At 51.8% G+C, this 72,089-nt stretch overlaps 1 protein-coding gene across 1 annotated transcript; it reads left to right on the top strand.

Moving 5' to 3' along the window:
- The first annotated feature begins 14,203 nt into the window (after positions 1-14,203).
- Positions 14,204-70,403, top strand: P2RY8 (purinergic receptor P2Y8). The gene is made up of 2 exons (XM_013976840.2): positions 14,204-14,474; positions 66,781-70,403. Exon 2 carries the CDS (start codon positions 66,841-66,843, stop codon positions 67,903-67,905), a length of 1,065 nt encoding a protein of 354 aa, XP_013832294.2. The 5' UTR covers positions 14,204-14,474; positions 66,781-66,840; the 3' UTR covers positions 67,906-70,403.
- Positions 70,404-72,089: the final 1,686 nt, after the last annotated feature.

Here is a 72,089-nt window from a genome sequence, read left to right as displayed (position 1 = left end):
TTTGAGTCAGGTCAAGTCTTGACTGCATACATGCCAGGAGCTTCCCTGGTAGCTCAACGATAGAGAATCCAGCTGCCAGTGCAAGACACTCGGGTTCGATCCCTGGGTGGGGAAGATCCCCTGGAGACGGGAATGGCAACGCACTCCTGTATTCTTGCCTGGAGAATCCCACGGACAGAGGAGCCTGGCGGGCTCCCATCCACAGGGTCGCCGAGATTGGGACACGACCGAGCCGCTGAGCAACAACAGCATCTTCACTTCACACGAGCAAAGCGCAGAAGAGCTACGGTTTACAGCAGGGCTTTGAAGGAAGATGACAAAGGCTGATAGCCTGCGGAGGTGAAGGCGGAGTACCCGTAGGAGAACAGGATGAGAGCTTCAAAGGCGGGAGGGACCACAGGGCTGGTTGAAGGAAGCTGAGATGAACCTGGCCTCCTGGTGCAGACAGGGTTCCTCTGCACGGAGCCCAGGGGGCAGTAGCCCAAGGTCCTTATGAGGACTTTCCCTGGGGGCGAGGAGCTCAGAGCCCTCTGGCGGAGTTCCCCCGGAGAACAATATCCTGGCTGATCAACACGAAGCCAAACCGTACCCCGGCCGGCAGCTTCCACGTGGAGGCTGTGGTTAGAGCTCGCTGTGATAAGTTCACCTTCATCTCACATTTCCCTTCGCCTACGTGGCCCATCACCAGATTGTAGACAGACACACAAGGTGTTTCCTGGAGCAGGAGGTCGCTTTAGCAAGGGCCCTCCCCGCTCCAGGCATGCAAAGCTGAGCTGTATTTTCAGGGTGGTTGTTCCCACTTTGCAAACATGAGTCATGTCCTCAGGCTTTGCAGTCTTCTCCATCATTTCTCAAAAGCGTTCCTCACAGCTCCACAGTCTTTCTCCCCCAGATCTACACAGGGACCACCGGAATCACCATGCTTTCCTTATCTATCTCTTTGTATTGAAGTGTTGTGCTCAGTTCAGTTCAGTCGCTCAGTCATGTCCGACTCTTTGCAACCCCATGGACTGCAGCACGCCAGGCCTCCCTGTTCATCACCAACTCCTAGAGCTTACTCAAACTCATGTCCATCGAGTCAGTGATGCCATCCAACCATCTCATCCTCTGTCGCCCCCTTCTCCTCCCGCCCTCCATCTTTCCCAGCATCAGGGTCTTTTCCAAAGGGTCAGCTCTTCCCATCAGGTGGCGAAAGTATGGGAACTTCAACGTCAGCATCAGTCCTTCCAATGAATCTTCAAGACTGATTTCCTTTCGTATAGACTGATTGGATCTCCTGGCAGTCCAAGGGACTGTCAAGAGTCTTCTCCAACACCACAGTTCAAAATTATCAGTTCTTCAGGGCTCAGCTTTCTTTATAGTCCAACTCTCACATCCATACATGACCACTGGTTCAACCATAGCTTTGACAAGATGGACCTTTGTTGGCAAAGTAATGTCTCTGCTTTTTAACATGCTGTCAAAGTTGGTCATAACTTTTCTTCCAAGGAGCTAGTGTCTGTTAATTTCATGGGTGCAATCACCATCTGCAGTGATTTTGGAGTCCAAGAAAAAGTCTCTCACTGTTTCCATTGTTTCCCCATCTATTTCCCATGAAGTGATGGGACTGGATGCCATGATCTTCATTTTTTTAATGTTGAGTTTCAAGCCAGCTTTTTCGCTCTCCTCTTTCACTTTCATCAAGAGGCTTTTTAGCTCCTCTTCACTTTCTGTCATAAGGGTGGAGTCATCTGCATATCTGAGGTTATTGATATTTCTCCTGGCAATCTTGATTCCAGCTTGTGCTTCCTCCAGCCCGGCGTTTCTCATGATGTACTCTGCATGGAAGTTAAATAAGCAGGGTGACAATATACAGCCTTGACGTACACCTTTTCCTATTTGGAACCAGTCTGTTGTTCCATGTCCAGTTCTAACTGTTGCTTCCTGACTTGCATACAGATTTATCAGGAGGCAGGTCAGGTGGTCTGGTATTCCCAGCTCTTCAAGAATTTTATTTACAATATTGTTAATTCCTGTTGTACAGCAAAGCAATTTGGCTATATGTATACGTGCATTCTTTTCTTAATATTCTTTTCCATTATGGTTTATCAAATAAGAAAAGGAGTATGTCAAGGCTGTATATTGTCACCCTGCTTATTTAACTTCTATGCAGAGTACATCATGAGAAACGCTGGGCTGGAAGAAGCACAAGCTGGAATCAAGATTGCCGGGAGAAATATCAATCACCTCCGATATGCAGATGACACCACCACCCTTATGGCAGAAAGTGAAGAGGAACTAAAAAGCCTCCTGATTAAAATGAAAGTGGAGAGTGAAAAAGTTGGCTTAAAGCTCAACATTCAGAAAACGAAGATCATGGCATCTGGTCCCATCACTTCATGGGAAATAGATGGGGAAACAGTGGAAACAGTGTCAGACTTTATTTTGGGGGGCTCCAAAATCACTGCAGATGGTGACTGCAGCCATGAAATTTAAAGACGCTTACTCCTTGGAAGAAAAGTTATGACCAATCTAGATAGCATATTCAAAAGCAGAGACATTACTTTGCCAACAAAGTTCCATCTAGTCAAGGCTATGGTTTTTCCAGTGGTCATGTGTGGATGTGAGAGTGGGACTGTGAAGAAGGCTGAGCGCCGAAGAACTGATGCTTTTGAACTGTGGTGTTAGAGAAGACACTTGAGAGTCCCTTGGACTGCAAGGAGATCCAACCAGTCCATTCTAAAGGAGATCAACCCTGGGATTTCTTTGGAGGGAATGATGCTGAAGCTGAAACTCCAGTACTCTGGCCACCTCATGCGAAGAGTTGACTCATTGGAAAAGACTCTGATGCTGGAAGGGATTGGGGGCAGGAGGAGAAGGGGACAACCGAGGATGAGATGGCTGGATGGCATCACGGACTCGATGGACGTGAGTCTGAGTGAACTCCGGGAGATGGTGATGGACTGGGAGGCCTGGCGTGCTGCGATTCATGGCGTCGCAGAGAGTCGGACACGACTGAGCGACTGCACTGAACTGAAGTTATCATAAGATCCTTTTTAATTGAAGGAGAATCACTTTATGCTGTTGTGTTAGTTTCTGCTGAACAGCGATGTGAATCGCCTATTCTTATGCACGTACCTCCTCCCTCTTGAGCCTCCCCCACCCACCCCTCTAGGTCATCAAGAGCACCGAGCTGAGCTCCCGGTGCTATAGAGCAGCTTCTCACCAAATGTCTGGTTTTACACACAGTCATGTATATGTTTCAGGTCTTCTCAGGTGGCTCAGCGGGTAAAGGACCCGCCTGCCCACGCAGGAGACGTAAGGGACGCCCATTCGATCCCTGGGTGGGGAAAATCCCCTGGAGGAGGGCGTGGCCACACACTGCAGTGTTCTTGTGGGGAATCCCCTTCGATACAGGAGCCTGGCGGGGCTCCACAGGGCCGCGAAGCGTTGGACACGACTCAGCACGCACACACACGCGTATGTATCATTGCCACTCTCTCCGTTTTTCCTGCCTTCTCCTCCACCCGCTGTCCACAAGGACTTCACAGTGGTCTGGAAGCTCAGTCGTGTCCGACTCTTTTTCTTGCCTTGAGAAAATCCCCACGGAAGTCTTCCTATTTAATAAAGGACACCAGCCCGAGCTCTCCCTTTCTCCTTCCTGCAAAGGAAAGCTGAGATGTGTATGGCTCTCTTGGAGTCTTTCTGCCCCCGTCCCTTTCTCTCCCGCCGATGGTACGACACGTGCATCATCTCTGATTTGGGGGTTTGCAGACACAGACCCTTGAGGGCTGGTGCGAGGCAGACAGAAGTTGCCCCAAGTCCCTGGAAATTGTCCAGGGGCTGATTGGACAAGGAGGGGTGATCCGTGTCCAGCCCTTGTTGACGGTGAGCGCGCAAGAATCAAAAAGGTTCCGTGAGAAAGGACCCAGGGTACCACTCTGGGTTGTTTAAGGTTGCTAAGCAACTGGAGATCGGGGAGGACATTTCACTGACAACACAGCCTGTGCTACAGATTCTGGGAATTCATCAGATGCTGATGTGCGAGCGGTGTTATAGATGTGGTCTGAAAGATGCAGAGGGTTTGGCTTACTTCCTTGTGAGAAGTAGACAATGAGAGGTGAAGATCAGACAGAGGCTTTGGAACAGGAGAGAAAGATACAAATCCAAGAAATGATGTCTTCGGGCCTCTCACCTGAGTCCATGCATATGGCGTGCATGCTGTTGCGTCCAACTCTTTTGCGACCCCATGGACTGTAGCCCACCAGGCTCCTCTGCCCATGGGATTCTCCAGGCAAGAATACCGGAGTGGGTTGCCATTTCCTCCTGCAGGGGATCTTCCTGGCCCAGGGATAGAACCTGCGTCTCTCTGTCTCCTGCGTTGGCAGGCGGGTTCCTTACCACAGCCCCACCCTGGAAGCTCCGTGCAGGAGTCTGAGCTCACTGAAGTCATTCGTTCGGTGTGCACCCCAGTTATCTGGGGCCAGTATCCTGTTTTTCCCCCAAGTCCTCTCAGGGTGCTCTGTTGGGAGCGGCTATGGGGGCTGAGGACTGGGTTGGGGCAGGGGGTGGTGTGCTTTCCGTCCGTTTCAGTCCTGAGTTCCCTGAGGACTCACGGTCAGGTGACATTACTGGCTGCATGGCTGCAGTAGCGTTTGTTCTGTGATACGGAACTCAGTGTTTTTCATTCACAGTTGCAAGGACTGAGAATCCCAGAGACCAGTGAAATGCACTAGGGTCTGAGAAGTCACAGCACTGGCCGCCTTTGTCCTCTTTATCCATCCATCCAGCTACCCAACCATCCATCATCCATCCATCCAGCTACCCATCCATCCACTCATCCATCCATCCATCAACCTACCCACCCACCCATCCATCCACTCACCCATCCATCCACCCATCCATCCATTCATCCACCCACTATCTACCCACCCATAAACCTTCTATCCGCCATCCATCCATCCTCCCACCCACTCATCTGGCCACCCACACACTCATTTATCCGCCCATCCATCCACCCAGCCACTCATCCAGCCAGCCAGCCAGCCATCATCCACTCATCCAACCGTCCCTCTGTTCACCCACACATCCATCCATCCATCAATCCCCCCCACCCACCCATCCATCCATTCACCCATCCATCCATCATCCATCCATCCATGCATCCATCCATCCATCAACCTACCCAGCCACCCATCCATTTATTCACCCATCCATCCACTCATCCATCCATTCATCCACCCATCAACCTACCCAGCCACCCATCCATCCACTCACCCATCCATGCACATCCATCCTCCACCAACCCCCCACCAACTCATCCATCCATTCACCCATCCATCCATCCACCCATCCATCCATCAGCCTTCCCGCCCACCCATCCATCCACCCACACATCCATCCATCAACCTACCCACCCACCCATCCATCCACTCACCCATCCATGCACATCCATCCATCATCCATCCATCCACCCACCCATCCATCCGTCCACCCATCCATCCATCAACCTACCAAGCCACCCATTCATTCATCCATCTACCCACTCATCTATCTATCCATCCATCCATCGACCCACCCATCCATCCATTCACCCACCCATCCACCCATCCATCCACCCACTCATCCAGCCAGCAAGCCAGCCAGCTAGCTATCCATCATCCACTCATCCATGCATCCATCCATCAATCCCCCCACCCACCCATCCATCCACTCACCCATCCATCCATCATCCATCCATCCACCCATCCATCCATCATCCATCCATCCACTCATCCATCCATCATCCATCCATCCACTCATCCATACACCATCAACCTACCCACCCATCCATCCACTCACCCATCCATCCATCATCCATCCATCCACCCATCCATCCATCATCCATCCATCCACTCATCCATCCATCCATCAACCTACCCAGCCACCCATCCATTTATTCACCCATCCATCCACTCATCCATCCATCCACTCAACCATCCATCCATCATGCATCCATCCATCCACCCACAAACCCCCCACCCACTCACCCACCCATTCACCCATCCATCCATCATCCATCTATCCATCATCCATCCATCCATCAACCTACCCATCCAACCATCTACCCACTCATCTATCCATCCACCCATCCATCTACCCATCCATCCATCCATCAACCTACCAAGACACCCATCCATTCACTCACCCATCCATCCATCATCCATCCACTCACCCACCCATCATCCATCCATCCACCCACCCATCCATCCATTCACTCATCCATCCATGCACATCCATCCACTCATCCATCCATCCATCCATCCACACACTCATCTATCTATCCATCCATCCATCCACCCACCAATCCATCCATTCACCCACCCACCCATCCACCCATCCATCCACCCACTCATCCATCCATCCATCCAGCCAGCTATCCATCATCCACTCATCCATCCATCCATCCATCAACCTATCCACCCATCCATCCATCCACTCATCCATCCATCCATCTACCCGTCTATCCATCAACCTACCGAGCCACTCACCCATCCACTCACCCATTCATCCACCATCCATCGATCCACCCATCCACCCATCCATCCATCCATCCATCAACCCCCTCACCCACTCATCCATCCATTCACCCATCCATCCATCATCCATCCATCTACTCATCCACCCATCCATCAACCTACACACCCACCCATCCATCCACTCACCCATCCATCCACTTATCCATCCATCCATTAACCTACCCACACAACCATCCATGTACCCATCCATCCACTTATCCGTCCATCATTAACCTACCCACCCAACCATCCATTCACCCATCCACCCACTCATCTATCCATCCACCCATCCGTCTATCCACCTATCCATCCATCCACCCATCCATCTGGTCACCCATCTATCCATCATCCATCCACTCACCTACCCATGAAGCATCCATCCATCCATCCATCCATCCATCCGCCCACTCATCTATTTATCCACCCACCCATCCACCCACCCATCCATCCATCCACCTTCCTACCGCTCTACTCTCCCAAACCCTTCTCAAACTCTCCTTCTCCACACACCTCATCCCCAGTTGAGAGAACTGCCACTTTGGACAAAATTCTCTTGATCAAGGGCCCACCAGTCTCTCTGCTTCATGTTTCATGAACCCCGCCTCGTGCGTCTCATCCTTGTTTAAAACGATACTGCTTGGTTCCTTGTGCATTTCTGCAATAAGTGTCACTCTTCTCAAAGATCGCATGCCAGGAGCCTCGCTCTGCTGATCAGTGAATTTGAGGCTGCTAGTTTTACGGCTTCCGCAAGGACATACGATCAGCAAACCCAGGGAAACCCCCGCCAGTTATTGCTGGCATTTCCCTCTCCCCGAGACAGTACCTAGCTTTGCAGCCCATCTCAGTCACCCAGCCTGGCTCACAGGTAAACTTGCTGCTTCCTACAGCGAGGGGCTGGGTGGGGCCGGCTCTTCACTTCCTGCCTTCTCTCGGTTCCATTTTTCACCTCTTTGCTCACCAAGCATCTTGCAGCTGCTGTGACAATGGCCAGCATGCAGAACTGCAGGGATATTTAGGGGCTGGATAGGGCTTCCCTGGTGGCTCAGATGTTGAAGAGTCTACTCACAATGCAGGGTTCGAGCCCTGGGTCAGGAAGATCCCCTGGAGGAGGAAATGGCAACCCACTCCAGTATCCTTGCCTGCAGAATCCTGTGGACAGCGGAGCTTGGCGGGCTACCGTCCTTGGGGTCGCAAAGAGTCAGACACGACTGAGAGACTCACACTTTCACTTTTCACTTTAGAGCTGGAAAAAGTGTTTACTGTGCCATGGGGCCCTTCTCCCTCTGTGCAGAGGGTTTCAGCACCCATCGTGGCCAGCACCCTGACGTCCGGGTCTTTCCATGAATGAACCAGGTCCCTAGCATTCACTTTGCGTCTCTGCAGCGAGGCAAACAAGCTTTACGGTTCCTTGTGTTGCATGTGGAAAGCAGGTAGGGTAAGATTAGCTTGCAACAGTGGTACCTGCTGGGATGTGTTGCTTGGAAAAGGCCCCTGTGACTCTACGTTGAAACTGTTTCTTGGACTCGCTCTCTGTTGCATCTGTTATTATAATCACACACAATGGCCCACCTCAGAGAACCCTGCCCCTCTGCCTGGCTGATCAAGCACTTTGCTCAGAACCCCGTCCACCTGTGGATGGCATGAGGGAAGAAATGAACACATCCCCTGCCTGAGGCGCGCCGTCCCAGGAGACGGTGGCCAGACAGACGTCCCTCCTACTTCGTCTCCTCGCCTCCCCACCCCTCCAGTCTCGGTTCTGAGCTGTCGAAAGTCAGGAAATCTTGACAAGAAGGAAGAGGGGATGGGGTCCCTCACTCTGAGCTGTTCTGTCTCCGCCTTGATGAGAGAGGGGGACCAAGACCTGCCCCAGAGGAAAACCCCGAAACCACACAGAGGTGGGTGTCGTCTGCGGGTGGGCCCACAACCCCCAGGTTGTCTCAGAATTAACCCACTCCCCACCACAAAGCAAGCCACGCTCCCGGGGAGAGTCTGGGGGCAGCCTTGGGGCTCCCTTCTCTCTGTGGCTGAGCCCTGGGGCCTGAAGACTTATGCCAGCCTGGTGACTGAAGTGGAAACACTCTCTGCAGAGGTTAATTCATGTAATAATCCAGGTGAGGTTCCTCCTGGAGAACGGTGGTCCTAAACCCAAGGACAGGGTCCTTGCACGACAGCGAAGAGGAGAGACACGGGCTCAGAGGAGAAGCCACGTGGAGACACAGGCAGAGACGGGAGGGAGGCGGCCACCAGCCCAGGGACAGACGCCCGGAGCCCCCAGAAGCTGGAAGAGGTGGGAAGGGGCCTCCCCTGGAGCCTCTGGATGGAGCTTAGCCCTGAGACCCCTTGGCCTCAGACGTGTGGTTTCCAGGACTCGGGGATGATAGATTCCAATTATTTTAATATGTCCAGCTTATGTCATTTGTAGAAGCTGGTTGGGCTTCCCAGGTGGTGCTAGTGGTAAAGAACCTGCCTGGCAATGCAGGAGAGAAAAGAGATGTGGGTTTGATCCCTGGGTCTGGAAGATTCCCTGGAGGAGGGCATGGCAACCCACTCCAGTGTTCCTGCCTGGAGAATCCCATGGACAGAGGGCTGCAGTCCATGGGGGTCGCAAAGAGTCAGACACGACTGAAGTGACTTAGCACAGACATACACCCTCAGCGACCCCCACAGTGGTATTATTTAAGACATGCAAGATTTCGAGTCTTTTGGGGGTGGAGAGAAATCGGGGTTCTGGAGACCCTGGGCCAGGAGACCCAGAGGGCAGAGACAGAGCTGGCAGGGGAGGGTTTGTTCTTGGGGGGCTGTGTCCTTGGCCAGGAGCCTGCACACCTCCGTATGATCCAGCCTTGTTGAGGTGGGTCCTTGAGTGTCTCAAGGAGCCCAGGACTTGCTTTCAGTTACAGGATCAGCGTTGCCATGAGACAAACCGTCGTGAGGAACTCACGCCGAGGGGCTTTAGAATCTGAAACTGGGGTGAGTCAAGTGCAAGCTACTGATTCTGCATCCTCCGTCAGTTTCGCCTTTTGTTTTTGCTTGCGGACAACCATCTCCAGGGTCTCGTCGGTTTTGTGTGCAGCCAGCCACGTTCTGCTTGCCAGGACCATCCAGGTCACCCAGGGACCCTGTTTCCACATCAAATATCCCATCTGCTCCCTGGGCTCTGGGCTCTTGTTGGTGAGCCAGAAGGGACCCAGCAGGGGACTCGAAAGCCCTGGGGCAGTTGACGCTCTGAAGGACAGAGTCTGTCTGATTCTTGCTTTTTTTTTTTTTTAAATTTCTGTGAAATCCACATAGCATTCAATGAATCATTTCAAAATCCACAGTGTTGTGCGTTTGTTGACTTTATCGAGGTTTGGAACATCTCCATCCCCCCACAAAGACACACCACCCCAATAAGTCATCCCCCTTCCCCCAGCCCCTGGCGCCACAAACCCACTTCCTCCGTCTGTGCATCTGCCTGTTCTGGACGTTTCCTACAGATGGAATCACACACTGTGCGTCCTTCTGTGTCTGCTTGTCTCACTGAGCAGCGTGTCTTCAGGGTCCATCCACGTTGCAGCCTGTGTCAGAGCCCCACTCCTTTTCATGGCTGCGTAATATTCCACTGTGTGGATGGACCCATGCCGTTTATCCATCATCCATCCGTCCATCTATCCTTTAATTCACCTACTTATCCATCCACCCACATAACCATCCATCCATCCATCCATCCACCCACATAACCATCTATCCATCCATCCGTCCACCCACCCACCTGCCCATCATCCATCTATCCACCCACCCACCTATCATCCATCCACCCGCCCACCCATTCACCCATCATCCATCCACCCACCCACCCATCCATCATTCATCCATCCTCCATCCATCCATCCACTCTTCCATCCAACATCCATCCTTCATCCACCCATCCATCCATCCACCCATCCATCCATCCACCCATCATCCACTTATCAATCATCCATCCATCCATCCATCCTCCAACCATCCATCCACCTATCTACCCATCCATCCACTCTTCCATCCATCATCCATCCTTCATCCACCCATCCATCCATCCATCCACCCACATAACCATCCATCCATCCATCCGTCCACCCACCCACCTGCCCATCATCCATCCATCCACCCACCCACCTATCATCCATCCACCCGCCCACCCATTCACCCATCATCCATCCACCCACCCACCCATCCATCATTCATCCATCCTCCATCCATCCATCCACTCTTCCATCCATCATCCATCCTTCATCCACCCATCCATCCTTCCATCCAACCACCCATCCATCCAACCATCCTTCATCCACCCATCCACCCACCCATCATCCGCTTATCAACCACCCCTCCGTGCATGGACACGGGTTGTTTCCAGCTTTGGGCTGTTGGAACTCATGCCAGTTGAACAGCGCAGACTCATCTCCTCCTGGGTCCCACTCAGTGGGACCAAGAGCCCTTTCTGATCCCCTTGATTCTGTTAGCACTCATAGAAGGAGACCTCACAGCCTGGCCTCGTGCCAGGACTATGGGGAGCTGAAACCTTCCCCCTGGGCCTCCTGTACCATGACCTTGTTTTTCTTCTTGAGGTTTTGTCAGTACCAGCCTCTCGAGAGAAACCACCAGACCTGATGGAGAGCGCTGATAGGTGAGCTGAAGGGCGTGCCCCTTCCTCTTCTTGTGTGTTCACCTGATTCTCCGTACCAAGTGGTCCACCCAGGGCTGCACAGAAGCCCGGAGGCCAGGGTACAGGGACCCGCCTTTCTGAGAGGCCAGTTGTGGTTCCTGCAAATCTAGGGGCTGGCTTCGTCGCCTCTTGGGGTCCACTTTGCTCTGAAAGGTGTGATGGAATCCAAAGTGCAGGCTCAGGACTGTGACCTGGACCATCTATCCACTTACCCATCAACCCATCCATCCATCCGTCCAAACATCTATCTGTTCATCCATCCATCCTCTCATCAATTCATCCATCCACCCATCATCCATTCTTCATCCATCACCCATCCATCCATCATCCATCATCCATCCATCCATCCATCCATCCATCATCCATCCATCATCCATTCTTCATCCATCACCCATCCATCCATCATCCATTCATACATCCATCATCATCCATCCATCATCCATCCATCCATCCATCATCCATCTTCCATCCATTATCCATCTTCCATCCATCATCCGTCCATGCATGCATCCATCCATCCACCATTCATCCATCATCCATCTATCCATCATTCATGCACCCATCCTCTCATCAATTCATCCATCCATCCATCATCCATCCATCATCCATTCTTCATCCATCATCCATCATCCATTCTTCATCCATCATCCATCATCCATCCATACATCCATCATCCATCCATACATCCATCATCCATACATCCATCATCCATCTTCCACCTATCATCCATCTTCCACCTATTATCCATCTTCCATCCATCATCCATCTTCCATTCATCATCCATCCGTCTGTCATCCATCCATCATCCATCCATCCATCATCCATCTTCCATCCATTATCCATCATCCATCCATCATCCATTCTTCATCCATCATCCATCCATCCATCATCCATCCATCCATCATCCATCTTCCATCCATCATCGGTCCATGCATGCATCCATCCATCCATCACCATTCATCCATCATCCATCCACCCATCATCCATCCATCATCCATCATCCATCCATCATCCATCTTCCATCCATTATCCATCTTCCATCCATCATCCGTCCATGCATGCATCCATCCATCCGTCATCCATCCATCCATCCACCATCCATCTACCCATCATTCATCATCCTCCATCCTCCCACGGGTCTGGTCTCCATGGGGAGGAAGAGGAAATGAGGGCAACTGGATTTCCCCTTACAGGCTCACCCCAGATGTCATCAGCATCTACCCAGGGGCGTGGCCTGACCCTGCTCAGTGGCAGATCACGCTTCTCTTACCTTCTACTTTCACATTTGCTAGAGCCAGGACCCCTGAGAGCCAGGATGGAGAGCAGACCCCCCACCTGCTGGAAAGACACCCAGTGGACAAAGTTCACAGTTTGCATGAGAGTGGAGCTTGGTTGGCTGCCAGATTGCCATCTTGTCATCCTAAAGTGCTTTTCAACAACTAAATAGTCTCATACCACATGGAGAACGGATGTGTTCCTCCCCACTGTAACTGGGCAGGTGCCTACGAGGCCTTCCCTGAACAGACCTGCCGTGCAATGTCCCCAGCCTGCTTTCTATTTTGTAGCAAAGCTTTGCCCCCAGGCCTCCCTGAGTTCCGAAGAATACATTCAATCAGAGAACCGAGAAAACAGAGAAACAAAGAAAAGCAATCAAGCAAGACAAAATAATAATCGTCGTGCTTCCCTGGTGGTTCGGGTGGTAAAGAATCTGCCTGCAGTGCAGAGGACTGAGGTTCAGTCCCTGGGTCCGGAACATCCCCTGGAGAAGGGCATGGCAAGCCACTCCAGTATTCTGGCCTGGAGAATCCCGTGGACAAGGGAGCCTGGTGGGCTACAGTCCGTGGAGTCACAAAGAGTTGGACATGACTGAGATACATAGATAGGAAGAAGTTAGTTGCTCAGCCATGTCCGACTCTTTGCGACCCAGCAGAGTGTAACCCACCAGGCTCCTCGGTCCATGGGATTCTCCAGGCCAGAATACTGAAGTGGGTTGCCATGCCCTCCTCCAGGCACTCTTCCCAACAGGGATCTAACCCAGGTCTCCCACATTGCAGGTGGATTCTTTACCGTCTGAGCACACACCAGGGGAGCACACAGAGGTGCTGATATCCTCCATACCCCATAAGTAGACGGATGACCCCGGGTTTTCCCAAACTGCGGTTCCACATTTGCTCATTCAGCACCCCTGCGACTTCCCAGAAGACGGCCGCCCAGAATCAGCACCCTCATCCCCTCTTCCGCATGACCCTGGGCCCCAGAGCCGGACTTTGGCCCTGGGAGGGTCTTTTCCCAGCAGCTGCCTCCGTCTGATCACAGCGCACCTGCTGTGAGGTCCCCTTCCTCACCTCTCCACGTGGGCCGCACCCACTGGCCCAGCTCCCTCTCTGCTCTGGAGTGCCCCATCCACCGAGGGGCCCGGGGGGTCTGAGGCCGCGGGTGGGGAGGGGGGTCGGGATGAGGGTGGGGCATGAATCCGGCTAGGTCCAGCTGGAAGAGGGAGCAGGCTTCCTGGGCGTCCCGGGGGGCGTGGGTCACCCGGGCAGGTCACCTTCTGGCTGCAGAACCAAAAGAGGTAGCCAGGCACTCAGGTTTCGCCTGCAAGAGGAAGTCTCTTCGCTTAGCACAGTTTTACCTTTTTTTTTTTTTAATAAAAATCGTCAGGCATTGCTCCGTCTGGGATTCACTGCAGGTCACTGCCGGCGGCACCCTGGGGCCAGCGACCTCCCCTCCTGGTCTGCAGGCGTTTGCAAGCTGCAGACCTTCTCGGAGAGGCGGCGTCTCCCCGAAGCAGTCACCTCGCGGGGGCCGGCACGAGCCACCACGAGGTCCCGGCCGTGGGCCGCACCCCACTCCCCGCCCCTGCACCCCGCCCCCGGGGCAGGGCGCACGCTGATAGGAGGGGCCCCGGCGGGCTTGGACGCCAGGAGACTGCAGACCGTCAGACGGTTATACAGGAAATTTCAAAAGGGTTTCCTCTGCACCGACCCTGGGTCTCCACGGAGGCCGCCTGGAGCCGGGGAGCGGGTACCTTTCGAGGCTCTGAATCCGGCGAGGGTGTAAGCCCGCGCGCAATCTGCGCGCCCGACACGGCGGCGATGCCGGCGTCCGCGCCGCGCTCTGACACCCAGCCCGGGCTCCTCCGGGGGCGGCTGGACGGTGGCTTCCTGACTCCAGGCTTGGTCTGAAGCACGGCTGCTGCGCGTTCGGATCCAGCCCCGGGCTGCGTTTGCACCGCTGACGCGCATCGGCCTTTCCAGGTGCGTCCACTTTCCGACTTTACGCGCGTTGTCTGGAGCCCGGGGCGCCGCCGGGGAAGGGCCTTACGGGGATGAGAGCCTGGGAAGGAGGGCTGCGTGCGTCCTCCTCTCTCGGGGGTGGGGCGCGCGGACAAGACAGGAAAAGCTTCAGACAGACAGGGCCTTGATGCGCGCTCAGTCAGTGGTGTCCGACTCTCTGCGACCCCACGGACGGCAGCCCGCCAGGCCCCTCCTGTCCATGGAGATTCTCCAGGCAAGAACAGGAGTGGATTGCCATGCCTGTCTCCAGGGGATCTTCCCGACCTAGGGATCGAACCCGGTCTGCGGCGGCTCCTGCGTTGCAGGCGCGACCACTTGGCGGGAGCTGCTTTGAACACAGCCTCCTGGCACAAACTTCAGGAAACCTCACCTGCGCACACATGAGCGCCGAGGGTGGCCAGGCACGACCGGGGGACGGAGACAGGGCCGGAGGTGGGGTCGTGGCGGGGGGGAGGGGGGGGCCTCCTTGGTCGAGGAAGGTTCCAGCCACTTGGGGGCCCCCGTGAGCTCTGAGATCGCCTCACTGGCTCCGATTCACCCAGAAACTGCGAATCAAGACTGTAACCCACCTGGCTCCTCTGTCCACGGAATCTCCTAGGCAGGAATACTGGAGTGGGTTGCTGTTTCCTTCTCCAGGCAAATGTTTCCCACCTGGGGATCGAACCCCGCAGGCTCGTGTCTCCTGCCTTGGCGGGCTGGTTCTTTCCTTGGAAAGCTGCATTTTATAAACCACCCCCGGTTTGGGGAGCAGTGAAGCCCCACGTGCGCACTGGTCTCTGCCCTGGGAATTCCTGGCTGTGCAAACCCAGAGTCTGTGCGCTTAGGGTCACGCCTGGCGAGGAGGAATTAACGCACCGTAACGGTTCTGCTTCCAAACCAAGGAGGGTTTGGTTTTTTTTTTTTTTTTTTTTTTTTTCATTCTTCTCTGCTCTCTGTTAGGTTGTCGTGTGTCTTCTGCGTGGGGTTCAGAAGGGGCCGCCCCCCCACCCCGCTCCCGGGGCAGGAGCGCAGAGGAACCGGGGCCGGGCGGGGCCCGCGTGCTCCGTCCGCCCCTTTAGAAGCGGGGCCCAGTGGTTGGATTGGAATGGGCACCAGGGCCGAACGTGAGCACGGACTTTCCTTTTAAAACGCCTCCAGGAGCTGCAAGAATCGCAGTTTCGCTTTCGGGGGGCGGGAGGAGCCTTGCGTCTCCATGGCCAGGCTTCGCTGCCGGAGGGGCCGCACCTCCTGTATGTGGTCCCCGCATCCTGGAGACCCCTGCCCGCCTCTAGGAGGAAGAACCGGGTGGTGGCAGGAGTCTGGAGGCTGGACCGACCCTCCGGACATCGACCTTGGTTTCTGAAACATCCCCGCTCAGCCGCAGGACGCAGGGGCGCGAAGGGGGACAATACCACCCCTTAGAGGTCACCTGGACCCCCTCGCAAACCTACTGAGGCCTCTGTTCTCATCTTAGGGATGAAGGCGGGAAGGCCAGGAGTCATGGGTTAGTGACGGGGATGGGTGCGGGGGTGGGGGTGGGAGGGTCCCCAGGGTGCCCCTCCTTGCTGGCCCAGCCTGTCTGTCCCTCCCTCCGTGGGTGTGTCCACCAGCTGGCCTCCTGCCCAGGGGCCCTGTCCTGTCTGGGAGGAGTCAGGTGTGGGCGAGACACCGGGAACCCCACACCCCTCTGGTAACTTATCCTGGTCCCTGACTATGGGAAATTGTCCAGGCCCCCCTTCTGTGCCCCCAGGAGACCCTCCCGAGGGCCAACACCCCATCTCAGGGAGCCTTGACCCAGCACATAAGCACACACATGGGCTGCAGGGTGGCATCCCCCAGAACCCCCCCTCCCCCCGGGGTCAGCGCCAGGAGCCCCCAGGGAAAATCTTGCAGCCATGTCCACCACCCCCTCCTGGCTGGACAGATGGACACATGGATGCAGGGTCTGCCTTCTCTTAGGGAAAGCCATGCTTTCACAGGCAACTGGTGACTGGGTTTGCTTTTGAGCCAGGCAGGGAACTCGGGTCTTTGCCGGTGGCTCCACACTAAAGGTTCCGCCTGCCATGGCAGGAGACACAGGAGACGTGGGTTTGATCCCTGGGTCTGGAAGATGAGGAGATGCCAGGCAGAGAGACAAGCATTGCAAATATATTAGATGATTGATGGATGGTGCACAGATTGACAGCTGAGAGTTGGACAGACAGACAAGCAGGAGAATTGTTTGGTTTGTAGACAGATAGAGAGATAATAAATGACAGAGATAGGTGCATAAATTACTGACAGACAGAGAATAGATAATAAAGAAAATAGTAGATGAATCTGCCTATCAATGCATGAGACTCAGATGCGATCCCTGGGTCGGGAAGATCCCCTGGAGGTGGGAATGGCAGCCCACTCTGGTATTCTTGCCTGGAGAATTCCTAGGACAGAGCAGCCTGGGGGGTTACATACAGTCCATGGGGTCACCAAGAGTCGGACAGGATCGAAGTGACTTACCGCCCATGCATGCACAGATAGGTAAACTTAGATAGCACACACATGAAGAAAAATGTGGATCAATGATGGATGACAGGTGGGTAAATAGATGATAGTTTGGGTGCCTGATGGAGGATAGGTGGATGGATAGAATACAGAGAGAGGTATAGATGATAGGTAAGTATGGAGACAGATAGATGGAGGGATAGAGAGGTAGATGGATGGGTGGATGGATAGATGGATAGATGGATGGATGGGTGGGTGGAGGGATGGATAGATGGATGGATGGATGGATGGATAGGTGTATGGACAGATGGAGAGATGGATGGATAGATGGATAGGTGTACAGATAGATAGTAAATGGATGGATAGGTAGATGGATAGATGGATAGATGGATGGATAAAGGATGGCTGTATGGACAGATAGATTGCTGGATGGATAGGTGTATGGATAGATGGATGGATAGATGCATAGATGTACAGATAGATGGATGGATGCATGGATGGATAGAAGGGTGGATGGATGGATGGATAGATGGCTAGATGAATGGGTGGATAGAAGGATGGATGGATGGATGAATGGATGGATAGAAGGGTGGATGGATGGATGGAAGGATGGATAGAAGGATGGATAGACGGATGGATGGGTGGATGATGGATGGTTGGATGGATGGATGGATGGGTGGATGGATGGGTAGGTGGATGGTTGGATGGATAGATGGATGGATGGATGGATGGAGGGATGGAGGGATGGGTGGATGGATAGATGGATGGATGGATGGGTGCATGGATGGATGGATGGGTGGGTGGATGGTTGGATGGATAGATGGATGGATGGATGGATGGATGGATGGATGGATGGATGGATGGGTGGGTGGGTGGATGGTTGGATGGATGGATGGATGGATGGATAGATGGATGGATGGATGGGTAGGTGGATGGTTGGATGGATGGATGGATGGAAGGGTGGGTGGATGGATAGATGGATGGATGGACAGGTGCATGGATGGATGGATGGGTGGGTGGATGGTTGGATGGATAGATAGATGGATGGATGGATGGATGGATGGATGGAAGGATGGGTGGATGGATAGATGGATGGATGGACGGGTGCATGGATGGATGGATGGGTGGGTGGATGGTTGGATGGATAGATGGATGGATGGATGGATGGAAGGATGGGTGGATGGATAGATGGATGGATGGACAGGTGCATGGATGGATGGATGGGTGGGTGGATGGTTGGATGGATAGATGGATGGATGGATCGATCGATAGATGGGTGGATGGAAGGATGGATAGATGGATGGCAGGATGGATGGGTGGATGCATGGATAGATAGGTGGATGGATGGATGGATGGATGGATAGAAGGATGGATGGAAGGATGGATGGATGGATAGGTGTACAAATAGACAGATGAATGGATAGGTGGGTGGATGGGTGGATGGATGGACAGATGGATAGAAGGATGGCTGGCTGGCTAGCTGGATGGGTGGATGGGTGGACGGATAGTAGATGGCTGGATGGATGGATGGGTGGATAGATAGATGGATGGTTGGATGGATGGATGGATCGATAGATGGGTGGATGGAAGGATGGATGGATGAATGGATGGGTGGATGGGTGGATGGATGGATGAATAGATAGATGGATGGATGGATAGATAGGTGGATGGATGGATGGATAGATAGGTGGATGGATGGATGGATAGATGGCTGGCTGGCTGGCTGGGTGGATAGTTAGATGGATGGATGGATGGATTGGTGTACGGATAGATGAATAGATGGATGGATGGATGGATAGGTATAGATGATAGGTATGTAGGAATGGAGATGCATGTATAGAGAGAAAGAGATGAAAGCTAGGTAGGTACAGAGAGAGAGAGATAGAAGGCTCTCATGGTCAGACAGCGTCTCTCTGCTCATACTATTGACTGCGGCCTTTTAGACAGGATAATTCTTGGCCCGTCCTCTGCACTGTAGGTTATTAAACAGCACCTCTCGTCTTCACCGACCGGAGGCCTCTAGCATCCCCAGATATCGTCACTTGCAACACTGTCCCCAGACATCAGCACAGCCTCCTCGGGGGGCAGAGTCACCCCCCAGCTCATGACCACCACGGAAAGGACAAGACAATGATGGAGTGCAGCCACGGGGCTCGAGCAGAAGCAAGGCCATCTCACATCCCACCCCCCGCCCCCCGCCCCGGCTCTCAGGGTGGCAACCCACCACTTCAGGGCCTGCTGGGCCACTTTCTGCCGTGTCTCAAGCTTAGCCACGTGCTCCTGCTCCTGTGATACAATAATGAAAATGAGAGAAGACCCTGTGATATGCTGAGATCACAAGTACGGGATAAATGAGCACCCTTGGGGCGGGGCAGTGTGTTACTGAAAGAAGGTGTAGCATCTGGCTGCTGGCTGTTCAAAAGCCAATAGACAGGCCAGGCTGGTGGAAAGGAAAGTTTGCTTCATTTCAGATGCTGGCAACTGGCTCGGGGGAGGGGTGGGGGTGGCGGAGAGTGGTGGACATCTGTCCAGAGGCCGACTACCCACCCCCACCACCACTCCCCACTCCAACAAGCAAGGGGTGAGAGCTTTTATAGACAGAAGCAGAGGGGACTGCATGCTGAAACAGCTCAGTCATCCCTAACAGTCATCTTCACATCGGTCATCAGCGGTCTCACCAGCATCACGTTGGCTGTTTTAGGTTCAGTTCATCTTCAGTTCCAGGGATGCGTTTGTTTCCATTTCTTTGCGGCCAATGCTCGGAACGGTGGCACCTCATGTCCTCGGTACAAGCCGGTCATCACGTAGTTATCTTCTCCATCTGATGTTCTAGTATCTGTAAGACAGCTCACAGGATATGGCTCAGAATATAGAGTCCTTGAGAAAGAAGTAAAGGTCCTTGACAATGTTTAATGACTCAGTTCAGTTCAGTCGCTCAGTCGTGTCTGACTCTTTGTGACCCCCATGGACTGTAGCATGCCAGGCCTCCCTGTCCTTCACCAACCCCCGGAGCTTACTTAAACTCATGTCCATCGAGTCGGTGATGCCATCCAACCATCTCATCCTCTGTCGTCCCCTTCTCCTCCCGCCTTCAATCTTTCCCAGCATCAGGGTCTTTTCCAATGTATCAGCTCTTCGCATCAGGTGGCCAAAATATTGGAGTTTCAGCTTCAGCATCAGTCCTTCCAATGAACACTCAGGACTGATCTCCTTTAAGATGGACTGGTTGGATCTCCTTGCAGGCCAAGGGACTCTCAAGAGTCTTCTCCAGCACCACAGTTCCAAAGTGTCAATTCTTCAGCGCTCAGCTTTCTCCAGCTTAATGACTGCATTGTTTTATTTCATGTCCTTCAACTGTTTCCCTTTCTTTCTGCATCTCCTACTTCTGTGATTAAACTTATTCTTTGAGTAACGTTTTCCACAGACAAAAGGCAGGCAGAGGGCACGGGGGGCAGTGGGCAATGACCGTAGCGTCCTGCTCCGTTCCAAAGGGACCAACATTCAGACCCCACTGTCCACACAAACAGTCCATCCCAAAGGAAATCACTCCCGAATATTCACCGGAAGGACGGATGCTGAAGCTGAAACTCCAATCCTGTGGCCACCTGTTGTGAAGAACTGGCTCATTGGAAAAGACCCTGATGCTGGGAAAGATGGAAGGTGGGAGGAGAACAGAGTGGCAGGGGATGAGATGGCTGGGTGGCATCACAGACTCGATGGACATGAGTGTGAGCAAAGTCTGGGAGTTGGTGATGGACACGGAGGCCTGGCATGCTGCAGTCCATGGGGTCACAAAGTCACACCACTGAGTGACTGAACTGAACTGAACTGTCCAAACAAAGAGCCCCAGTGTGAGCCCTTTGTATCTTCCCCATACCATGGGATTACCCACTCAATTATGAACCAAGCATGGGCTCCAACAAGTGGCATTGTTACTGAAAAAACGGGAAGCGTAGGAAGTGTCTTTTGTAATATCCTGTGCTATAAAAGGAACGGAGGGAGTGGGCGGATTACAAGATGCGGATCCCAGCCTCCCGCCCATCACCGCCGTGGACCAGGCCCATCGGCCAAGGTTGCGGGCTCCTCCGAGTTACCCTGCGGCTGGATGCATGGGTCTCCAAGTGTTTCTGTCACAGGCACCTGAGCAGTCAGGGCAAGGGTGGACCAGGAGGCTAGCAGGTGGGTGGAGTAAAAGCAGAGACAACTCCTCAGTCACAGCCACTGGGAATGAATGGGCGGGATGCATGTTTGGGCTGTGGCCTTGTAAATGAGAAGCCTGAATAAGTCAGCATGGGCTCAGCTAATGTTTGTTGGATGATGGATAGATGGGTGGACGGATGGATGGATGGATGGATGGACAGATGGAAGGACAGATATGTGGTTGGATAAATGGACGCATGGATAGTTGGATGGGTGAGCAGATGGGTAAATGAATGGATGGATGGATGGATTGGTGGGTGAGTGAGTGGATGGATGAATGGATGGATGGATGATACATGGATGGTTGATAGATGGATGGATGATGGATGGATAGGTGGATGATGGATGGGTGATGGATGGATGGATGATGGATGAATAGGTGGAGGGATGATGGATGGATGGATGCTGGATGGATAGGTGGAGGGATGATGGATGGATAGATAGATGGATGAATGGATGGATAGGTGGATGATGGATGGATGTTTGGATGATGGATGGATAGGTGGAGGGATGATGGATGGATGGATGATGGATGGATGGATGGTGGATGGATAGGTGGAGGGATGGTGGATGGATGGAGGGTTGATGGATGGATAGATGGATGGATGGATGGATGGATGGATGAATGGATGGATGGATGGATGGGTAGGTGGATGATGGATGGATGGGTGATGGATGGATAGGTGGAGGGATGATGGATGGATGGATGGATGATGGATGGATAGGTGGAGGGATGATGGATGGATGGATGGATGATGGATGGATGGATGGGTGGGTGGATGGATAGATGAATGAATGAATGGACAGGCAAAACAAAAGAGGAGGCTGGTTCCCAGTCAGTCCCTTTGAATTAGCTTCCTGGGACAGTCATAACAAATGACCACATACTGAGTGGATTAAAACACCATAATTTTTTCCTCTAACATTTTAGAGGCTGGAACTCCGCAATCAAAGTTTCTACAGAGCAGTGCTCCCTCTGATGGCTCCAAGGGAGGGTCCTTCCTGCCTCTTCCAGTTTCTCGGGGCTGCAGGTGTCCCTGGGCTTGTGGCCGCCTGCCTCCGGCCTCTGCTTCCGCCTTCGCACAGCCGTCTTCCGTCTGTGTGCTCCTGTGTCAATCTGCGCGTCTCCTGTTCTCACAAGGGCACCAGTCACACTGGCTTAGGACCCACCCTCATGGGCTCATCGTAACTTATATCTTAATCACGTCTGCATAGACTCTCTTTCCACATAAGGCTGCATTCGCAGGCACCAGGGTTGAGGACATCTCAAATAAATTCTCCTTGACGTCTTGCAGTCTTCATCCTAGTCAGAGGGAGAGAGAAGGTGCGCTGGAGAAGTCGAGACCTGGGGCCCTGCCCAAATGCCCCCACTCTGAGCCCCTCACTTGCTCACGGACCCCTGCTGCAAAGCACAAGAACAAGTTCCATAAGAACAGTATCGCCTAAAGGGGCCACTTTGAAGACTGAGTAAGATCCACCTGTCTGTTCAACACTGCTGCTGCTAAGTCGCTGCAGTCGTGTCTGACTCTGTGCGACCGCATAGACGGCAGCTCACCAGGCTTCCCCGTCCCTGGGATTCTCCAGGCAAGAACACTGGAGTGGGTTGCCATTTCCTTCTCCAATGCATGAAAGTGAAAAGGGAAAGTGAAGTCGCTCAGTCGTATCCAACTCTTAGCGACCCGATGGACTGCAGCCTACCAGGCTCCTCCATCCATGGCATTTTCCGGGCGAGAGTACTGGAGTGGGGTGCCATTTCCTTCTCCAATGCATGAAAGTGAAAAGGGAACGTGAAGTCGCTCAGTCATGTCCGACTCTTCGTGACCCCATGGACTGCAGCCCACCAGGCTCCTCCGCCCATGGGACTTTCCGGGCGAGAGTACTGGAGTGGGATGCCATTGTGGCAAGCAAGTCCCCGATTGATTTCACGCTCGAGGGCTCATCCCGAATATTGCAGGATTCCCTGTAGGGCTGTCACTGTAGGTGTTGAGGTGGATTGCTGGAACCGTCATGATGTCCCTCTGAGAATGTTGTTGGCATCCGTTTACACGTGGGGAGACAGAGGCAGCAAGTGACTCTGTGACCTTCTCAGAGTCAGCCAGCCAGCTGATGGTCTACGCTGCCTTATTATCATGGCAATGACGATGGTGGTGGTCGTGGTGATGGTGGTGGTGGTGGTGATGGTGGTGGTCGTGGTGATGGTGGTGGTGGTGATGATGGTGGTGATGTGGAGGTGACGGTGGTGGTGATGGTGGTCTGATAATGATGGTGATGGGGGTGGTAGTGATGATGGTCATGGTAAGGGTGAGAATGATGGAGATGGTGATGATGGTGATGGTGGTGGTGATGCTGATGGTGGTGATGGTGGTGCTGATAATGATGGTGATGGGGTGGTAGTGATGATGGTCCTGGTAGAGGGGATAATGATAGAGAGGATAATGACGGTGATGGTGATGGTGATAACGATGGTGACGGTGGTGGGGATTATGATGGTGGTAGTCGTGATAATGACGGTGATGGTGATGATGGTGATGATGGTGGTGTTGGTGGAGGTGATAATGATGGTGATGGTGGTGATGATGGTGGTGATGGTGGTGATGATGGTGGTGATGGTGGTGATGATGGTGATGGTGATGATGGTGGTGATGGTGGAGGTGATAATGATGGAGGTGATAATGATAGTGATGGTGGTGATGCTGGTGGTGATGGTGGTGGTGATAATGGTGGTGGTGATGGTGGTGATGATGGTGGTGATGGTGGAGGTGATAATGATGGAGGTGATAATGATAGTGATGGTGGTGATGCTGGTGGAGGTAGTAATGGTGGTGATGATGGTGGTGGTGGTGGTGATGGTGGTGATGATGGTGGTGTTGGTGGAGGTGATAATGGTGGTGATGGTGGTGTTGGTGGAGGTGATAATGGTGGTGATGATGGTGACGATGATGACGACGGTGGTGTTGATGATGATGGTGATGGTGATGATGGTGGTGGTAGCGGTGATGGTGATGATGGTGGTGGTGGTGTTGGTGGAGGTGATAATGATGCTGATGATGATGCTGATTGATGGTGGTGGTGGTCATGATGGTGACGACGGTGGTGTTGGCAGAGGTGATAATGGTGATGATAATGATGGTGATGGTAGAGGTGATTATGATGGTGATCGATGGTGGTGTCGGTGTGGTGATAATGATGGTGACGATGGTGACGACGGTGGTGGTGATAATTGCCGGAGTCCAGGTCCAGCAGCCAGGGATTCAGCCTGAAGGGGTGAGCAGTGTCGGTGAGAGAGAAACCGAGGCAGCCTCTCAGTTTTCCTTTGGACTACCTGTTTATTTCAAGCTTATGATTCTCTTTTGTACTTTTACAAAAGCATTAGGTCAGAGGTTTGATAGTTTTAGCTCCCAGAGACCCAGATTTATTTTTCTCCAAAAATCATTGTTGCCCCTCAAAAGGAGTTCCTTCCTCAGCGATTCTCTTATCTACTTCTTCTCCTGTGTCCTTGTGAATACGCTGTAACTCACGCTAATGTCTGGGCTGCACACCACATTCCTCAGTTTAATTATCTTTCTAAGTCCTGTTTGCCCCTGGTATCCTAAGCTCACTATTTCTTAGAAAGGGCTTCTAGCTAATAATATCTCTAAAGTCCCTAATTTCTGTAAGCTCTAGTAGAATATTGTAACATCACAGCAATCCTTAAATCTTTAGCTTCTATTTTAATTATTCCTAAGCCCTAAATTCAGCAAACTCCTTTGCCATAAACACTTTCCTCACAAATAGGCTTCAGATAGGAATCTCTCCCGTCGCCTCAAGCTGTGGCCTCTGTGCTCACCCTGGAACACTCTTTTGTAAAAGTCCTTGAGCAAGTGTGAGTGATGAACTTAATGAATTATCCTTCGAGCACAGCCGCAGAAGGCTTTACGCCTTCTCATGCTCCTCTCAAAAACAATAAGCACCTTAATATCCTCTTCAGTCAGCTCAGCCGAGGAAAGGAAAAAACAAGTCAGAATCACAACGCCTAACTCCTTCATTCCGGGTCCGTGCCTACGGAACAAAGGGGCGGTGCCTCTGTTTTGTCAGCAATGCCTAAGGCGGCTCCCGACAGATAATGTTGCTGATGGTGGTGGTGACGGTGGTGGTGGTGATAATGACGGTGATGATGGTGACGATGGTGGTGGTGGTAACGTCGGTGATGATGGTGACGATGGTGGTGGTGGTAACGTCGGTGATGATGGTGACGATGGTGGTGGTGGTAACGTCGGTGATGGTGCTGCTGCTGATGATAAGGACTGTCTGGTGCCCGGAGAATCTGAACCTTCTGTCTCACGAGCTGTCCTTGATGCTAAAATCCGAGCCCGCGTGGAGATGGCTGAAGCGTCCTGGGACGCAGCGGGAGCGGTCCTGGGGCCACGCGGTGACTGCCCCAGATGCCACTGGCTCCCGTCCTTTCCAATGGTGAGCTGTATCTCCGTTTTAAAAAGAGAGAGGAAAGAGGCAGCTGCCAGCCGCCGCCACACCCCCACCCTTGACTTCCTCATCCCGGGCTATAAACACTGTCTGCCCGAGCATTTGCTGAGCCCGCCTGGCTCCTGCAGGCTCTGAGTCACGCTCACAGGAAGCCAACGGCGCGGGTGTTGCTGAGGTGCCCCCCCACCACAAGCTGCCTGTCCCTGCCACGGGTGGCCGATTTCCTTTCCAAGCTCAGCTCCCTTCTAAATAAACACTGCCGTCGCCATTTCTAAGCAGCCATGCAAATGATGGACGGCCAGCTCTGGGCGGCGGAGCGGGACTGGGGCTGCTGGCTTTGTGCAGCCTCCCTCCCGTCTGTGGCTTTTTTTTTAAATTAGTATTCCTTTATTTATTTGCTGCATGAGGTCTTAATTGTGGCATGTGGGAGCTTTCCTCGAAGCACGTGGGCTCTAGTTCCCCAGGCAAGGACTGCGCCCAGGCCCCCCTGCACTGGGAGCATGGAGTCTCAGCCACAGAACCACCAGGGGACTCCCCCTGGTTCAGACTGTGATGGTCCGGTCACGAGGCGCCTTGCAACTGGGCTGATCTGTGAAAACATCACTCTTTGTCCACAATTTGTTGGCCTTGCTTAGTCACTCCGCCGTGTCCGACTCTTCTGCCACCCCATGGACTGTAACCGGCCAGGCTCCTCCGTCTGCGGGATTCTCCAGGCAAGAATCCTGGAGTGGGTTGCCATTTCCTCCTCCACGCTGTTGATTAAAATGGACCACGCAAGAGAGAGGATGGGGAACCAGACAGGATACCGGGGACCCGAGAGGCTGAGTGAGACAGGAGTGAAGTGTAGGGCTCAGGAAGCTTACTGAAGAGCGGAGAAGATAGACACGGATGAACGCTAAGATGGCTAGATGGATGGATGAACGGGTGAAGGGAGATGGTGGACGGATGGGTAGATACATACATAATGGATGGACGGATAGACAAATGGATGAAAAGACAGATGGGTAGGTGCATGGATAGATTACAGATAGAAGATAGATGATAGGTGGGCATAGATACCTAGATGATACATACATGGATGGATGACGGTTAATGATACATGATGGTGGATGGATGGATGGGAGATAGATGATGATAGACAGATATGGATGGATAGGAAGACAGATAGATGGATGGATGATGGTTAAATGATACATGAGAGCAGGTAGATGGATGGACGGATGGATGGGAGGTAGGTGATAGGTCTATAGATACTTAGATGATTCCTAGATGGATGTTCAGTTCAGTTCAGTTCAGTCGCTCGGTCGTGTCCGACTCTTTGCGACCCCATGAATTGCAGCACGCCAGGCCTCCCTGTCCATCACCAACTCCCGGGGTTCACTCACACTTGCTTCCATCGAGTCCGTGATGCCATCCAGCCATCTCATCCTCTGTCAGCCCTTTCCTCTCCTGCCTCCAATCCCTCCCAGCATCAGAGTCTTTTCCAATGAGTCAACTCTTCGCATGAGGTGGCCAGAGTACTGGAGTTTCAGCTTCATCATCAGTCCCTCCAATGAATATTCAGGACTGATCTCCTTTAGGATGGACTGGTTGAATCTCCTTGCAGTCCAGGGGACTCTCAAGAGTCTTCTCCAACACCACAGTGCAAAAGCATCAATTCTTCAGCGCTCAGCCTTCTCCACAGTCCAACTCTCACATCCATACATGACTACTGGAAAAACCATAGCGTTGACTAGATGGACCTTAGTCGGCAAAGTAATGTCTCTGCTTTTTAATATGCTATCTAGGTTGGTCATCGGAGTAGGCAATGGCACCCCACTCCAGTGCTCTTGCCTGGAAAATCCCATGGATGGAGGAGCCTGGTAGGCTGCAGTCCATGGGGTCGCTACTAGTCGGACACGACTGAGCGACTTCACTTTCGCTTTTCACTTTCATGCATCGAAGAAGGAAATGGCAACTCACTCCAGTGTTCTTGCCTGGAGAATCCCAGGGATGGGGGAGCCTGGTGGGCTGCCGTCTATGGGGTCACACAGAGTCGGACACGACTGAAGCGACTCAGCGGTGGCAGTAGCAGTAGGTTGGTCATAACTTTTCTCCCAAGGAGTAAGCGTCTTTTAATTTCATGGCTGCAACACCATCTGCAGCGATTTTGGAACCTCAAAAGATAAAGTCTGACACTGTTTCCACTGTTTCCCCATCTATTTCCCATGAAGTGATGGGACCAGATGCCATGATCTTCGTTTTCTGAATGTTGAGCTTTAAGCCAACTTTTTCACTCTCCTCTTTCACTTTCATCAAGAGGCTTTTGAGTTCCTCTTCACTTTCTGCCCTAAGGGTGGTGTCATCTGCGTATCTAGATGGATGGATGATGGTTAAATAATACATGTTAGCAGGTAGATGGATGGACGGATGGATGGGAGATAGATGATAGGTCTACAGATACTTAGATGATTCCTAGGTGGATGAGTTACAGGTAGATGATGGATGATGATGGATACATACATAAGTCGATGAAGTCTCTCGAGCTAGGTCAGGGTGTCTCAGACTCACCACAAATGACACCTGGGGCTGGACGACTCTCTGATGTGGGGAGTCCGGCCACCCTGCTGCGTCCCTGGTCTCCACCCACCTCGTGCCGGGAGACCCTTCCGGAGGTGATGACAAGCAGAAACAGCTACACACACCGTTGAGTGTCCCCAGTGGGCGAGGGCGGCCTGGTCACCCACAGCCAAAAGCCCTTGACCGCCGCAGGGCCCGGTTTAAATAGCCGCAGCTGGTGGACGGACTGCCCATGGTTTTGAGGGATGCTGATACTCGGAACAGCGGCCAGAAAATCAGCGTTAGCTGGACAGCGTCCAGTGCAGCGTGACCAAGAGCAGCCCTTAGACGCTTGACCCAAAGCCGCCGCCACGTGTCTGGCTGGGGCTGCGTCATGAGGATGGATCTGTAGACAGGCCCCGATCCCCTGGGAAGCTGTGAAGGCCAGAGGGGAAGACCACGGGGCCACCTGCAACATCACGGAGCGGGCCATCACGGTCCGGCCTCCCCGTGAGAAGGGGTGTGTGTCTGTCTGGCGAGGTCGCTGGGTCTGCTTCTTCCCGCAGTTGGAGATACACCCCCAGCTGTGTGTCTGACCGTGGCCACCCCGTGACCTAATGACTAAACCTCAATTTCCTCTTCCATCAAACGAGAAAAACACCACTTTCTCATCACAATGATGCTGCCCTTAAAAAAAAAAAAGAGCTTCTATAAATATAAAACTACACAGGCGAGAGGTGTCCACCAGCAAAACGGGTCTAACTGGCTCGAGAGGGTGTCCTTAGCTGTCCCGAGCCTCAGTCTAGAAATCCATACAATGGGTATATCAGCAGTCCTTGGTATTCAGCGTTGCACCGGCTCTGTGACTCCGTCACAGGACACGGGGTAAATTAAGGACACGTTGATTATGGGCGCGGTGATGGTTCTTTCGGTCTTGAGGATTGGTGAGCTCCCAACGTTGCCCCATTGGGTCTCTAGAGCAGAGGCAGAATATTGGGGGACGTCTCGGTCTCTGTGATCACAGGAGTTGCTCCCTTAAAATATAAATGCTATTGGCTCTGATTCTATGGAGAACGCTAACGTGCTGTGGTACACTCAGTCACTCAGTCATCTTCGACTCTGTGCAGCCCCACGGACTGTAGCCCTCCAGGCTCCTCTGTCCATGGGATTCTCCAGGTGAGAATACCGGAGTGGGTGGGCTGCCATGCCCTCCTCCAGGGGACCTTCCTGACCCAGGCATAGAACCTGTGTCTCCTGCATTGGCAGGCGGATTCTTTACCAGGCCAGCTCCAAAGCTAAGACAAGTATTAAAAGGATGGATGATTAGGTAGATAGATCCGTGTTTATTTACATATATAGATAGATAGATCGTGAATGGTTGGATGGGGATGAATAGATACGGAAGATAGAGGATAGATATAGGATAGATAGATGTATATACTTGTCTATAAATTAACTAGATACATAGAGATGAGAGACAGAGGTTAAGGAAAAGCCTTATGAGTGTGGAAGATACGTTGTTGTTCAGTCGCTCAGTCGTGTCCAACTCTTTGTGACCCCGTGGACTGCAGCATGCCAGGCTTCACAGTCCTTCACCATCTCCCAGAGTTTGTTCAAACTCACTTCTGCGGTGGTTTGTGATAACTCCCAGTTCTGCTGGGGAGACCAGTAGTCTGGAGGCGCAGGGAAGCGATGATATTGTAGGTTGCATCTGAAGTCTGTCTGGAGGCAGAATTCCATCTTCCTCGGAGGATCTGTTTCTTTCCTCCAAAAGCTTTCAACTGATGAGACGAGGCCCAACCATGGTATGACAGGTCATGTGTTTTGCTCAGAGTTCATGTTTTAAACGTGAATCACGGCTTTTTAAACAAAACAGCTGTGCAGCAACATCTAGACCAGTAACTGACCACCTATACGGATATTGTGTGGAGAAGGAAATGGCGACCCACTCCAGTGTTCTTGCCTGGAGAACCCCACGGACAGAGGAGCCTGGCGGGCTACAGTCCACGGGGTCACGTAAGGCTGGATACGACTGAAGCAGCTTAGCATGCAGGCATGGATATTGTGATGTGAGTTTGATCCCTGGGTCGGGAAGCTCCCCTGGAGAAGGGAACGGCAACCCACTCCAGTATTCTTGCCTGGAGAGTCCCATGGACAGGGGAGCCTGGCGGGCTACAGTCCACAGGGTGACAAAGAGTCGGACACGCCTGAGTGTGCACACACACACACATGCACACAAGCACACACACACGGATATTTTAGACAAAATTGACTGCATTGGTTTGGTAGCAGTTTGCCTGGACTACAGGCCTAACTTAAGGCTGACCCTGCCTCTCATGGCCTGGCCTGGCTCCCAAGGACCCGACCAGCTCCCTCAAGTCTCTGCTGTGCCCTACATCCGGCCCCCGGATGTGATCACACCCCTGGGTTTCTGTGACCAGCCCCTTAGTCCTCACACTGGGACCCCCGGGGTCTCGGCCACTCCCACAACCCTCCCCGTATGCCCTCCTGTGGGTATGGACACTCCGGGGCGTATCCACTGTCTCAGGGAACCGCGTGTGTCCAGAGCAGGGAAGCACCCAGGGCTGCAGTGTGAGGCTCTTTAGTCACTGGGATGCGGTGATACTGTGTGGAGCTTCTAGTCACCGTGGCAACCACGGAGCACGGAATCCCTCAAGGGTCCTTGGGGGTCTGGGGTGGGCAGGAACCCCCCGCCCCCACCCCTCCATCCAACAGGCCTCTTGCCTCGCCAAGAGCGTGAGCCTGTTTCTCCTCCTGGATGACAAACCTCCAGGCTCATTCTCCAGGGGCTCAGAGCATGAGAGAATGTGTTTTCTTCTCTTGTACGAATCTTTGTGTGGACTTTTGTTTTCTTTTTTTCCTTTTATTGAGGCCTAAGTGATCAGAACACTGTCTTGAGTGCAAACTCTGCAGCATGACGGTTTGGTACCACTACATGGAGCAGGGTTTACGAAGGAAAAACAAAGATGCTTTCGTTAGTATCTATCAGCATATATTCCTGCTACAAACTTTAGACATGCATGCTAACTCGCTCAGTCGTGTCCGACTCTTTGTGACCCCCATGGACTGTAGCCCCGCCAGGCTCCTCTGTCCATGGGGATTTCTCCAGGCAAGAATACTGGAGTGGGTTGCTGTTTCCTCCTCCAGGGGATCTTTCCAACCCAGGGATCGAATTCAGGTCTGCATTGCAGGCAGATGCGTTCCTGTCTGAACCATTTTTTTTTTTTCCCCTAATCTAAGTGAGAAGATTCTAACTGTTGTGATCAGAGCCAAAGTAGAGATATCTTTTGTTATGTCTCCGGAGATTCAGCACATGCATGCGGACAGACAGGGTCCATTTTTTTTGATTCCCCACCACGGTGGGAAACCTAGGGTCCTTGGCCGTCAGCTCCCCGAGGTGTTACGTGATGTTTGTTATGCCCTTCACGGAAAGATAAACATCTGCTTCCTACGATCTTATCAGCTTCTCAAGCATCAGCCCCTGGTCTCCTCTCGTCACCCAGGAAACCCAGCCCTTCTCCACCCAGGGGCCCCGCTTCTTGGCTGTTGGAGATGGGGCCTCAGACTCAAAGTGTGCAGAGCACAAGTGTCGGGTGGCTCGTAGCCCACAGAGCAACTGAATGGTCAGAGCACAGAGAAACGCCTCGTGTTGATTCGCTCCTCGGGAAACAACAAAATCACCAGATGCCTCTTCCATTACGCACCCTGCCGACCTGGGAACGCCAAAATACCGCTGACTTAGACGTGGGACTCTTAGGGGCAGAAACATGCACCTCAGAAGTTCAGCTGGGGAACGTCGTCACCCCCAAGACCTCAGAATATGACCCCCCGTTTTTTATTTTTTTCGGAAATAAGGTCCTTACAGAGGACAGTCTTTTAAGATCCTTTTTGCAGCAGAGTCCTCTGGGGTGTGGTCCCTAATTCAAGGATCCTCCAGACGGCTGAGTGGTAAAGAACCCGCCTGCCCACGCAGGAGATGGGGGTTCAAGCCCCGGGTTGGGAAGATTCCCCTGGAGGAGGAAATGACAACCCACTCCAGTGTGCTTGCCTGGAGAATCCCATGGACAGAGGAGCCAGGCGGGCTACAGTCCATGGGATCGCAAAAGAATTGGACATGACCGAGCAGCTGAGAACGCACGTATGCGCCACAAGGGTCAGAGACCATGAAACCCAGTGCACGGAGGGTCATTCATCCCAGATTTCCTCACCTCCGTCCGGACACCGCAGACATAATGATAACGTCCACGCGGCTCCCGAACGGAGCATAGGACTCCTGGGCCTGCAGCAAACCTCACGCGTTTCAAAGGAGGAAACACATTCGGGACACGCAGCCCGACCTTCATGGAACTGGGCTGCAAACCAGCAACTAAAAGAGGGCCCACGACCCTTCAAGGGCTGGACGATTCCAAATAACCCGAGGGTGAGAGAAAGAAGCGTGAGAGAGACAGAGGAGATTTCTCACGAATGGCACAGTGAGCAAAGGAAGCTGAACTTGCGTGTCCAGTCCTGTCTGACTCTTCGCAACCCCGTGGACTGCAGCCCCACCAGCCTCCTCTGCCCATGGCATTCTCCAGGCAAGAATACCGGAGTGGGTTGCCATTTCCTCCTCCAGGGGTGTGTTCCCGAACCAGGGCTCGAACCCCCATCTCCTGCATGGGCGGGCAGATTCTTTGCCAACTGACCCGTCATGGAAGCCCGTGACAGTCTCTAGGTCCATCCATCTCGCTGCAGATGGCATTCTTTCATTCTTTTTCGTGGCTGAGTAATATTCCATGCTGGACGTGCAGCAGTCTCTTTCAACTACTCCTGTGTCGATGGACATTTACGTTGCTTCCATGTCTTGACTGTTTTGTAAACTCATTCGTATTATTTTTTTTCAGGTCCTACACACCAGCAATTGTATGTATTGCTAATATTCTGTATTTTTTTTAGGCACTACATACATACAAAAATAATATATTTGTCTTTCTCTGAATCATTTCACTTAGCACAAGAGAGGGTGATGTACTTGAGGGTTTTCGTGGGGACAGAAGAGACATAGCATACATATTTACCATCTGAGCCGCCAGGGAAGCCCCTTACGACTCAGGTTTCCTTGTGAAAAACGCCCGCAAAGTCACGCTTCCTCATTTTAATGTTTTTAGCATTTCAACACGCTGTTACAATCCCATAGGAATGAACAGTGAAGCAGGAAATGGCAACCCAGTCCAGTATTCTTGTTTGAGCTGAGCAGATACAAACTTTATATACACACAATGGATAATCTACAATGTCCTACTGTATAGCATAGGGACTATATTCAACACCCTGTCATAAACCGCAGCGGAAAAAAACACAAGCGAGAATGTACCAGTTCAGTTCAGCCGCTCAGTCGTGTCCAACTCTTTGCAACCCCATGAATCGCAGCACGCCAGGCTTCCCTGTCCACCACCATCTCCCGGAGTTCACTCAGACTCACGTCCATCGAGTCAATGATGCCATCCAGCCATCTCATCCTCCGTCATCCCCTTCTGCTCCTGCCCCCAATCCCTCCCAGCATCAGGGTCTTTTCCAATGAGTCAACTCTTCACGTGAGGTGGCCAAAGTACTGGAGCTTCAACTTTAGCATCATTCCTTCCAAAGAACACCCAGGACTGATCTCCCTTAGGATGGACTGGTTGGATCTCCTTGCAGTCCAAGGGACTCTCAAGAGTCTTCTCCAACACTACAGTTCAAAAGCATCAATTCTTTGGCGCTCAGCCTTCTTCACAGTCCAACTCTCATCCATACATGACCACAGGATAAACCATAGCCTTGACTAGACGGACCTTAGTCGGCAAAGTAATGTCTCTGCTTTTGAATATGCTATCTAGGTTGGTCATAACTTTTCTTCCAAGGAGTAAGCGTCTTTTAGTTTCATGGCTGCAATCACCATCTGCAGTGATTTTGGAGCCCCCCAAAATAATAACGTCTGACACTGTTTCCACTGTTTCCCCATCTATTTCCCATGAAGTGATGGGGCTGGATGCCATGATCTTCGTTTTCTGAATGTTGAGCTTTAAGCCAACTTTTTCACTCTCCTCTTTCACTTTCATCAAGAGGCTTTTGAGTTCCTCTTCACTTTCTGCCATAAGGGTGGTGTCATCTGCATATCTGAGGTTATTGATATTTCTCCCGGCAATCTGGATTCCAGCTTGTGCTTCTTCCAGCCCAGCGTTTCTCATGATGTACTCTGCATAGAAGTTAAATCAGCAGGGTGACAGTATACAGCCTTGACGTACTCCTTTTCCTATTTGGAACCAGTCTGTTCTTCCATGTCCAGTTCTAACTGTTGCTTCCTGACCTGCATACAGATTTCTCAAGAGGCAGGTCAGGTGGTCTGGTATTCCCATCTCTTTCAGAATTTTCCACAGTTGATTGGGATCCGCACAGTCAAAATGAGCCACTTTGTTGCACAACAGAAATTAACACAACATTATAAATCAACTATACTTCAAAAAAAAATAAAGGAATTAATAGAAGCTTAACTGATATACTAGCTGCACGTGTGTGTGTGTGTGTGTGACTCAGTTGTGTCTGACTCTTTCGTGACCCTGTAGACTGCAGCCTGCCAGGCTCCTCTGTCCATGGGATTCTCCAGGCAAGAATATTAGAGGGGGTTGCTGCTTCCTCCTCCAGGGGATCTTCCCGACCCAGGGATGGAACCCAGGTCTCTTGTGTCTCTTGCATTGGCAGGTGGGTTCTTTACCACTGAATCACCTGGGAAGCCAGGTACAGGGTTTTATAAACCTTTAGCTGTGCAAATCTTCCTTTTCATTAAATGCATTGGAAGACCTGGACTGGGATTCACCTCCTCCAGGGGATAAATAACATCCAATACATTGCTTTAGACAAAGGAAACCAACCCTGAGTATTCACTGGAAGGACTGATGTTGAAGCTCAAGTTCTAAAGTTTTGGCCACCTGATGCGAAGAGCTGACTCATGGGAAAAGACCCTGATGCTGGGAAAGGTTGAAGGTGGGAGGAGAAGGGGATGACAGAGGATGAGATGGATGGATGACATCACCGACTCGATGGACATGAGTTTGAGCCAGCTCTGGGAGACGGTGAAGGACAGGGAAGCCTGGCGTGCTGCGGTCCACGGGGTTGCAAAGAGTCGGACACGACTGAGTTACTGAGCAGCAACAAGCTTGTGTACGAAGCTGCGCAATATATTTCTGCTGCTCTGATCAGTTTTCACCCGAGGACCACTCACTCGGAAGAAACATTTTAGCACGTCGGCCCTGCGCTGCTACAGGAAGTGAAAACCATCTCGACGTGTCGATGCTAACACCTATTTTTTGTTGTCTTGAGTTGGACAAGGTGATAAAACAAGTCCCAACGCAGATTTGGACGACATTAAATTTAGACTCTGCAAAGATGATAAAAATGAAAGACAAGGTCACAAACAGAAAGCGGTAAAGTGAACTTAAAAAAAAAAAAAGATTTGAAGGAAAAAGGACAGGAATATTGCGACATGTTTTCCCATTGTTTTTTGAAAGATTTATTTTTTTTTTTTCGATGTGGAACATTTTTACAGGCTTTATTGAATTTGTTCCAGTCTTGCTTTTGTTTTAATGTTTTGGGTTTTTTGGCTGAAAGTCACGTGGGATCTGAGCTCCCAGACCGGGGGATGGAACCTGTACCACCTGGGAAGGCGACGTCTTAACCACGGGACACCAGGGACATCCCTCCCCAGTCCTTATACATACAGTTTCTCCACGGGCTGTTTCAATGAATGAAGGAGTGTTATTTCCCCGGAAAGACTTAGCACGCCCTGGAAACCCTCACGAAGGTCAGCCAGCAGTTGTATCTTAAAATGGCATGTGGTTCACAGCGTGTCGGGAAAGCACACGCCTCCTTTGAAACTTAACGTGTTAGCCGTCACCCTTGAAAGTCTTTTCTCATGCACAGAGAAAGTTATCACGGCTCGCGTTCCCTGCGGGCTGCAACAAAGGACCATGAACTGGGTCAAGGAGGAGGGAAGGGCGCTTAAAACCACGGGCATCTGTCAAACTCATCTTCCCAGCGGCAGAGGGACAGAGGGACAGAGGGACAGGGCGGGCTGGGGAGGGGGAGGGGGATGTCTCCGCAGGAGCATAAAGCAATTCACTCCGTTTTCAACGTGCACCTGGGGGTCTCTTTCCACCCACCACATGCCTGGAAAGCGCTCTGTTTACCCGAGTCCAGAAGCGAAAGCCAGACAGAAACTCAGAGACACGTGAAACCCTGCAGGTCCCAGACAGTCACGCTGCCGACGGCTCCCGGGGCTGACACTTCGTGCTTGTCAGGAATCATCTCTCGACACAGACAGAGCCGGGCCCAGCCCCGGACACTCCCAGGATGGTCTCACACCCTGGCACGCTGTTTTGTGGTCACTGGAGAAGGTCAAGGTTAGAAAAGTCCCTGCCTTGGGGTTTCTTGGACTTTCCCCCACGCACGGGAGGTGGATTTGATGTCGGGTCATGGCAGGAGGAGAAGGGGATGACAGAGGATGAGATGGTTGGATGGCATCACCGACTCCACTGAGTAAAATCCAGGAGTTGGTGATGGACAGGGAAGCCTGGCGTGCTGCAGACCACAGGGTCACAAAGAGTCGGACACAACCGAGCAACTAACACTCTTGCCTCTGCACCACTTAGAAGGAACCCACGGTGACTCCAGGCGACCTGGGCTACCCACGGTCATCTCCTAGCCCAGGGCAGCCCCAACGACATTGCTCAGTAGCCACGTGGCGTCTCCACACTCTGCACAGGACACCGAAAGCTCACGCCAGAATCAGTGCAGAAATTCCCCTTTTCCCTCCTTCCCAACCTGAGAAGCTCTTTTATATTTTATCTTGATGATTTTTTTTAATCTTATGTGATTTGATTTTGCTTCAGATTCTTTTACATTAGACATTATTACAAGATACTGAATGAAACTCCTTGGGCAGGAACTCAGTGTTTATCTGTTTTATATGTGGTGGAGTCTGTCTGCTAATCCCAAACTCCTGATTGATTTCCCATCTTGGCGTTCCTGGTGGCTCAGCTGGGGAAGAACCCACTTGCAATGCAGGAGACCCGGGTTCCATCCCTGGGTGGGGAAGATCCCCTGGAGGAGGAAATGGCAACCCACTCCAGTGTTCTTGCCCAGAGAATCCCATGGACAGAGGAGCCTGGTGGGCTGCAGTCCACGGGGTCACAAAGACGTGGATGTGAGGGGCTTCCCTGCTGGCTCAGTGGTAAAGACTCTGCCTGCAATGCAGGAGACCCAGGTTCGATCCCTGGGTCAGGAAGATCCCCTGGAGAAGGGAATGGCTACCCACTCCAGTATTCTTGCCTGGAAATCCCATGCAGAGAGGAGCCTGGCGGGCTACCATCCATGGGGGTCACAAAGAGTCAGACACGACTGAGCGACTAACACTTCCGCTTTCTTTCACTTCAGCTGCTAAACAATAAAAGCAAACCCGTATTTTACTTTATTGAAAATATTTTTCAAGTTACTTTATCTCACTTTATTTTGTTTTTGCTTTTAAATGTGATTTTTAAGAATGGATTTTTCAGCGCGTAATACAATACTGTTGTCACCGGGCACAGCGGCTTAGGCAGGTCGGACCGCCTGTGAGTGTCTTCACACAGGATCCGTGTTTTTTGTGAGTTTCTCTCCCTGGGCATCACGTCCTGAAGGTTGATCTCTGTGGTGGCCTGTCTCACAATATCCTTCGCTTTTCACGGTTGTATAATATTCCACAGCACAGCTGGACCTTACTGTGTAGATCTATTCTGCAAACAATTAAAAATAGAGCTACCGTATGATCTAGGCATCCCAGGGCTGGGTCTATGTTGCTGTCCTTCAGTCGCTAAGTTGCATCCGACTCTTTGCAACCCCATGAATCGCAGCACGCCAGGCCTCCCTGTCCATCACCAACTCCCGGAGTTCACTCAGACTCACGTCCATCAAGTCAGTGATGCCATCCAGCCATCTCATCCTCTGTCGTCCCCTTCTCCTCCTGCCCCCAATCCCTCCCAGCATCAGAGTCTTTTCCAATGAGTCAACTCTTCGCATGAGGTGGCCAAAGTACTGGAGTTTCAGCTTTAGCATCATTCCTTCCAAAGAAATCCCAGGGCTGACCTCCTTCAGAATGGACTGGTTGGATCTCCTTGCAGTCCAAGGGACTCTCAAGAGTCTTCTCCAGCACCACAGTTCAAAAGCATCAATTCTTTGGCGCTCAGCTTTCTTCATATGATTTCTTGAATAGTTCCTAACCAGCAGCTTTTCCAAAACAAACAGATATTAAATGTATTCCAACAAAACCTCATTTCAAGTTGCTACACTTTCTCATCATCCACTAGCAAGTCTTAGGAAGTGATTCCTGAATCTGTTTCGGTGAGACTGACTTCGTTTTACCCTTGTTTTTAAAAGAGGTACTATGAAAATGCGTAAAATCCCCTCTGGTGACCTCGTCCACTGCCACCAACTGCACCCCCCCACCCCCCGCCGCTACAGGGACCCCACCGTGAAAAAGAGGAAGCTTTTCCATTGCGGGCAGGCTCCGAGAGTTTCGTAACGTTTGCGCATTTAATTAAAGCGTTCAGCTGACAGATTACCGTTAAAAGGCCGCCGACTGTGTCCCTGGAGGGTTGTGGACTGTGTCGGTTGAAGTGCTGGCGGGCGGATGGGCAGTAGGGTCCCCGGGAGACGCGGGGAAGCTGTCCTTCCGCCCCATTTCTGTGATCTGGTGTCTGTGATCTGGGCTTTCCCCCTCTGAAGGGGGCCGGGAGGGTCTCCCCAGCGCCCGGCTCGAGTCTGCTCACCTAGGACGGCCTCCCTCCTTGCATCCACGTGAGTCACGGGACCCGGGACGGGGCGGAGGGACCACAAAGGGGACAGTGTCCCCCACGGAGGCCCTGGGAGGCGTGGGGACGCCAAGTGTCCATTTTAAAGATGACGTGTATTAATGGGGTTCCCAGGGGGCACTGCTGGTAAAGAACCCGGCTGCCAACGCCGGAGATACAAGAGACGCGAGTGCGATCCCTGGGTCAGGAAGACGCCTGGAGGGCATGGCAACCCACTCCAGTGTTCTTGCCTCTGGGCTACAGGCCATGGGGTCGCAAAGACTCGGGCATGACCGAAGCAACTTAGCTCGCAATTATGAATAATTGTGCCGAGAGGGCTCACATCACATCAGCTCTTCTCAGGACTGTGTGAGAGTAACCCGGGCACTCCAGAGATGTAAGGGTTACTCGTGGGGTTTGCAGAGAGGGGACGAAGGATGTGAATGGGTCATGAGATGGGGGCTCTAGGGATGCCTGAGGCGTACATGGAAACGTCCCCCATCCTTCCACACCCTAAGATGCTCTGTTGTCATGCCTTTGAGATGGAAACAGTGGCTCTGAGTTGAGGAATCTGCCTAAGATCCAGAGGCGGGGAGGGGAGCAGGTGGGCGCCCACAGCTGAGTGCATGTGGCTACCCTGGTGTCCAAGCCTTGGTCAGAGGAGGAGATGGCAGCTCTGTGGACTTCTGGCTTCCCACTGGAGGGGGTTGGTGCATGCTGGCTCCCGGTGGGTGACTCATAACGGTTTTGGTGGGAAACCATAGGAATTTGGCTCATGAGAAACACAGGTCGATGCTGAAACCGACAAGCTGGGTCATCAGAAATGTCTGGGCAGCTTCAGGAGTGGCTTGATCCAGGGGCTAAAGTCATCATTTATGCCCTGTCCGTTCCTGTCTTCCCTGAGCAGGGGGACATAAGGGGCCTGGACACCAGGTCATTGCCAGGGAACACGAGGGGCCTGGACGCCAGGTCATTGCAGGGGACACAAGGGGCCTGGACGCCAGATCAGTGCAGGGGACACGAGGGGCCTGGACACCACGTCACTGCAGGGGACACCAGGGGCCTGGACACAGGTCCCATGCAGCAGGAGACATGAGGTGATGGCTGGGTAGCTTGTCCAGAGTCCCAGCCCCGGGCTGGACCCCATCCCCAGCACCCCTCCCTCTGTTGGTCCCCGCCCTCTTCCTGTGAGATCACAGAGAGCATCCAGCTCCCCTCGACCTCTCACCTGCTCCCTCCCTGCCTTCCGTCATTACCAGGAGCACCCCCGTGTCCGGCTCTGAACTCAGCGCGGAGCTGACCATGTCCCACACCAGGCCCTTCACCCCTCTGCACCTTAGGGTCCCCAGAGAGCCCCGTGGACAGAGGTGCGTGGCCGGCTGCAGGCCACAGGGAGGCAAGGAGTCGGACACAACTGAAGCGACTTGGCAGGCACGCCCACGGGGCGATGCCCTCCAAACACCGGATGACCTGGCCCGAGGGCTCCGGAACTGTGGCCCAACACTTCCACACTCTTTCCCCCCGGGACGCAGGGCCAGGAAGGAGTCATGTGTGACCTTCGCAAAGAAGGGAATGAGAACCGTAGCCCCCGGCCAGCTCTCCCAGTCCACGGAGGCGTCTGGGAACATGCTTCGCGCAAACAGTGAGGACGCCCAGGCCATCTCTTCCTCTCTTCAAGTCGTGGCGGGCATTCAAGCACCCTCGGGGACCGCAGACCCAGACACGCAGGCGAGCAGTCAGCTCGAGACACCCAGCACTGACCGAAGGGGTGCGGATGATGGAATCAAGGGAGGGACGGTCTCCAAACGAGGCGCGAACGGGGAGCCAGGGAGTCCGCAGGGCGCCAGGCCAATGAGATACAGCAAAGCACCCCAGACCCAGCCTTAGGCTTTCCCCCCGGCGTTCACGAGGCTTGTTTTCAGAACCAAGCCAGCATTTGCACCATGTGCAGTTAACCCTTCGAAGTAAACAATACGTGCGTCCGTGTGAGTCGCTCAGCCGTGCCCGATTCTTGCGACCCCGTGGACTGCAGCCCCGCCAGGCTCCTCGGTCCATGGGATTCTCCCGGCAAGGATACTGGAGTGGGTTGCCATTTCCTCCTCCAGGGGATCTTACCGACCCAGGGATCACACCCCGGTCTCCTGTGTTGGCAGGCGGATTCGTAACCATCTGCGCCACCAGGGAAGTCCTAAACCAATACAGGGGCATTTAGGATATACACAGCGCTGTTCAATCCGTCGTCTCTGGTTCTAGAACGTTCTCAGCGCCCCCAAAAGGGGACACCCACCCCCATGAGTAAGGTCCCTACTCCTTCCAGACCCTGTGAACCAAAAGTCTGCTTTCTTTCTTTCTTTTTTTTTTTAACGTCTGTGTGTTTGCCTGTTCTGGACAGAGCTGGAAGAGCCGGGAAGGACCCTCCCCTGGAGCCTCTGAAAGGAGCTCAGCCATGGGTCCCCTTGAGCTCAGAAGTCTGGTCCCCATGACTCGGGGAGGATGGATGTGTGTGGTTCTAACCCCCCAGTTTGGGGTGTTGGGTTCCGGCAGCCTCAGGAGACTGACCCATATTGGCAAGTTTCCACTCTTTCCGTGGGCGCCGGGAAGCCACAATCCCCAGCTGGCACTTTCTACCATAGACCAGAGCTCAGCCTTCCATACCTCTTTATTGGTTCATCTCTGCTCACTTTCTGGCCCCGCAGAGAAGCCCAGGCGTATGGGCAGCCCCTCCTCCCACCCAGTGTGGAACCATCACTCACTCGCTCAGTCATGTCTGACTCTTAGCGACCCCACAGGCTGCAGCACGCCAGGCCTCCCTGTCCATCACCAACTCCTGGAGCTTGCTCAAACTCATGTCCATCGAGTCACTGATGCCATCCAACCACCTCATCCTCTGTCGGCCCCTTCTCCTGCCTTCAATCTTTCCCAGCATCAGGGTCTTTTCCAGTGAGTCAGTTCTTCAAATCAGGCATCCAAAGGATTGGAGTTTCAGCTTCAGCATCAGTCCTTCCAGTGAATATTCAGGACTGATCTCCTTTAGGATGGACTGGTTGGATCTCCTTGCAGTCCAAGGGACTCTCAAGAGTCTTCTCCAACACCACAGTTCAAAAACCTCAATTCTTTGGTACTCAGCCTTCTTTACAGTCCAACTCTCACATCCGTACATGAAAAACCATAGCTTTGAGGAGACGGACCTTTGTCGGCAAAGAGATGTCTCTGCTTTTTAATAGACTGTCTAGGTTTATCGTACCTTTGTTTCCCAGGAGAATTAGCCATTTTCGGACCTCGTATTGCAGCCCTCTGGCCCTGCAGATCCCTCTGAGGTTGGTGGTGAACGAGAGTTCCTTTGAAAGTCCACTGACATCTCTCCTCTTCCTCATTAAACAGCTTCCAAGCTCTGCCTGGTTTTCATTTACTCATTTCCAGACCCAACTCTGGACTGGGGGGGGCGGGTGGTCAGTGTCTGACCGTGTATCTCAAAACACCTATACTCATTTCGTTCGTAAACCAGACACAGGCTGATTGTCACTCCATCAGCTAACTCTCAGCAAAGCGCCATGTCTTTCCTACGTTCCAAATGAAAACCAGAATTAAGTTGGCAAGCCCTGAAATGTCCTTCTGGGCTCCCCTCCCCCCGGGTCATCTGGGACCCTCTCCAGGGGACGGGCTCTTTGGAGACCCTTTCTCCGAGGGTCCCAGATTCACCGAGTTATCCTTATAGGTTTTGGTGTGTGGTCTGTCCAGCCTGGGAGACTCTAGTCTGACCTTCTCCAGCTGAGCTTGTGGGGGTTGGGGCTGGGGGTCCAGATAGGAGACGTGTCTGTGAAGTTTCATGTCTAATACAGACTAGTACCCAAGACGGCTCACTACGGCGCCTTCGCTTAAAATATCCTTTTCTGGGGGAACGCGAAGCACCTCCTGAGAAATCGCCAAGACACGCAGCTGGGTCTGTGTTCAGTGGCAAGCCAGCAAGCTTTTCCATGGTGCCGGGTCTTCCCTGGTGGCTCAGGCGGTAAAGAATCTGCCTGCAAGCCAGAAGACACAGGTTCGATCGCTGGGTTGGGAAGATCCCCTGGAGGAGGGCATGGCAACCCACTCCGGTATTCCTGCCGGGGGAAATCCCTTAGACAGAGGTGCCCGTAGGGTTGCAAAGAGTCGCTAGGCAAGCGACGTAGCACGCACACGCTGGGGAATCAAGGGTGTGCAGAACTCTCTCTATATCTCTGCCTTTATCTCTTCGTCTCTGTGACTTTCTCTGTCTACTGATCTGCTAAGCAAATCTCTCCCACTTCTTCACACAGCTGGTGTTCTGGTTCACCCACGAAGCAAGCCCTTGTGACTCTCACAACACATGCAACCTGCAAACTCCTATTTCCCGGCAGGTCCGCCGCCCAACCCCCTACGCCAGGCCGGCTCTTTTCTTTTTTTTTTTCTTTTCTTTACACAGTGGCACTTCACTGTTAATTAATGCTTAATTAATGCATCCACTCTGAGTGGCTTCCTGGCTTAGAGACAGAGGCTAAATTGGCAGGTGTGATTCAGACACGCTTGACAATGGAAAAAAAAAATTAAAGAACAAAGCATTGTCATGCAAAAAGAATAGCAGAGGTGTTCTTTTTTCTTCTTCCCCCTTTGGGTAGATAGTGGACTCTGGCTCGTTTGAGGAAGTCTGGAGAGCAGAGAGAAACACACGGGAGGCTGAGAACACTAGGCTGGGCGGCGGAGAAGACAGATGAAAATCACACACGTGTGGGCATGCAAATGATCTGTGAGTCTCTGCGTGCCGATTGTGCAACTGTGGGGCTCGTGAACGGGGGACAGAGATAACAGCCCTGCCCGTGCCTCTCTGCTCAGCCCTCCTGCGATCTGAGCGTTCCACTCAGAACACAGAGGGACGGGCGCCCGGTCCAGTCGCCACCCGCCACCCCATCTCCAGCGCTCCGTCTGCAGAACAGAGAGTCCCCTCGGGGACGACACAGCAGAGGTAATGTCCCGGGGTGACAAAGACAGGGGAGGCACCCTGCAGAACGTGGACTCTTGAGGTCATCAGGCCCCACTTAGAGTGTGGTTCTGGCCTCACAGTGACCGGAGGGTCATGGAATGCACAAGGGCCCTCTTAACAACGCCCGGCGTGGAATGGAGCTCCCGTTTCCTCGCCGGCGGGCGGTGGACATCGGTGTTTTCAGATCTCAGTCATTCTGATACCAGTCAGGTGGCAGCTCGTCCTCAGTGGGCTGTTACTTTACAATTACCTGACGGGGTTACGACCTTTTCCTTCTTTTCCTGGGCCTCTTTGCCATCTGGAGAACTTCTTCAGTGAAGCCCTTGGATGTTTGGCCACCCCTTTTTCAGTTGGGATGGTTATTTTCCTATTGATTTTTTAAACAGCTCTTTACATATTGTGGATTCTGGTCTTTCCACCCACCCACCCCCGCCCCACACATGTCTTTCGCGAATATTTTTCTGCAGTCTACGGCTTGTCTTATTTTATGGACAGACTTGTTGGGAGAGCAGATATTTTTAATGTTGACAAAGTCCAGCTTATCTGTGATTTCCTTCATGGATTGTGCTTCTGGGGTTGTGCCTAGGATGTTACAGAGAAACCCCAGTGACGGTTTTGGCCAAGCCAAGAGAAAAAGGTATCACCACACACGGGGTTGTCTGGGTTTTTCTTCTGCTTTATTGTGTAAAAGTCTTACCGTTTCGTGTTTGACACCTGGACTGTGATCCGTTTTGAGTTCATTACTGTGAAGGGAGAAAGGTCTGTGCCTGGATTCTGTTTCTTTTCTGCATGTGGGTGTGAGTTGCTCCAATATCGTTTTTTCAAGGGACTGCCTTTGCTCCTTTTTGTCAAAGATCTTTGCTCGTTTTTGCCTTTTTCTTTTTTTTTTTTTGCTCCATCATGATGCTTTATGTCAAAGATCAGTTAACCACATGAAGAGCGTGTACCCTGTACACTCTGTTCTGAGGCTTTGATCCATCTCTATTCTATCACCAAGGCCACACTGTCCTTAAAAAAACAATTTTACCTAAAATATTCCTAAAAGGTCATGATTCTTTTTTTTTTCTCTAACTTCACTATGATTGGCGTGAAATAGTGTGTAAGTTTCAGGTGTACAATCCAGTGATTCACAGTTTTTAAAGACAATACTCCCTTGACGGCTATCATAAAATATCGGCTGTATTAACTGTATTGTAGAATACGTGTTTGTAGCTTTTTTTTTTTTTTTTTTTTTGGATCTTCCCCAACACTTGTAAAATTATTTCTTCAGTTTAGTTGCTCAGTCGTGTCCGACTCTTTGCGACCCCATGGACTGCAGCACGCCAGGCCTGCCTGTCCATCACCAGCTCCCAGAGTTTGCTCAGACTCACGTCCATCGAGTCGGTGATGCCATCCAACCAGCTAATCCTCTGCCGTCCCCTTCTCCTCCCGCCTTCAATCTCTCCCAGCATCAGGGTCTTTCCCAATGAGTCAGTTCTTCGCTTCAGGTGGCCACAGGATTGGAGTTTCAGCTTCAGCCTCAGTCCTTCCAGTGAATATTCGGGACCGATTTCTCACTGGAGCGTAGTGGCTTTCCAATATGGTGTTAGTTTTTCTGCTGTGAATCAGCTTTGAAAGCGCTAGCTGCTCGGTCGTGTCTGACTCTCTGCGACCCCGTGGACTGTAGCCCTCCAGGCTCCTCTGTCCGTGGGATTCTCCAGGCAGGAGCGCTGGGGTGGGGTGCCATCCCCTCCTCATGCTCTCTCATTAGTTAATCTATTTGATACACAACATCCTTGTAGCTTGTTTTATAGATGACAGTTGGTGCCTCTTATTCGCCGCCCTCTGAATTTCCCTACCTCGCTTCCCTTCCACCCCGCCGTGTTGATGACTGTAGCTTATTACTACACTACGGTAATTACTACTGGAATTACTACAGCTTATTACTGTGCTAAGTCTGGAACTCAGGTGGTATCAATGAGCCCATTTTCTCCTTCTCCTTAAGTTGTGTGTTGGTTATTCTGGGCTTTTTGCCTCTTGCTAAGGGCTTCCTTCCCACTCCAGGACTCTTGCCTGGAAAACCCCATGGATGGAGGAGCCTGGTGGGCTGCAGTCCATGGGGTCGCTAAGAGTCAGACACGACTGAGCGACTTCCCCTTCACTTTTCACTGTCATGCATTGGAGAAGGAAATGGCAACCCACTCCAGTGATCTTGCCTTGAGAATCCCATGGACAGAGGAGCCTGGCAGGCTGCAGTCCACGGTGTCGCAAAGAGTCGGACATGACTGAAGGGACTTAGCACCTGCATGTACCGTCTAGAATCACTTGGTCAGTATCCACGTCTCATAAAAGGTGTTAGAATTACAGGGATATCTCCAGTGCCCCCAGATAGACACCTTCAGGCAAGGCTAATGGCCCCAGCTGGGAAGACAGCAGAGCTCAGAGGGGTGAGTGAACTCGGGGATATCTCAGACACCCCTGCTTCCCGAGAGTTTGACATTTTCCTTGCGGCCTGTTCTCTCGGATCCCATCATGCGTTTGCTCAGCACACACGGAGCCTCTGCCAAGGGCAGGCGTGGTGACCGTCCCTGTGGGTAATGCCACACTTACAACACAGCCTGGCGACACAGAAGTAGCAACGCGGCAGACTCCCCCGGAGGCCCAGTGCGTGAGACTGTGCGCTGCCACGGCAGGGCGAGCGGGTTCCATCCCTGGCTGGGGAACTGACATCCCACCTTCCTCATGCAGCAGTTGTTTCATTTCTTTTCCAAATAAGAAAAAATGTTAAAGTAGAAAGAATTTTTTTTTCTTACAAAAAAAACAAGAGGAGGAAAAACTTTAGTTACTGGTGAGAGAAGGTTCTCCTGCGCTAGGTATGAAATTTACACGACATAGTGGCAAGATCTTGTAACCTAAAGATAATGAGAAAGATAAAAAGATGATGAGGTGGTTGGATGGCATCACCGACTCGTTGGACTTGAGTTTGAGCAAGCTCCGGGAGTTGGTGATGGCCTGGGAGGCCTGGCGTGCTGCAGTCCATGGGGCTGCAAAGAGTCAGACATGACTGAGCGACTGGACTGGACTGAACTGAACTGAAAGATACCAAATATCGAGACTTCCCTGGTGGTTGAGTGGTTAAGACTTTGCCTTCCAGGGCAGGGAGAGTAGGTTCAATCCCCGGTCGGGGAGCTAAATTCCCACATGCCTTTCGGCCCAAAGAGCAAGACATAAAACAGAGAGAATAATGGAGCAAATTTCATAAAGCAAACCACTTTCAAAAAATGCTCCCCGTGAAACACATCTTTAAAGCTGCAAAATGCGAATGCATCTATCAGACGCCACCACCAACAGTAAAAGTTGCTCATCACAGGCCAGAAAAGGGGGCGCGATTCAGGGTCGTCAGCGGAATACACAGAGAGCAGAGCAGAGTTCCCGGGCGGCCACTCTGAGACCCGAACAGGACAGTGTGGTTTGCAAATACGCACAGCTGTATGTAAAGGAGATACCTATCGTCAACCTACTGTATAACACAGAGAACTCTACCCAATACTCTGTAACGGCCTAAGTGGAAAAAAAGAATCTGAGGAAGAGGGGACATACATGTCCACGTGTAGCTGATTCACTTTGCTGTGCACCTGAGGGCCAGTACGACACTGTACATCAACTATATACTCTTATAAAAATGGTTAAAAAACGGTTGCAAATTTCTGAGCTTATGATCCTCTTTGTAATCAAGACAAATACGTATATTGATTATAAAGATGCGCTGCAGCACATGTCTTTCCTTTCTAGCAACTGAGATTCTTTCGTTAACACGAACATAAACCATCAGAACAGGAAAAATACTAAAACCTGCGAGGATGGGGAGCCATCACTTGGGAGATTGGGACGGACAAATACACAGCTGTATAGAGGCAGACAGTCAACAAAGAGTGCCCGTACTCACAGGGAACTCTACTCAATGTTCTGTGATAACGTGTATGGGACAAGAATCTTAAAAAGAATCTTAATAACCTGTATGGGAAAAATCTTAAAAAGAATCTTACTAACCTATATGGGAAAGAATCTTAAAAAGAATCTTAATAACCTATATGGGAAAAGAATCTTAAAAAGAATCTTAATAACCTATATGGGAAAGAATCTTAAAAAGAATCTTAATAACCTATATGGGAAAAGAATCTTTAAAAGAATCTTAATAAACTATATGGGAAAAATCTTAAAAAGAATCTTAATAACCTATATGGGAAAAGAATCTTAAAAAGAATCTTAATAACCTACATGGGAAAAGAATCTTAATAACCTATATAGGAAAAGAATCTTAAAAAGAATCTTAATAACCTACATGGGAAAAGAATCTTAAAAAGAATCTTAATAACCTATATGGGAAAAGAATCTTTAAAACAATCTTAATAACCTACATGGGAAAAGAATCTTAAAAAGAATCTTAATAACCTATATGGGAAAAGAATCTTAAAAATAATATTAATAACCTGTATGGGAAAAGAATCTTAAAAAGAATCTTAATAACCTATATGGGAAAAGAATCTTTAAAATCTTTAAAAAAATCTTAAAATCTTAAAAAGGTTACATATATATATATGTAAAACTGATTCACTTTACAACAGAAATGAGCTCAACATTTTAAATTAACTATCTTTCAGAAAAAAATTTTAATAAAAAAAATTTTTTAACAAAAAAGAATGGGAGCTTGGGATTGACAGATAAACACTATTGAAATTGTGTATAAAATAGAAAACTAATGAGACCCTGTTGGACAGCACAGGGGACGCCACCCAGGAGTTATATTATATACCCCAATCTAAAATAAAAAGTTTAAAGTTTGAAAAAAAAAAAAAAGAAGAATCAGTAGCCTAAAACTAAAGTGCACATGGTATTTTGTGAATGAAAAAGCCTTATATTTAACTTGCTGTAGTTTGTGAAGAGTTTTGATGGTTTTCTTTTATACTGTTAGATACCCAAGTAAGTAACAAAAAGAATCACACTCTGTGTTGACCTAAATGGGAAGGAAATGCAAAAACAGAGGGGATATATATATATACGTATGGCTGATTCACTTTGCTGAAACTAACCTAACATTCTAAAGCAACGATGTGCTGTGCTTAGCCACTCAGTCGTGTCTGACTCTTTGTGACCCTGTGGACTGTAGCCCGCCGGGCTCCTCTGTCCACAGGATTCTCCAGGCGAGAAGACTGGAGTGGCTTGCCGTTCCCTTCTCCAGGGGATCTTCCGGACCCAGGGGCTGAATCTCAGTCTCCTGCATTGCAGGCGGATTCTTTACCAGCTGAGCCACCAGGGAAGCCCAAGAATACTGGAGTGGGTAGCCTAGCCCTTCTCCAGGGGATTTTCCCGACCCAGGGATTGAACCCAGGTTTTCGGCATTGCAGGCGGATTCTTTACCAGCTGAGCCACCAGGAAAGTCCAGTACCACAATATGAAGCAACTAGACTGCAATACAAAATAATTAAGGAAAAAAAAAAAAAAAGGCAGTGTGATTTGGATGAAAGAGAGACACACGGATCAATGGAAGCACAATAGCGAGCCCAGAAATATATCCGCATGAATATGACCCACTCGATGGTGCAGAAACGGCCGCTAGCATCATGCTGATAAGACAGAGTTGAGTGGCCCAGGGGCGGGTCTGGCTCGGTGTGGCAAAGCCATTCCACGGAGGAGGCGCCAGTTGAGAACTCGAGAAAGACAGTCAACCCCAGAAAATAGCAGCAGAGACGGTTGACCTCTGCGGCCCCCATGTGAGGTGTGACTTGAACCCTGGGTGGCGTGGCACCTCTCACCCCTCAGATGGAAAAGATGACACAGGCTGCTGGCGGTCTGGGGTTGTTGACAGTGTGACAATTGAGTGCCCCCTCCCCCCACCCCAGCCCTGTTGTCTTTTCTGCAACTTCAGATTGGCGCCGCGTGTGGGAAGGGTATGGGCTGCTGGTAGCTCGGTTTCTCTTTTCTGGGGGAGAAAAACATGTAGAGAATTGCTATCATTCCGTCCTCCAGGTGTCTGGTAGAAATCACCAGTAAGTCCATCTGGACATGGTCCTTTTTTTGGGGGCAGGGGGACGAGTTATTCATTATTGATTCTATTCTTTAATAGACGCAGAGTGATTCTAACGGCCTGTTTAGCCTTGGGTGTGTCTCTGCAGGTCATGTCCATCTAGGTAATGAAATTGGTGGGCATAGAACTGTTCGTAGTATTGCTTGGTTGTTCTTTCAGTGTCTTTGGAAAGGGCAACCCACTCCAGTATTCTTTTTTTTAAATTCTAATTAATTTAGTTTTAATTGAAGGATAACTGTTTTGCAATATTGTCTTGCTTTCTGCCGTATAGCAAGATGAGTCAGCCACAGGAATACATGCCTTCCTCCCCTCCTGAACGTCCCTCCCCACTCCCCTTTTCTTGCCTGGAGAATCCCACGGACAGAGGAGCCTGGCGGGCTACAGTCCGCGGGGTCGCAAAGAGGCGGACACGACTGAGCAACTAAGCAAGGGGTCTGCAGTGACAGCCTGTCTCTGGTTTCGGATTTTGTGATGTGCGCCAACCGCCTCTTCTATTATTTTTATCAGGGGACAGCTTCTTCACAACGGTGCATTAGTTTCCCCTGTACAGCCACGCGAATCAGCGGCACGCATTCCTACGTCCCCGCCTTTGTGGGTTTTTCTTTGCGTTCAGCTCACCACAAGGCGGTGAGCAGCGTTCCCGGTGTTAGACGGTAGCTTCTCGTTTGTTATCTGCTTTATGCGGAATATCGGGGGTATATCTGTGTCCGCTCCATCTCCCAACTCATCCTACCACCCCTTGCCCAGGCGGGGTCCATGTATTTCCTCTCTCTGTCTCTCTTTTTTCTTTGCCTGAGTAGAAGTTTCTTGATTTTCTTGATCGCGTCCAAGACCCAGCTTTTGATTTCTTTTTCTTTCCTCTCTTGATTTTCTGTTTTCGGTTTCACCGCTTTCTGCTTTCTCTTTTATTAACGTCTTCGCTCCTACTCCCTTGGGATTTAAACGGGTCCTCCCATTCTAGTTTTCTAAGGTGGCAGTCTCGAGGGTTGGGTTTACATCTATTCTCCTTTCTAACTAACGTAATGCATTCAACTTAGAATGAGTGCAGCCTTTGTATCGGCAAGCCTGTGTGTGTGTTAGCCGCTCCGTAGTGCGTGAGTCTTTGACACCCCGTGGACTGTAGCCCCGCCAGGCTCCTCTGTCCGTGAGATTCTCAAGGCAAGAAGACTGGAGTGGGTTGCCATGCCCTCCTCCAGGGAATCTTCCCGACCCAGGCAGCAGACCCGGGTGTCCTGCATTGCAGGCAGGTTCTGCACCATTTGAACCACAATCTGGGCTTTGGAAGACGTTATCACGGCCATGTAGAGAAATGCTTGCATAGGTGTGTGTCTACAGAGTACGGCGTTCAGGCAGTGCGTCCGAGTGCCCACAACCTGGGGAACAAGATGACACACACCCACTGCGTATTCCAGTGTGGAAAATGGCAGAGAGAAACTGTCTATATGTGATGGAGACGTTCGCAAATGCTCAAAGCGAGAAGGTCATGACAGGCGACGTGTAAGGCATGCAAGGTAAAACGTCTGCCTGTGTGGGTGAGTGTCGTTGACTAACACATAGAGTCACGACCAGAAATTAATAAGGCAGTCATTTCATTTGGTGGACATGTTGAGGATCTGAGCCTGGGGGGTGGACAGCATCTCGGGAGCTCTGAGAAAACTGCTCCAAGCAGGCGGGAGGGGGAGTCAGGCTGTATACAAGTTTGCAACAAAGGGAGAAGGTGGTCTGAACAGCAAAGATGAGATGTCAAGTGAAGCAACTGAGCATTCCGCGTATGGGAGGATGCAAGCCTCTGGGCTCACTGAATTCACTCCTTTCACATGCCCCTCAGCTGTCTGGGCAAATCCTGTTGTTTGGTTACCTTGTTGCTCAGTTGCTCAACCGTGTCTAACTCTTTTTGACCCCGTGGGCTGCAGCACGCCAGGCCTCCCTGTCCATCACCAAGTCTGGGAGCTTGCTCAAACTCACATCCATCGAGTCAGTGATGCCATCCAGCCATCTCATCCTCTGTCGTCCCCTTCTCCTCCTGCCCCCAATCCCTCCCAGCATCAGACTCTTTTCCAATGAGTCAACTCTTCGCATGAGGTGGCCAAAGTATTGCAGTTTCAGCTTCAGCATCAGTCCTTCCAATGAACATTCAGGACTGATTCCCTTTAGGATGGACTGGTTGGATCTCCTGGCAGTCCAAGGGACTCTCAAGAGTCTTCTCCAACACCGCAGGTCAAAAGCATCCATTCTCCTGAGCTCAGCTTTCTTTATGGTCCAACTCTCACATCCATACACGACTCCTGGGAAAACCACAGCTCATGCAGAGGGTAGAAATTGCTGATGGCCGTGACCTTTCTAGTTTCCTGTTATGGGAGGAGATATTCTCATTTCACAGTGTACGTGTGTGAAATGTGTGTTTCACGCACACCGAGACGTGCCTGCAAGGATGCTACAGAGCAGACGTCTCCCAGTGGTCAGCCATGGGGTGGGCCACAGCCCTGGAGGGAAAATAAGGTCCAACACTCTTTCTTTTTAATATTTATTTGTTCGGCTGTGTCGGGCCTTAGCTGTGACACTCGGGCTCACTAGTTATGGCTCGTGGCTGAGCTGCCTGGAGGCACATGTGACCTTCGTTTCTCAACCAGCAGTTGAACCCACATCTCCTGCGTTGTAAGGCAGATTTCTTTATTTTTTTTTTTTCAAACTGCAAGGTTTTTATTATTGGTGTATAGACAATTAACAATATTGTGATGGTTTAGGTGGACAGCAAAAGGACTCAGGCTTACATATTAACTTACACATTCTCCCCAAAACTCCCTTCTCATCCAGGCTGCCACGTGATATTGAGCAGAGTCTCTTGTGCTGGACAGCAGGTCCTTGCTGGTTCTCCATGTTAAATGCAGCAGTGTGTCCATGTCCATCCCAGACTCCCTGACTGTCCCTTCCCCCATCCTTCCCCCTGGGAGTGAAGTGAAGTCGCTCGGTCGTGTCCGACTCTTTGCGACCCCATGGACTGTAGCCCACCAAACTCCTCTGTCCATGGGATTCTCCAGGCAAGAATACTGGAGTGGGTTGCCATTTGAACCATAAGGTTATTACAGAGGATTGAGCAGAGTTCCCTGAGCTGTCCAGCAGGTCCTTGCTGGTTCTCCATGTTAAACACAGCAGTGTGCCCATGTCCATCCCAAAGTCCCTGACTATCCTTCCCCCAACCTTCCCCCTGGGAACCATAAGTTTATTACAGAGTATTGAGCAAAGTTCCCTGTGCTGGACAGCAGGTCCTTGCTGGTTCCCCATGTTAAATACAGCCGTGTGTCCACGTCCATCCCAAACTCCTTGACTATCCCTTCCCCCCATCTTTCCCCCTGGTAGGCATAAGTTCATTTTTCAACTCTATGAGCATCTTTCTATTTTGTAAGTAAACTCATGGGTATCACGTCTTTTTAGATTCCACGTATTAGTGATGTCAAAGATGTTTCCCCTTCTCTGTCTGACTTACTTCACTCAGTAGGAGAATCTCTGGGTCCACCCCTCTTGGTGCGAATGGCTTTATTTCATTCCTTTTTCTGGCTGAGTCATACTCCATTGTGTAAACTCACCACATCGTCTCTCTCCCTTCCTCTGCTGGCGCACATCCCGGTTGCTTCCATGTCCTGGCTGTTGCAAGCGGCGCTACAGTGAATGCTGGGGTGCATGGATCATTTCAGAGCATGTTTTTCTCTGGATGCCTGCCCAGGGGTGAGATGGCCGGATCACACAGTAGGCCTCTGTTTAGTGTTCTAAGGAACCTCCATTCTCTTCTGCACAGCGGCTGCACCCATGTACAGCCAACAGTGTAGGCGGGTTCGCCAGGTGGCTTCTTAACCCCTGAACCACCAGGGAAGTCCCTCAGTGTGTGTTCACATCATGCTGAGGGCTGTTTTCCCATCTTTAACTTGGGTCAGCGTCCGCCAAACGACCCGCGAGGCTGTTGCCCACATCCTCTCATCTCTGTCTTTCCTGCAATCTCATCCTTTCACGCCTTGCTACTGCTGCTGCTAAGTCGCTTCAGTCGTGTCCGACTCTGTGCGACCCCATAGACGGCAGCCCACCAGGCTCCCCCGTCCCTGAGATTCTCCAGGCAAGAACACTGGAGTGGGTTGCCATTTCCTTCTCCAATGCAGGAAAGTGAAAAGTGAAAGTGAAGTCGCTCAGTTGTGCCTGACTCTTAGCGACCCCATGGACTGGAGCCCACCAGGCTCCTCCGCCCATGGGATTCTCCAGGCAAGAGTGCCGGAGTGGGTCCTTAAAGGATTCCTCCCCCTCTTTCATTTCGCAGGACGATTGCTCTCACTTTCTGTGCTCTATTGGCTAAACGCTGCCTCTTTTCGCTTGTGCGTCTGTTTCCTGGGGCTGCTGGAAGGAAACCGCCTCCCCGCCCACCCAACTGGGAGCAGAGCTTGAAGGACACAGATTCAGTGTCTGCAGACCTGAAGTCAAGGTGTGCACGGGAGCTTGGGTTCCTTCCGAACGCTGTGGCTGGGAGTCTTTTCCACGCCTCCATCCCAGCCTCTGCGCTTCCCTAGTGGCTCAGATGGTAACGAACCCGCCTGCTAACGCAGGAGACACACGTTTGATCCCCGGGTCAGGAAGATGCCCCTGGAGAAGGGAAGAGCAGCCCACTCCAGTGTTCTGGCCTGGAGAATCCCACAGACAGAGGAGCCTGGCGGGACTATGATCCGTGGGGTCGCAAAGGGTCGGACACGAGTGAAGCGACCAACGCTTTCACTTGTCACTTGGTCTGAGCCTCTGGTGTTTCCTGGCCCCTCCTTGGTGTTCCTTGGCTTACTGAAGCATCTTGTCCACCTCTGTGTCCATTTCTGCCTGGTGGTCTCCCTCCTTCTGCCCCAGTGCCTCCCTGCCATGGGATTCTCCAGGCAAGAATAGTGGAGTGGGTTGCCATGCCCTCCTCCAGGGGATCTTACCAACCCAGGGATCGAACTCGCATCTCTTGCATTTGCAGGCAGGTTCTTTACCCGCTGAGCCAGCTCAGAAGTCCAGATGGACCTCACGTGACCCTAAAACAATTACATCTGCAAAGACACTCCTCCTCCCCACCTTGGAACGAAGGCGACCCTTTTACATACAGGGGGTTAGACCTTCCGCCTGAACTTGCGGCCGGGAGACACAATTCACCCGTGACAGCCACAGAGTTTCCGGTGTCTTCTCTGTGTCTCCCCCATGGTCAACCAGAAAACCCATCGCAGCTTCCTCTGCTGGGCAGGTTCACAAGCATCGCCCAGAGCCGCGGGTCAAGGGCAAGAGGGCAGGATCTCCCACACGAGGCTGACGACGCACCCCTTCCCCGGCAGGGAGCGGCCCGAATGTCTGGGCGTGATGGTCAGATTCCAAAGCGGCCTGTGTAGCTCCCACCTCTTCAGGATTTGCCACTTGGAAAGACTTCTGTCCACGCTCGTGACTCCGCCCTGATGCTGGCGGGGACGTGGCTGGACTCAGCTAGCACCCTCCCCTCCCAGATGCACTGAGGTCTGAACAGCCCGTAGAGGTCTTCTCCCTGATGCCTAAAGTGGGGACCAGCCAAGAGGTGCTCACATCCTGACCCCCTGGAACCCCTGAGTGGGGAGAATAATGTGGTCTCTGCGGATGTCATGAAGGGAAGGGCTCGAGATGAGGCCCTCCTGGATGCTGAGCTGTGCTGTGCTCAGGCACACAGGCGTGTCCGACTCTCTGTGATCCCATGGACTGTAGCCCACCAGGCTCCTCTGTCCATAGGATTCTCCAGGCCAGAATACTGGAGTGGGTTGCCATGCCCTCCTCCAGGGGATCTTCCCGACCCAGGGATAGAACCCAGGTCTCTCCCACTGCAGGCAAATTATTTACCATCTGAGCCACCAGGGAAACCCAAGAATAACTGGAATGGGTTGCCATTCCCTTCTCCAGGAGATCTTCCCCACCCAGGAACTGAACCCAGGTCTCCCACAATGCAGGCGGATTCTTTACCAGCTGAGCCACCAGGGAGGCCCCTTCCTGGATGAGGATGGCCCTATTTCAATGGCAAGTAACCTTCCACAAAGTTCCTCAGTCAGTGACTCTAAGATATTTTTTAAAATCCTGCCAATATATGATGGGCACCTACATAAAGATTCTGGATATTATAAAACAATTAGCCTCCAATTAAAATAAATTAATTAATTTTTAAAAATGCCCCCAAAAATATTCTGGAAAGATGAGTGCATCAACTATCATGATCGAATTTCAGAAGAAATCCACCTGTTGTTTGCTGAGTTATTTATAAGGCTATAGCTCAATGGGTGTTGTAGTGCGTTGAAGGCTGCCCTGCTAAGATTCATGCCCACTCAGAAACTCAGGCCAGGCATTATTAGGAAGCAGGGTCTCTGCAGAGGTGACGCAGTGAAGGGTCTGAGATGAGGTCCTCCTGGATGCGGCTGGCCCTAAACCCAGGGACAGGGTCCTTACAAGACAGCGAAGAGGAGAGACACGGACGCAGAGGAGAAGCCACGTTGAGATGGAGGCGGAGACGGGAGGGAGGCGGCCACCAGCCCAGGGATGGACGCCCGGAGCCCCCGGAAGCTGGAAGAGGCGGGGAGGACCCTCCCCTGGAGCCTCCGCAGGGAGCTCAGCCCTGGGACCCCCTGACCTCAGACCAGACCCTCCAGGCCTGGGGAAGGATAGGTGCCTATTGTCACTAGTCCCCCAATTAATGGTCGTCTGTTAGGATAGTCCAGGACACCCCCCAGTTACTGGTCTAGCTAGTATTTATGGACACACGCCAGCTGACAGAGCACTTTGCCGTCGCTGAGCCCCTCGGCACCACGACCACCCTCAGAGGGTGAGTCTCTATCTGTGCTATGACAGGTGAGGAAATCGAGGGTCTGGGTGGGCAAGACCCCACAGCCTGCCTCTTCCCAACCCTTCCTGCAGCAGGTGGCTGTGAGCTCCGTGTAGTAAGTCATCCCAAGATTCTCCACCCAGGATTCAAAGCCGGGCCTCCTGGGTTAGGAAGATCCCCTGGAGGAGGGCATGGCAAACCACTCCACTGTTCTTGCCTGGAGAATCCCATGGACAGAGGAGCCTGGAGGGTTACAGTCCACGGGGTCACAAAGAGTCGGACACAACTGAGTGACTAAATGACATTCCAGGAGTGAATATTCTGTGGACCACGCGGCAGCACCCATTTGGACTCTGTGACGTCACCAGCTCTCTGAGGCTGTGCCCCTTGAATGCTTTGGGGCCGAGGTTTCCAGAGCTGCCCCCACAAAGCACCACGACTTGGGTGGCATAAGACCCTCAAGAAACCCAGAAAAGAGGCCAGCCCACGCTGCACAGGGCTGAGTCATGGTTTTCCTTTGGTCCAGACCCTCCAGTCCCTGCTGTGAGCTCAGCCCCAGCAGAACCCCCCAGCTTTTGGGAAGTTTGGGCTGTTGTTGTTGAAAAGACACAGGAGAGGTCCTTAAAGAGCAGCCATCCCTTTGACTAGGGGCTGCTTTTCACTCACCCCACCTGAGTAAGACCCACCTCAGAAGAGACAGAAGGACCACTGTCCTGAGCGTCTCTGACCTTCAGATGGTGGGGAGTGGAGTCCCGGGCTTAAGTGTTAGTAGCTAGGTATGCATGGATGGATGAGTGGCTGGCTGGCTGGATAGATGGATAAGTGAGTGGATAGATGGATAGATGGATGGGTGGATGGATGGATGAGTGAGTGGATGGATGGATAGCTGGATGGGTGGATGGATGATAAGTGAGTGGATGGATGGATGGATGATGGATGGATAGATGGGTGGGTGGGTGGATGGATGATGGATGGATGGATAAGTGAGTGGATGGATGGATGGATGGATGATGGATGGATGGAGGGGTGGATGGATGGATGGGTGAATGAATGGATAAGTGAGTGGATGGATGGATGGATGGGTGGGTGGGTGGATGGATGATGAATGGATAGATAAGTGAGTCAGTGGATAGATGGATGATGGATGGATGGATAAGGAGTGGATGGGTGGTTGGATGGATGACGGGTGGATGGATAAGGAGTGGATGGACAGTTGGATGGATGATGGGTGGATGGATGGATGGATAAGTGAGTGGGTGGATGGATGGATGACGGGTGGATGGATAAGGAGTGGATGGATGGGTGGATGGATGATGGGTGGATGGATGGATGATGGGTGGTTGGATGGATGTATAAGTGAGTGGATGGGTGGGTGGATGGATGACGGGTGGATGGATAAGGAGTGGATGGGTGGTTGGACGGATGGATAAGAAGTGGATGGACGGTTGGATGGATGATGGGTGGATAAGTGAGTGGGTGGGTGGATGGACGATGGATGGATGGATGATGGATGGATGGATAAGGAGTGGATGGGTGGTTGGATGGATGGATAAGGAGTGGATGGGTGGTTGGATGGATGGATAAGGAGTGGATGGGTGGTTGGATGGATGATGGGTGGATGGATGGATAGATAAGTGAGTGGGTGGGTGGATGGATGATGGATGGATGGATAAGTGGGTGGGTGGGTGGATGACGGGTGGATAAGCAGCATGTGGTCTATCCACACAGTGGAATATGCCGCAGCTGTGGAAAAGGAGTGAACCTCTGACACAGCCTACAGCGTGGCTGGACCCTGAACACACACTGCTCAGTGAGGGAAGCAGACACAGAAGGACGCACGGTGTGTGATTCCCTTTATAGGAAACGTCCTGAACAGGCAAATCCATAGACTGAGAAGGCACACCAGGGGCTGGGAAGACGTGGGAGGTCTTAAGGGTAGAGCATCTCCTTTTGAGGGGGATGGACATGTCTGGAGCCAGACAGAGATGGTGGTCGTGAAGGCTCGTGAGCCCTGCTCTGCGCCACAGAACCCTCCACTTTCAGCATGGCACGCTAGGTGAATCTGAGCTCGGTTTTTTAAACGTGTATCCGAGTGCGCCAGGGAAGGGGTGCAGGGGTGATGGCCGTGGCGTGCAGGGCTTCTTTTCAAGACAACGAGGATGTTCTGGGATTGCGTGATGGGGCTGGTTGCGTCTCTTTGCTAATATATGAAAACCCACTGCAGTGTCTCCGGTGGGTCAGATGGTCAAGAATCCACCTGCAATGCAGGAGAGGCAGGTTTGATCCCCGGGTTGGGAAGGTCCCCTGGAGGAGGGCATGGCTGCCCACTCCGGTATTCTTGCCTGGAGAATCCCATGGACGGAGGAGCCTGGCGGCCTACAGTCCAGGGCGTCACAGAGAGTCAGACGCGACTGAGGGGCTAACGCCCACACCGCTGTATCCACTTTGCAGAGGTGACCTTGATGATGCTTTCCTGGTGGCTCTGTAGAGCCGTTAAGAAGAGAGGTCGACGGGGATGGCGGGTTCCCAGGAGCCAAGGGCGCCGGGTCTGCAGCTCTGTGCGAGCTTGTGTGTGACGCCTGCGCGTAGCTTCCTGCAGAACCTCTGCCCCACTCTGCACCCTGCGGCCCCCAAGCCTGCAGGCTGCCCCGTGCCTCTGGCAAAGAGTCGCCTCTGCCCGCGCAGCACCCCGGGGACCGTCTTGTGGTCGAAGGCAACTGTTTCTGGCTCATTTCAAGCCACTTCCATCCCCCACCCCCTGGGCCTCCGCCCCGCCCGCGGCTTTGTGAGCCGGCCGCATCTGTTAGAAGTGATTTCTTTATGAATCAGCCATGCGTCGCCGTGTTGCAGGGGAGGGGGCTGCCTGCCCGGTCCACGAGACGGGCACAGGTGAAAGCTTGGGGAGGGCCCCGAGGGGCTGGTGGTGGTAGGGGGGAGGCGGCAGGTTCGGGGTGCAGACGGAGGCCTCCCGGACGCCCACGTGGCTTCTCTGCGGGGGGCCAGCCGCTGTGTTATGCAAATAAAGTCTCTTTTGAAGCTCCCACCGGGAGGTTACGACAGATCCGCGGGAAGGAAGAGGGGGAGGCATCACCGGGCAGAAATGAAAAAGTGTGCTAGCCGCTGAGTCGTAGTCCGACTCTCTGCGACCCCGTGGACTGTAGTCCCGCCAGGCTCCTCTCTCCGTGGGATGCTCCCGGCAAGAATACTGGAGCAGGTTACCATGCCCTCCTCCAGGGGATCTTCCCCACCCAGGGGTCGAACCCAGGTCTCGAGATTCTTGACCATCTGAGCCCGCAGGGGAGCCCCCAGCAGGCTCTGTGCCCACCAGTGCCACCCGACGAGGGAGGCTGGGCTTTCTGTCTCCAGCTCTGTACACCCCCCATCTTCTCAAATTCCCCCCACCCCCGACTGTGGACATGCAGTAGCCTCCTAGTCACCCCCAGCCCCAGCCTCCCCGAGTTCCCCTTTCCCCTGCAGATCAGAGACCTCTCTCCTCTCCATCACCCCACTACGTGGCCTCCACGTGCGATCCTGAGACGTTCGGGTCCCTTTTGCTCCTGAACCCCAAAGATGGATGGAGGTGGGGGGCTGTGAGGTGTGGGGTTGCACCCCCCCAATAACTGTAAGATCACACCTGGCCGTGAGCTAGTGGTGCGGAAAGTTTCCTACTCAAAGCGAAACCCGGGCCATTTTTAAATGGGTTTGAGGAACCTCGTTCCGCACACCCCCACCACAGATGTTACATCTCCTGCGGAGGAAAAGACAGATGCCCGGGGCGCCAGGGCCTGAGAGGGCAGCTGCAATGCCTTAAGCGTTGAAGGGCCACGTGCTGGCTTCCCCGGCGACCCAGGGACCATGATTCCTGCCAACAGACACCCCAGGGATGGACGCCGTTCCGGGGCCGCACCAGCAGGTGTCCAGCTGCAAGGCGCATGTGAGCCAGGGGGCGTCTTCCGGGCCTGAGCTATAACTGGGGTGGCACCCGGTTGCCCAGCTGAGCCCCACGCCCTGATTTCTGGAGCCCCGATATCAGGCACACACACAGACACGGTGAAAAACAGAAGTGATAGCTTCAGCCACGGGAAAAATAGCAACTTCATCAGGTGGCTGAGACACTGAAGAATCCACCTGCAAGGCGGGAGACCCGGGTTTGATCCCTGGGTCGGGAAGATCCCCGGGAGGAGGGCACGGCAACCCACTCCACTAGGCTTGCCTGCAAAAACCCTGTCGACAGAGAAGGCTGGCGGGTACAGTCCATGGGGTTGCAGAGTCGGATGCGGCTGAATCGGCTGAGCAAAGAGGTAACAAAACCATCCCCCAGACTTTGAAAAAACCAACAGAAATGCACTTCGAGCTGCCTTTGGGTTGCATTTACATAAGCAATTACAAAGAAAGTGACAGTTGGGACCCACTGTGTCCAGAAGGCGGGGGGCAGGCAGCCCCAGGAATTGCTTCTCCCCTGGGCCCTGGGCCCCTTTCTCTGTGTGAGTCTGAGGGGCCAGCCAGTCACGAGCAAGGTGCTCCGGGGACTTCTCTGTTTTGAGCGGGGAGGAAGGCCAGCAGGAAAAAACAGAAGTTCAGGGGTGCAAGTTTCAGATTCTGGCAGCAGGAGGAGTCAGCTCAGAACTCACCGTCTCCAGCAGGCTGGCACTCCCAATCGGGCTGCAGGGCGAATGCTAAGTAATTCAGTCCTGTCTGATGCTTTGCGACGCTATGGACTGTAGCCCGCCAGGCTCCTCCGTCCACGGGATTCTCCAGGCAAGAACACTGAAGTGGGTTGCCATGCCCTCCTCCTCCAGGGGATCTTCCCGACCCAGGGATCGAACTGGGCCCTCCGGCACTGCAGGCAGATTCTTTGGCATCTAAGCCACCAGAGAAGCCCGCAATTGAATACACGTGTGTTTATATATATAGAAATACATGCATGTATATACCAGATTTATATTTGTGTGTTAATGTATAGACACACACACACATATACACACACATATATACATACAATGGGCTTCCCAGGTGGCACCCATGGTAGAGAACCCATGTGTCAACTTAGGAGACCTGAGTTCGATCCCTGGGTCGCGAAGACCCCCTGGAGGAGGGGATGGCAACTCTCTCCAGTACTCTTGCCTGGAGAACCCCATGGACAGAGGAGCCTGGTGGGCTACGGTCCAGGGAGTCACAAAAAGTCAGACACCAGTGCAGTGACTAAGAATGCGTCCATGCAGTGTGGTGTGTGTGTATAGGTCACACACACACACACACACACACACACACACACACACACAAACACATGCAATGGGCTTCCCTGCTGGCTCAGGTAAAGAATATTCTGCAGGCAAACACTCCGCCTGCAGTGTGGGAGACCTGGGTTCGATCCCTGGGTTGGGAAGATCCCCTGGAGAAGGGAAAGGCTACCCATTCCAGTATTCTGGCCTAGAGAATTCCATGGACTGTATAGTCCATGGGGTCACAAAGAGACAGGCCTGAGTGACTTTCACTTTTTTCACACACATGCAATATAGTGTGTGTGTATATCTCACATATATACATACATACATGCAATCTGGTGTGTGCCACATATATATACATGTATACATGCAATACGGTGTGTGTATCTGTTACACACACATATATACATATATGCATGCAATATGGTGTGTGGGTATATAGATCACAAATATACACAGAATACGGTGTGTGTGTGACATATATATACATGCATACACGCAATACTGTGTGTGTATCTGTTACACACACATATATACATATATGCATGCAATATGGTGTGTGGGTATATAGATCACATATATACATGGAATATGGTGTGTGCCACATATATATACATGTATACCCGCAATATGGAGAAGGCAATGGCACCCCACTCCAGTACTCTTGCCTGGAAAATCCCATGGATTGAGGAGCCTGGTGGGCTGCAGTCCATGGGGTCGCTAGGAGCTGGACATGACTGAGCGACTTCCCTTTCACTTTTCACTTTCATGCAGTGGAGAAGGAAATGGCAACCCACTCCAGTGTTCTTGCCTGGAGAATCCCAGGGACGGGGGAGCCTGGTGGGCTGCCGTCTATGGGGTCACACAGAGTCAGACACGCCTGAAGCGACTTAGCAGCAGCAGCAGCAGACCCGCAATATGGTGTGTGTGTCACACACACATATATACATATTTATGTACAATATGGTGTGTGTGTCTATATCACATATATATACGTATATACAGACAATATGGTGTGTGTGTCACAGATATATACATATATATGCAACATAGTATGTGGGGATATAGACCACATATATACATGCAATATGGCGTGTGTACATATATATACATGCATACATGCAATATGGTGTGTGTCTGTCACACACATATACATATATACATGTGACATGGTGTGTGTGTCTATATTACACATATATACATACAATGTGGTGTGTGTGCTTGCCACATATATGTACATATATACATACAATATGGAGTGTGTGTGTATATCACACATATACACATATATACAGACAACATGGTGTGTGTGTCACAGACATATACATGTACATATGCAACATAGTATGTGGGTATATAGACCGCATATATACATGCAATACGGTGCGTGTGTCACATAAATATATATACACATACATGCATGCAATAATGTGTGTATATGCATCACATATCTATACATGTACACATACATGTGGTGTCTGTATATTGATCACATATATATACATCTATCCGTGCGACATGGTGTGTGTATATGCATGCAATACGGTGTGTATGTGTATATATCATATATATAGACATGCATGCAATGTGGTCTGTGTGTCACAGATATGTGTGTGCAATGTGTGAGTCTATGTCACACGTGTGCTTATACTATATGACATAAACGCTCTGGCGAACGTGTGTGTGCACCCGTGATGCTCCCGTGTGTCAGCCCCTCTCCCAGGACATGCAATATGGTGTGTGTGTGCGTGTCACATATACGTTCATACACATATAAAATATGGTGTGTGTGCATACATCACATATGTACACATATACATGCAACGTGGTGTGTGTGTCTGTCACACATATGCACATATATACATGCAGCATGCTGTGTGTATACATATCACATGTATACGTGCAATATGGTGTGTGCATTTCATATATTATACATATATATATACACAATATGGTGTGTGTATACATATCACATATATACATGCAATATGGTGTGTGTATATATATCACATATATACATATATACAAGCAACGTGGTGTGTGTGTCTGTCACATACAGACATGCAATATGGTGTGTGTGTATATCATATACTATATATACACACAATATGGTGTGTGTCATACATATGTATATGCATATTTACATACAATACGGTCTGTGTGTCTACATCACATATATATACGTATATACGGACAATACGGTATGTGTGCCATATATATATATTATAAATATACACACATATATGCAACGTGGTGTGTGGGTAATATATCACATATATGCCTTCTATATGGTGTGTGTCAAGTGTGTATATACATGTGTACATGGTATGTGGTGTGTGTATACATATTACATATATACATGCAATATGGTGTATGTGTACACATCCCATACATAGATATACACATATGGTGTGTGTGTCACATATATATGTGTAATGTGTGTGTCTATGTCACACATATATAGATACATACGTGCAATATGGTGTGTGTCACATATATATACATATTTACATACAATATGGTGTGTGTGTATCACATATATATACATATACAAACAATATGGTATGTGTGTGTATATATCACATATATACATGCAACATGGTTGGTGCGTGTGTATATATATCATATATACATATACACAGACAATATGGGGTGTGTGTATATATATCACATATATTGATATTTCTCTCGGCAGACTTGATTCCAGCTTGCGTTTCTTCCAGTCCAGCGTTTCTCATGATGCGCTCTGCATATAAGTTAAATAAGCAGGGTGACAATATACAGCCTTGACGTACTCCTTTTCCTATTTGGAACCAGTCTGTTGTTCCACGTCCAGTTCTAACTGTTGCTTCCTGACCTGCATATAGGTTTTTCAAGAGGCAGGTCAGGTGGTCTGGTATTCCCATCTGTTTCAGAATTTTCCACAGTTTATTGTGATCCACACAGTCAAAGGCTTTGGCATAGTCAATAAAGCAGAAATAGATGTTTTTCTGGAACCCTCTTGCTTTTTCAATGATCCGGCGGATGTTGGCAATTTGATCTCTGGTTCCTCTGCCTTTTCTAAAACCACCTTGAACATCTGGAAGTTCACGGTTCACATATTGCTGAAGCCTGGCTTGGAGAATTTTGAGGATTACTTTACTAGCCTAGATACCATATTGAAAACCAGAGACATTACTTTACCAACAAAGATCCGTCTAGTCAAGGCTATGGTTTTTCCTGTGGTCATGTATGGATGAGAGTTGGACTGTGAAGAAGGCTGAGAGCCGAAGAATTGATGCTTTTGAACTGTGGTGTTGGAGAAGACTCTGAGAGTCCCTTGGACTGCAAGGAGATCCAACCAGGCCATTGTGAAAGAGATCAGCCCTGGGGTTTCTTTGGAAGGAATGATGCTGAAGCTGAAACTCCAGTACTCTGGCCACCTCATGCGAAGAGTTGACTCATTAGAACAGACGCTGATGCTGGGAGGGATTGTGCGCAGGAGGAGAAGGGGACGACAGAGGATGAGATGGCTGGATGGCATCACTGACTCGATGGACATGAGTCTGAGTGAACTCCGGGAGTTGGTGATGGACAGGGAGGCCTGGTGTGCTGAGATTCACGGGGTGGCAAAGAGTCGGACACGACTGAGCGACTGAACTGAACTGAACTGAACTGATCACATATATACACATCCAATATGGTGTGTGTGTATATATCACATATATAGATATATACATCCAATATGGTGTGTGTGTGTATCACATATATATATACACATATACATGCAATAGAGTGTGTGTGTGTATCATATATATAGATACAGACATGCAATATGGTGTGTGTGTATCACATATATATACATACATACATGCATGCAATATGGTGTGTGTATGTATATATCACATATATAGATATACATATGCAATACAGTGTGTGTGTAACACACACACACATATATACACACAAAGATACATACATGCATGCAATATGGTGTGTGTGTATATATGACATATATATACACATATACATGCAATATGGTGTGTGTGTCACATATATATATATGTATGTAATGTGTCTATATCACACGTGCATATACCATACGATGGAAACACTCCCGCGAACGTGTGTGTGCACCTGTGACGCTCCTGTGTGTCGGCCCCTCTCCCCAGACATGCAATATGGTGTCTGTGTGTATATATCACATATATAGATATACACATGCAATACGGTGTGTGTGTATCATATATATAGATATATACATGCAATACGGTGTGTGTGTATCACATATATATATACACATACATGCATGAATGCAATATGGTGTGCGTGTATATATGACATATATATACACATATACATGCAATACGGTGTGTGTGTATCATATATATAGATATGTACATGCAATATGGTGTGTGTGTATATATGACACATATATACACATATACATGCAATATGGTGTGTGTGTCACATATATATATGTATGTAATGTGTGTGTCTATATCACACGTGCATACACCATACGATGTAAACGCTTCTGCAAACGTGTGTGTGCACCTGTGACGCGGCCGTGCGTCCGCCCCTCTCCCAGGACACCCGGTCCTCCGGCGCCTCTCACCTCCCCGGTACCCCCCTTTCCCTCCTGTCTTGCAGATCGGCACCCCGTATCCCGAGGCCACCCCCCCGGCCCGGCCACCCCCCAACGGCCGCAGCATGGACGTGAACATGACGCGCCCGGACAACGCCACCATCCTGATGCTGCGCGACCCGGCCATCGCGGTGGTGCTGCCCGTGGTGTACTCGCTGGTGGCGCTGGTGAGCATCCCCGGCAACCTGTTCTCGCTGTGGGTGCTGTGCCGGCACATCGGGCCCAAGACGCCGTCGGTCGTCTTCATGATCAACCTGAGCGTCACGGACCTCGCGCTGGCCTGCGTGCTGCCCTTCCAGATACACTACCACTGCAACGGCAACCACTGGGTGTTCGGCGTGCTGCTCTGCAACGCCGTCACCGTGGCCTTCTACGCCAACATGTACTCGTCCATCCTCACCATGACCTGCATCAGCGTGGACCGCTTCCTGGGCGTCGTGTACCCGCTGGCGTCCGCACGGTGGCGCCGCCGCCGCTACGCGCTGGCCGCCTGCGCCGCCACGTGGCTGCTGCTGCTGGCGGCGCTGTCCCCGCTGGCGCGCACCGACCTCACCTACGCCGTGGACGCGCTGGGCATCGTCACCTGCTTCGACGTGCTCAAGTCCAACATGCTGCCCAGCGTGGCCATGTGGGCCGCCTTCCTCTTCACGCTGTTCGTCCTGCTCTTCCTGGTGCCCTTCGTGATCACCGTGGCCTGCTACACCGCCACCATCCTGACGCTGCTGCGCTCCGCCGACCCCCACGGCCGCGCGCAGCGCCGCCGCGCCGTCTCCCTGGCCGCCGTGGTGCTGCTGGCCTTCGTGGCCTGCTTCGCGCCCAGCAACTTCGTGCTGCTGGTGCACATGGTCAGCCGCCTCTTCCTGGGCCGCAGCTACTATCACATCTACAAGCTCACGCTCTGCCTCAGCTGCCTCAACAACTGCCTGGACCCCTTCGTCTACTACTTCGCGTCCAGCGAGTTCCAGCTGCGCCTCCGCGACTACCTGGGCTACGGCCCGCTGCCCGCCGCCGACAGCCCCGACAGCCGCCGCGAGAGCCTCTTCTCCGGGCGGACGCTGTCCGCGCGCTCCGTGGATGAGCACGAGGCGCCCGAGAGGCCCAGGGTGAGACGGCAGGAGAGCGTGTTCTGAGACAGGCACCCCTCATGGCGAGTGCAGGGTGGGGGGCGTTGAGGGACAGCAGGGGTCTTTGCGGCCTGTTTTCGGTCACTCCGGGCGCTCTGGGATTCATCCGGATCACGCTCTGCCTGCCGCCTCCCTGCCGAGCGCCCCCAGCCACGGCAGGTCCTCCTGGGGTCTGCCGGGGTTCCTGGCCTGACCCCTGCGATCCTTTGAGGACCCGGCCAGACCAGCGAGCACACGAGCCCGCAGCAGCACCCCCCCCCCCATCCGCAGCTGTGAGGTTTTGAAAAGATGATGGACCCCAGTTCCTGCAGCGCCCGGGATGCTGAGACAGCAGGTCGTCAGGGTCTGCCTGAAACACCCTCTGCGCATCAGAGGGAGAAACATAGGATAAGTTCAGGGTTCCCTCGTGGGGGGAGGGGGCGGGGCGGGGAAGAAAACAGCTCTGAAGCCCCTAAGGTGAGACCTGGCAGGGACCAGCGGGGAGGGGCTTGGGGAGAACCCCCAGGGCAGCGCGGCTGCAAAGCTCGTGACATCCGCCCCCATCGGACCTCAGAGATGCTGGTGGGATTGTGAGCCGATGTTACGGGAGCAGTTGGTCCCTGGACATCATTGCCTGGGAACTGTGTAGCGCAGTACATAGTGTCCCAACCCCACAAATCCACGTCTGCCCGGAATATCAGAGTGTGACCCACAGGATCAGGGTGGTCCTAGACCCCGTGACAGGGTCCTTAAAAGACACCCAAGAGGAGAGACATGGACACAGAGATGGGAGGGAGGCGGCCGCCAGCCCAGGGATGGACTCCTGGAGCCCCCGGAAGCTGGAAGAGGCGGGGAGGACCCTCCCCTGGAGCCGCTGCAGGGAGCCCAGCCCCGGAACACCCTGACCTTAGACGTGTGGTCCCCAGGACCCGGGGAGGGTGGATACCTGTCTGGGGCGTTAAGCCCCTCATTTATAGAACTCTCACAGCCGCCCTAGGAGACCCCCGCAGTCTGCGATTCTGAGACTGGGCCTCTGGCCACGGGCCGGGTGATTCTAGGGGCCGCAGTGCCTGGTGCTGGCTCCCAGCGTGGGACCTGCGTAGGGCAGTCCATGCTCTTGGTGGGGAGAAGGACTCGCCTGGGGGTCCCATCCATCCCCATCCCCACCATGGGAGGCCCACACAGAGGACAGTGTCCAAGCCAGTCCGCAGTGTTTGCACAGGGCAGAGACCCACCGTTTGCTGCTTTCAGAATGCCGGCCAGACATGCCCCCCCGCCTGAGAAAGGACGTGTGCCACGGGTGGCGGGAGAAGGGCTGGCTTCAAGGACTCGGAACACCCCAGGATGGCGTGTGGTCCACCCGCTCTTCCCGACTGTTCCCAGAGCCAAGCCCCTAGAAAGTCAAGTCACCACGACAACAGTCCGCAGGCAGAAAAACCCTGACCCAGCAAGACAGTGGCAGCCACGTCCTGCGAGTGGGCTTCCAGCGTCTGACTCTGAAAAGCTGTGAAAACCTCAAACCACCGTCACGGAACCGTCTTCTTGCTGAGCTGAGAACAAGCATCACCGTTTGAATTTGGAGGAAGCCGGTCTAATCGATAACACTGCCCCTCACCACTCCCACCCACCAGCCTGCAATGGGCGTGATGTCCATCCAGCCTCTGGGTCCCAGACAGCTCAGGTCACATTTCGTCACCTTCGTCACCATCGTCACCAACAGTTCGCTGTCCAGCCCCTCAGGGCCACCGACATCTCCCTGATTTCTGCGTCCCAAGGACCCCCAGTTCCACTGAAGTTGCCAGATTCCAACAGCATCTTCAGGGAACCGCCGGCCTTTCCGAGGGGTGCCTGTCAGCTCAGTGGAAATCCCAGGGGTGGATATCCTTGTTTCAGCACGTTAATAATATAGTTCTTGTTCAGTCGCTCAGTCGTGTCCGACTCTGTGACCCCGTGGACTGCAGCACGCCAGGCTTCCCTGTCCTTCACCATCTTCCGGAGTTTGCTCAAACTCATGTCCATAGAGTCAGTGATGCCATCCAACCATCTCCTCCTCTGTCGTCCCCTTCTCCTCCCACCTTCAATCTTTCCCAGCATCAAGGTCTTTCCCAAAGAGTCAGCTCTTCGCATCAGGTGGTCAGAGTACGACACCTCTTTTCTTGAACCTGTTTTAAAACACCCACACTGAAGACATGCGGTTTGCTGGAAATCGTCAGACGAAGACATTGATTTATTGTTTTTTCCCAGTGTCTGCTGTGTCTTTGGAAACCTGTGATCCTGTCATTTCACTGATATTTCTGTGCTGTTAAAAAGCCTCAAGAGCAGGAATGCATGTAAATGACCAAACTGCGTAGGAGTCCCTGTGGGGGACGGAATGTGTCGGATGGGATGACTGCTCAGGGTCTCAATGCTATGTTGACAACTGCTTTTTAACTCTAGTACCTCTTCAAAATCAACCATCTTTTTTTTTTTTTTTCTAAGCAAGGTGTGTGTTTTAACCTAGCAAAGAAGAGTTTATCCTAACTCCACACAGGGGTGGATGTGTGCTAAGTCACTCAGCCGTGTCTGACTCTTTGCGACCCTGTGGACTATAGCCCGCCAGGCTCCTCCGACCACGGGATTCTCCAGGGAGGAATCCTGGAGTGGGTGGCCATGTCCTCCTCCAGGGAATCTTCCCGGCCCAGGGATTGAACCCCGGTCTCCCACATTGCTGGCGGATTCTTTATCGTCTGAACCACCAGGGAAGCCCGATCTATAGCACATTCCATGATATACCCTATATATATAGGGGGGGGCTTCCCTGGGGACGCAGTGGTAAAGAATCTGCCTGCAAGGCAAGAGACCCCGGTTCTTATATACAGTCACACAAACACAAAGATGGGTATTCGTTTAAATACACGTGGTATGAATTAGGGGTCATTTTGCTTCTCAGCACTGGGGGCGGGGGCTGCCCCTGGTGTGTGGTGGGGGGAGACCAGAGCTCCTCCACACCCCACAGTGCCCAGGACGCCCCCCATCAGAGACTCGTCCAGCCCCAGATGGCGGTAGGGCAGAGACCCTGACCAGGCATGACTCTTGCCTACTTAATCTGTCATCTCTCATTATCTACGTATGTATCCATCCATCCATCAGTCAGATCTGTTGGTTTCTATAGTATAAAGAAAGATAGTATCCATCCATCCATCATCTATCTATCCATTCATCCATCCAGTCCATCCATCCATTATATCTATCATCTATTTATCTACCCATCCATCGTATCCACCCATCCATCATATCCATCATATCTATCCATCCATCCATCCATCATATCTATCATCAATTTATGTATCCATACATCATATCCACCCATCCATCATATCTATCCATCTATCCATCCATCCATCATCTATCCATCCATCATATCTATCCATCATCTATTTATCTATCCATACATATCTATCCATCCATCCATCATATCTATCCATCCATCTATCTTATCTATCCATCCATCCATGCATCCATCATATCCATCCATCTAGCCATCCATCCATCATATCCATCCATCCATCATATCTATCAATCCAATCATCTAATCTATCCATCCATCCATCATATCTATCAATCCAACCATCTAATCTATCTATCCATCCATCCATCATATCTATCCATCCGTCCATCCATCATATCTACCCATCCATTATATCTATCAATCCAATCATCTAATCTATCCATCATATCTATCCATCCATCCATCATATCTGTCCATCCATCTATCTTATCTATCCATCCATCCATGCATCCATCATATCCATCCATCTAGCCATCCATCCATCATATCCATCCATCCGTCCATCACCCACCTCTCCAGCCCTGTCTAGCCGGGGCACACAGGAGGGGTGATTCAGTCCCCCAGTGGACACGACGCGTGCGGACGTCCGGGTTGTCACCATTAGTGGGCAGCTACTGCCTTCTAGTGGACACAGACCAGAGCCGCTACTGAATGCGCTGCAGCCGCCCAGGGCAGCCCCACGAAAACGCATGATCCGGCCCAGACCGTTAGTAGTGTTTAGGCTGAGAAGTGCCCGCACCCCCAACGCAGGCCGGGCACCTTTATCTCCGCAGACCCCCACTGCACTCTGGGGACCACCATCTGCACAGACCACCTCGCCCCGAAAACCCCCATCTCCACACACCCGCACTGCTTTCCCGGGAGCTCCATCTGCACAGACCAC

The sequence above is a fragment of the Capra hircus genome, unplaced genomic scaffold, assembly GCF_001704415.2.
Source record: "Capra hircus breed San Clemente unplaced genomic scaffold, ASM170441v1, whole genome shotgun sequence".
NCBI lineage: Eukaryota > Metazoa > Chordata > Mammalia > Artiodactyla > Bovidae > Capra > Capra hircus.
This window is presented reverse-complemented; position numbering and strand designations above follow the sequence as displayed.

Excerpts from the sequence above, each read along its gene's own strand:
- P2RY8 (XM_013976840.2), top strand. The coding sequence starts at position 66,841 with ATGGACGTGAACATGACGCGCCCGGACAACGCCACCATCCTGATGCTG.